The sequence below is a fragment of the Chenopodium album genome, chromosome 17, assembly GCF_948465745.1.
Source record: "Chenopodium album chromosome 17, dcCheAlbu1.1, whole genome shotgun sequence".
Lineage (NCBI taxonomy): Eukaryota > Viridiplantae > Streptophyta > Magnoliopsida > Caryophyllales > Amaranthaceae > Chenopodium > Chenopodium album.
Window position 1 is genome coordinate 38,224,030 of NC_137850.1, and position 68,907 is coordinate 38,292,936.

Genomic DNA, 68,907 nt, shown 5'->3' on the forward strand with positions numbered 1-68,907 from the left:
TTTGGATTACCACCATGCATTCAAATATGGGAACATCCACAACTTGGATAGCGTCGGTAAAAGTTCCCATGCAGAGATATACGGTGTCCATGCACAACCGTACAACCGGTACACTCAAATCTAGAACCGGCTTGGGATCAATCAAGTGCAGCAAGTTGCCGAGGATGGTGTTCAAGTGTTCCAAACACCACTTGATCACTGACTTTCCTTGAATAGAGACTGGGTTTAGGTCTTCAATGTTTGGAATGTGCGCAGGCTTGGTTTGTTCATGCAAATCTTTAGGTCTCATTTTAAGAGTGGAAATCTCTAGGGTTGGTGCTTTAGGGTTGAGAATCATCTCGGAAATGGTCTTACGAGACACATAGGTAGGTGAATCAGAGGAATCACAACAGAGGAGATACATGGAGTTGAGATCCTTTTCCCTTTCAATTCCTTAAGTAGGGTGGAAGTACAAAAAGGCACGGTTCATTGTTTTGGTGTAAGCTACTCTTAGCCAAGGCATGGTTGGACACTTAGAGGATGAAGGGTTGCTTAAGTGGCTAGAAAGGGAAAAAAAAAGGAGTTATGATGTGGTGAGGATTGCAACCACATGCCAAATATATATAATCTCTTTAAATGGAATATTGCATAAAGAAATAAATGATCTTAATCATTTAAAGACATACTATGCTCACCCAAATGATTAATAATAAATGTCTTGCTTTTAAATAAAAAATAGAGCTTTTCACTCCTCTACCTAATGTTGTACGGAGTAACATTGAAAGTTTACATTGTTAATCACATATTTGGCATGCTCATACAAGTGTTGATATAGATGTTATCGGGTTACAAGGTCATTAAAATTGAGTATGATTGCACATTGTTTACGACATTACAATTACCGTTACTTTACATACCTTATTTTGAACAAGATAAGCACCACATTTTTTAACTAGCAAGAAAATATTTTTTAACCCCTATTTCCATGTATGAGTAATTAAAATATAGATCTAAGATAATCTTCCTAAAAATATATACCCAATGATAACAATTACATAATATAGTGTATTCATATAAGATCTCCATTAATTAAAATCAGTAGATGATTTAAATTCATTAGAAAACTATTTTTCATACTTTATCTCATTTCATTTGATTGACATGACAAAGTTGAACTTAGGTATATTTTTATTTTAAAATTTAATTGCTATCACAATTATCGTATATACTGATTTAGGATACATGATTTAGGAACCCCATCCTTTTATTCCACTACAAAAAAAATTACATATAGAAGCAAGTAAAAAATGCCTCTAATAATAATGATGTAGCCTCTAATGTCCTTTAGAGATAATTATTCAAGTGCCTCTAATAATTCTTTCGCTAATTCATGGTTGCCTCTAAAGCCTCTTTTAGAGGAAATACTATGTATTGATTTTAAAGGCCCATATGTTTAGAGGCAACCATATTATCTTGCCCCAAAATATAATTAGAGACATTATTAAAATTTGCTTTTAAATACCATAATTATTTAGGGGCAACCATATAATTTTGCCTCAAAATATAATTAGAGACATTATAACAATTTGCTTCCAAATATCATATACATTTAGAGACAATCATGTAATTATGTCTCAAAATATAATTAGATGCAATTTAATATATTAATGCCGATGATACTTAGATGCAAATTGGAAATTAGACATGAAAGGTTTTAGAGGCACAATACATGATATATGCATGTAATGTATTTATTCTAGATGTATAGAATTTTTTTTTAAAAAAAAAATATAAAAAAAAAATAAATTATAATATTACCTTCAATGTAAATTTATAGGCAATATCATTCTAAGGATTCACTTATCAATATAACATACGTAAATAAAAAAAATATCATGATGAACATGGTTGATTTCAATAAATAAATCAAAAATGATATTATTAATAAATTAATAGTCACTACATAATTGATCAATCCTCTTAGCATAACATATCCAAATTGATAAATTTTTGAGCCTAGGTTTGGTAACTTTTCCAGATCTACAACTTTCACGAAGGGACTATGGCAAAAAAAAAAAAAAACAATTGCAAATTGATGATTTTGGAGCGACCAGAGCAGCAACTACAACACATCATTTATCTTCATAGGGGCAGCAGTAGCTTCACGGGGCAACAATAGCTTCACTCTACAAAGGCAACAACATTTCAAGGAATAAGTAGATGCAACATTTAGGCAACATTCAACACAACGTGACATTATTAAATAAGTAGGAATCTATCATAATCATACAGAGCATAACATAACACTACCTTGAACATGGTATTTGATCACACACAACAGAGTACATTTAATATAAAAAAAAAACAAAATAAAAAATCAACTTTTACACACAAATTTTCATTTCATTAGCAAATTGTTTCTGGATGGTCAAGTTCAAAGATAGCATCACTAATCCCTACCCTTAACCAATGTTATGAGAGTAAGGTTCTCATAAACAAAAAGTATTTTAGAGGTAATTCCATAGGTAATAATTTCTAATTTCTTAACTAAGTAATAAAAAGAGTTGCCATGTTGAATTTTGATTAACGAGTAAACTGATCATCTAGATGCAAGAGACATTACATATATATTAAAATTGGAAGCTCAAAATCTAGAAAGTTTAGGCAATGTTAGGACTATATTTATAACATAGAAATCATATCAATGAACAATCAAAGACAACCACCGCTGATTATGGTTTATAAGCTTCTAATAGCACAAACAAAACAATACTAAAACTTACAATGAATATAATAAATAGTACTACTCCTCTTCATCTTCTTGCATTTCATCATCCTCTCCATCCTCATTCTCATTCTCATCATCATCCTCATCTTCATCTTCATCCACATCATCATTAACCTATAATTTCATAATTAATATGCAATAAAAAGAATCAAATTTAATTATATTATCATATAACAATATTAAATAATGAACACGTAAAAAAAATATTAAATAATGAAATATACCTCATCCATATTTGTTTAAGACAAATCATAGCCTAGATGGTTCAAAATATTTCCCATGAAACCTTTCATAACCTCCATTTCCTTCTGAAGCCCTCTCATCTTTTTCGTCAGGGCTTTATTTTTCACATTTATTTCTTTTACCTCTTTTTTAGCCTCTATTGCCTCATTCTTTGCCTCATCGGCTTCTTTGCGTAACTTTTCACCTTCACTAAATGTCCCATATAATGATGTAATAGAAGGACTAACTCCCTTGCCACGATAACGACCACGTTTACCAACGGGTTTAACTTTTGCATAGATTTCTTCATCGGTCATGTCTATTTCTCCCGCCTCACGTTGCACAAGGAGCTCTTTAATTTTTGACTACATAAAAAAATTATATGTAAGATATACAAACAATGGAAAACTACTTATAAACACTAATATTCACAAATGAAATCAATTACATATACATAAGATTGATTCAAGACGAAGAAAAAGGTCACATTCTTTTGAACTAAAAACAAATTAAATGTATCTCCATTTCTAAAGAAATTTTGACAGCATTTCCTTCATAAAATGATTGAAAATCAACTTTAATAATTTGTTTCAACTTGCTTTGTCACATAATAAACATAAAACAACTCTAGCATCATTTCAATCACAACACATATATACTATATTCACATTTTATTTTCATAATTGTCTAATCTTTAACAATATAGAAATACCCGTACAAAAAAATAATATAGAAATAAAAAAAGATACCATGGTTTCTTTTGCCACTTCAGTGATAGGTGCTTTATCACGTTTTGAATGAGTTTCCTCATATAAATCCAACATGCTCGGCATTACTTTGTCACGCTTAAACTGATATTATAAAAAGTCATATCATCAAATTAATTTTTATTTTGTATATAAAAATAGATAAAAAAAAAAGAAAGAGTTTACCATATCTTCAGCTTTTTGAGCAAAACTCTTTGTCCCAGCAGTGTGTCCAGCATCTTGGTAAGAACGATTGTCAACATTTCTTTTACTTATGCCCTTTAGAATTTAAAAAGGAATATATAATTGATGTCCAAAACTCAAAGAGAAATAAAGAAATATATGTTAAAATTATATTATACCTGAAAATCTTTTGACCCAAAATATGTAACAAGCCATTTCCAGTCATTTTCATCGACATTTGGGGGCATATTCTCTTCTTTAAGTCGATCTTCATCTGTATCCTCCGTATCATAATAACCTCTTTTAAATTTTGCGCGATAACCCCTGTACTTCTTATTTAAAGATCCCATGATATACTTTTTCCTTTTCTTTAACTTCTTATCACGTTCCTCTTCATCTTGGTCATCCTCAAGTCCAATATCAAATTTTTCCTTGACGATACATACAAGTGTAGTTATTAGAACAAAAAAAATTACAAGAACATAATTTATTTGTAACAAGATATAAATTTAAAAAAGAAAAATACCAGAACAAGTTGCCACATCTTCTCCTTATTTTCTTTTGGAATTTCTGAAAACACTTTCACCTCATAAAGTGGAGCATTAAGAGGATCTCTAACAAGGGCACCACAATAACTTGCCAAACAAGCTCTATTTACACCAATCGGCTGACCCTTTATGTTAAAATCCACTTTTTTTTTCTCACCGGGTCTTATTTTTGCCATTTGAAGATTTCTTGTAGGACCTCTTGGAGTTTTGGTCTTATAAGTTTTTTTCTTTTTTTTTTTTTTAATTTCCTATAGCATACAAACATTATAAAATGTATTAATTCGTGCAAAGTAAAAATAAATAAAAAAAAATCATTGAAAAAATAACAACAAGAAATACCATTGTTGTCTTCTATTTCATTATTTATAGGTGTTTCATCATCATTACTTCTAATCATGTCTGCATTGTTGACATCTTCTTGATCTTCCAAATCAATGTCTCTTGTTTGATCTAAATTATTATCACCTTTTTGATTTTGCAAATCATTATCATCATAGTTCACATGGTGTTGCACATCATCTCGTACTATATCAAGTGCATTTTAATTAGGGTCGAGTTAATAGAATATGTCAGAGTTCAGAAATTGCATAAACATTCTAAAAAAGACGCTTGTATAATGAAATTATAATATTTTTATAAATGTACCTTGAGAATGACCATTGCTTTCACCTTCATTTCTTTGTTGAGAACCTAGTAAGAGTTAAAATTTAAAGATTAATGAAATATAAATGCATATCTCTGATCAAATATGAAATTATATAAGTGTATAAAAGTAACCTTGTATAGCTTTGATGGTTGTTCTGATTTTATCAGAATTTTTATTTCCATGTCTTGTCTGTTTTTCTTTATTTGATCTTAAAATCCTAGCAATTGACATTGGTGGAATGACATTGCTTGTTCGACCCCTTTCTTTGATCTTATTAATTTTAACCTGGAAAATTTAATAATAAAGAATAGGTACCCAGGCTAGTTATAAATTATGCATAAATAATAGATATTATCTAAGGAAAACTTTATGAAGGAACTTTTCAATAGTTACACTGCTATTAAATTTGGAATACATAATGGTAAAATAACATGTTAATATCTCAACGATATATTGTGAAAGTATTAAAAAGTTAGACAACAAAATAAATCAATACCTTTTTATTTGAAGTCTCATTGTGAGTTTCTTTCTCGTACTCAACTTCTTCATCCTCATTAGGTAGATAATCACCATCTTTGTCAAGAGAAGCATTACACTTTTGTTTACTTTTCTTAACTTTTGAGCTATCTACTAAGCTCGTCAAAGAAGCGGCAATGCGCTTTATCCCCAACGTCTTCATTCTCATTTTGTTAACTTCAATTGTCTTGAGTCTTTGTAGATCGTACTCATTTTGAGCTATGTAATCTTGCTTTAAAAAAGTTTTTCCTCCTGATTTTGACATTTTGGAGCTAAAAAGGAAAAAATCTTAAAAATCAAAGTTCTGATAAACTACTATAAGTATGTGCATAAATCAAATCATTACAATAGATTAAAACTTTGTAGAATTCTAAATTAAAGCAAAAAGTATTTAAATTATTGGCCGAAATAATTTGTACAAAAACATCATAAAGTTATCTGTATATGTATTTGATTAATATGCCCTTGTAACAAAAGCTAGTTACTTAAAATCTCTTAAGTCAAAACTTGCAACAGTTTGGTCTAGTTCCTTTCATTAAGATAAAGACATCATATAACATTATGAAATTCGTGAGTGTGATCACTTTTTTACTCACATGAGACATTGTTATATGTTGTTTATTCTAATCTCTCTTTTTTTTCTCACAAAACTCAGTAATCTACACACATTTGCACAAAAATCAACCAATAAACACATTTTAATTCAGCTTAAATAGTGGTATACATTAATCAAAACATCCTTTACAATATACTGGTAGACAATAAACATCAAAGTTGTTACATTTTTGCATCAAAATGCAAGTCCACATTCAAAAAACATAACTCAATTTATATTCCGCCATTATTTTCCCAAAAATCAAAACATCCCACCAAAGTTTCTTTATCTAAATTTTGGTAAATTAACCTTTGTCTAACTTTTTTTATCAAAGTTTCCTTTTATACTATCACCATAAGCAATCTCAAAAGTCAAATTTGTAGGAATAATACTACTCAATTTCTGGAACGAAACAGAGGAACAAGACAAAGAAAAAAGCTTGGATTAGCCAAATTTGATTTTTTTTTGGAGTACACGTCTCACTGTTCAAGGTAATTTAATTTGATTTGTTTACTTTATCAATAGAAATAATGTTTTTAATATAGTGTTTATGAATTTAGGGTTCCTGTTCTTTAGTTTATTGTCATAATTTTATATTGAAATTTGATGGTGGAAGTGAAATTGAATGTTAAAATTATCAATTTTTCATGAAATTCATCCTATTATATAATGTATTAATCGCCATAAAAGGCACTTAACCAAATTTTGTTGGCTTTGGGTAAAACGATTGTAAGGAACTAAATTTTGTTGATTAATCGCCATAAAAGGCAATTAATCAAACTATAATGTATTAATCGCCATAAAAGGCAATTAATCAAATACGTGTGCAAACTGCTTCATGATATTTTGAGTATCTTTATATGCCAATTTGACAAACTAATGCAGTAATTAAAGTATTGTTGACACATTAACGAATATAATCAGCCAAGTACTTTTTTTAATCCCTTGTAAATTTCTATTTGCTTAATTTTGTGTTGTTAATTCGTAGCTATGTTACAACATCTTTTAATGTAATCAACTTGTTTGTACATTTTAATATGTATAGGACATCATGGTGTCAAAGAATCGTGAGTGGATGCAATACAAAAAAAAATGATCCTAGGTACAAGATTGGTGTAAAAGAGTTTTTAGAATTTGCTTTTTCAGAAAAAAAATGTCAAAGCTGTAGCACCTTGCCCATGTGTCAAATGCAATAATGAAAGGAGAAAATGTAGAGACGAAATAGAGTTAGATTTGCTTAAATTTGGGATTGTTAAGAGTTATACACGTTGGTTGCGACATGGAGAAAGGGTTAACGATTCAACAATTCATGATAATGTTATAATTGATGAGTCAAATGAATACCCATTGAATGAGCATGATGTCATGTCTGATATGCTACATGATGCCTTTGGATTTTAATTTGAAAATGTTCTTGGGGACGAGACAGTTGGTGTGAATGAATGCAAAGATCCTCCAGAAGCAACAAAAAACTTTTACAAATTGATGGGTGATCTTGAGTTAGAGTTGTATCCTGGCTGTAAGCAATTCTCAAAACTGTATTTCTTACTTAAGTTATTCCACATAAAATGCTTAGGTGGAATAAGTGATAAAAGCTTGTCTACGATTCTTGATCTATTTAAAGAAGCATTGCCGGAAGGTAACACTCTGCCAGAATCTTTTTATGATGCTCAAAAGATGATAAAGAGCCTATCTCTTGAGTCCATCAAAATTGATGCATGTCCCAATAATTGTATGCTGTATTGGAAGGATCATGCGAATGCAGACGAGTGTGTTAAGTGCCATGCTTCTAGATGGAAAATTGATGAACGTAATAATGGATCTTCCACCTCACAATGTAAGCCTCAAAGGACTCCTAGCAAGACAATGCGTTATTTTCCTTTAATTCCCCGGCTTCAAAGAATGTTTATGTCATCCAAAACTGCAGCAAGTATGAGATGGCATAGTGATGAACGTGTCGATGATGGTTTAATGAGACATCCAGCAGAATCTAAAGCATGGAAATTTTTTGATAAAAAATATCCTTCATTTGCCTCTAAACCTCGCAATGTCCGCCTTGGGTTAGCAAGTGATGGGTTTAGCCCGTTTAGAAATGGTCATATTCCTCATAGTACATGGCCCGTAGTTCTTATACCATATAATTTACCGCCGTGGCTTTGTATGAAACAACATTCTTTCAATGCTTATACCAGGTCCTAAGGGGCTGAAAGATAAGATTGATGTTTATTTGCAACCTTTAATAGAGGAGCTAAAATTACTTTGGGAAGTTGGTGTTGAAACATATGATGCTTCAAAGAAAGAGAACTTTAAAATGCATGCATCTTTGTTATGGACAATAAGTGATTATCCAGCCTATGGTGATTTATCCGGTTGGAGAACTGGAGGAGCTGTTGGTTGTCCCTCTTGTAATAGTGATACTTGTTCTGAGTGGTTACCAAATGGAAATAAACATTGTTATATGTGTCATCGTAGATTTTTACCTTTAGATCATAAATGGAGGTATGATGGAAGAGCCTTTGATGGGAAACAAGAGCTAAGACCTGCACCCAAACCATTATCCGGTGAGGAATTGCTACAACAAATTGATGCTGAACAAGCTGAGTGTAATAAGAAAAAGAGAAGGCGTGATAAGAAAAAGAAAAAACAAACAAAATTATGGCGAAAGAAGAGAATTTTCTTTGAATTGCCATATTGGAGTAGTCTTTTGATACGCCATAATTTGGATGTGATGCATATAGAAAAAAAATGTGTGTGAAACTTTACTTGCGACTCTACTAGATATTGAAGGAAAAAGTAAGGATAATTTAAGTGCATGTCTTGATCTACAAGAAATGAAAATTAGAAAGTCATTGCACCCTATAACACGCCCTGATAAATCAAATGAGCTACCTCCAACTCCTCATACATTATCTTTGGAGCAAAAGAGAGATTTGTGTAATTTTTTGACTAGTGTGAAGTTTCCAGATGGGTATGCTTCAAATATTTCAAAAAATTCCCTCCTCAAAGAACGTAAACTCTCTGGATTAAAAAGCCATGATTATCATGTTATTATAGAGCATCTATTGCCTCTTGCTATACGTGGTTGGCCTAAATCATTGTCTGCTCCACTTATTTAGTTGAGCACCTTTTTCAAAGAGTTATGTTCAAAGTCTTTGAAGATTGATGAGTTAGAGAAACTCAAAAAACAAATTGGTGTAACTCTATGTGAGCTAGAAAGAATTTTTCCACCTTCCTTTTTTGTAATCATGCTACACTTACCTTTTCACCTTGCAAGTGAAGCTTTGATTGCAGGACCAGTTCATTATCGTTGGATGTACCCCATCGAAAGGTACATAAATTTCATTCTGCTTGTTTTTATAATAATAATAATAATAATAATAATAATAATAATAATAATAATAATAATAATAATAATAATAATATTTATTATTATTATTATTATTATTATTATTATTATTATTATTATTATTATTTAATCAAATATGTAAGTTTTACTATTTTCTTATAGGTATCTTGGAAAATTAAAAGGTTATGTACGCAATAAAGGCCACCCGAAAGGATCAATGGCAGAAGGTTATCTTTTAGAGGAATGCTTGACATTTTGTTCAAGATAAATGGAGGATATAGAGACAAGATTTAATAAACAAGATAGAATTTATGATGATCGTGAAATCTTTTCAGCTGATATCCTACCTATATTTGAGACAAGAGGAAGAGCATTTGGGAAGGAATGTCCTCGTTTACTTACTACAAAGGAATGAGAAGAAGTTCACTTTTATGTGTTGAATAATTGTGATGAAGTACAACCATTTACTGAGTAAGTCTTATATATTTTAGCAAGTATAAAGATTATTTTTGATAGAAAAAATATATATAACTTTGGTAATTATCTATCACAGTGAGTACACGCGCAATGCTACAAGTAACAAGAGAATGATTTCGTCTCATAAAAAAGATTTCATAAAATGGTTTAGAGATCAAGTAAGTGTTTATTTATTTCTTAATTTTTTTTCCTATTTTGAAAATATGTATGTGTTACCACTTTTTTAGTCCTATGGTTATGGATCTATCATCGAACCAACAAATAGCCTATACTTAGCATTCTCATCAAACAATATAGATCTGATAAGATATTTGTAACTATCAAGGAATTAATAAATCCTCTTCTGGTGGGAGACTATTCTAGTTGTTGAAAAATAGCCTTAATTTTTTTGTTATGACGTATATGTCTGCACATTCATGACATTCATGACAGGGGGTTCCCATACTGATAGGTTTAAGAGTCTTATGTTCCTAGTATTTTTGCCAATTTTTTAGTATGTCATTTGCCTCTCTGTTTTAGTGCTAATGAGACACTTTTTAAATTGACATCAAATTTAGCTGTCAAACCCATATGAATAATGTTTTATGTACAAGCCTTTAGAATATAACTTTATCCTTCAGTTTTGCTCTTTATGTACAATGTCATAGGTTCACAAATCTGATGACAATCCACTAGCCACTGTATTAAGCTTCGTTACTTACTAGGTACTATAAGTGCTAGTGCATACATGATAAGGATTTATCCATGGGGTTTGTGTTAAGACCATGTTCAACTGTAATAGACTGAATGTTTAGAAGGCATTATGTTAGGTTTGGGTTTAATCCTACTAGATTAATATTTTCATTAGAAAGACCAACAATACTCATAATTTGATACTACGTACCTATAATTAGATTAATATTGTCAGACAAGATGAATAAATAATATACTTGAAATCAAGTAATCAAACTTCATGACTTTAAGTTTAACTAACTCTTCTATTATCTCAAGCAGCCATGTTAGTTTCAAGTTAGTGATTTTAACTTTTAAGTGATTCATCTATTTTAGAACCCCATCAGCCCCTTATTAGTTGTGTTGTGCTATATTACCAATCTTGTATTTCTTGATCTCTTTCATAATGGAATTACCCAAGTCCTTAAGTTGTCAAATTTTTAATTATAATGATTATTAAATAGTAAACAATGATGTTTGGTTTATATAAAGTTTCATGCAAACATAGAAATTAAATTGTTATGATGTTTTGGTTTAATATTTTTTTTACGGCTTTTTATGATAATCTTCTATGCTTACATATATTTATCTATTTTATAGGTGACAATTTTGTCAAAGGAAAACCATCCAAGTGCTACTACTAACTTAAGAGCATTAGCACAAGGTCCGGATCGTGCAGTGATATCTTTAAATGGCTACATGGCTAATGGATTTATGTTTCGTACCAAGGATAGTGAAAGGATAAGAGAAACACAAAATAGTGGGATTGTTGTGAATGGAGAAAGTGGATCAACAACCCTTAATTATTACGGCCTCTTACAAGAAATCATAGAAGTTCAATATATGGGAGGAAATCGTGTCACTTTGTTTAAGTGTGACTGGTTTGTTGTGCACACTCATGGTCGAGGGATCAATACTGACTGCTTTGACTTCATAAGCGTTAATACATCAAAGTTGTTAGCTAATGATCCATACATTTTAGCTACACAGGCTCGTCAAGTATTTTATGTGAATGATGTTTTAAAGCCTAATTGGAAGGTTATAGTTGAGACCACACCAAGAAACTCATATGATGTCCCAGTGCTCAATGATCATGATGGAACTAATCATATGGATACTATGTATCAATGACCCTTTTTGTTATTATTGTTTTTCTGTTTTTGTTGTTAACAATTTTTTTTATCTCGTTCTTTTTTTAAAAAAAATATTTAATTTAATAATAAGTACTGTTGTTGTTTAATCTATAGATTCCTACTTTACACAATGATTTTTTTTTTTATATATATATCATCATAATTCGATTTGTTCACATACGTTTTTTTTTTTGAGCTTTGATTTCTAATATTTATTTTACAGGTATTTATGTTTTTTTTTGTTCTAATATGACAGGTACATCTAAAGAATGATAATATAACTGCAAATGATTATGGACAACAAAACTCAAGATAGTTGAAGATCATACGTTGGACATTAACCACTTTGATGACTATTGATCAAGCTTAGTAGAGAATATAAAGCCACTAGCTTAGAGTGCATAAGCTATTTTAAAGGTCCCAACCGTGGCCCACTAGTCTACATAAGAAGTATTTGATATTTAATTACTTATTTATACTCTAATGATCTAATTAGTGGCCTAGTGGGTTACATCCACTATAAAAATAATAAAAAAAATAATTAAAAAAAAAAGAAAAGAAAAGAAAAAGTAGCTTAATTTAGGAATAAGCCAAGGGATGCAGAAATATTGTTGTACTTACTCTCGATCAAATGGTCCAAGTCTTTATCGTCCTTATTACAAACTAGGCCGGGATGCCTCTTATTATAGATTAAAAAAAAATAGCCAACAAAATTAATCCATATATATGCTCGTAGTCTACGTCATTATAGTATCTTATAATATAGTATGAAATTATGATACTATTATCCATAATTCACGAGTAATCCGTCAATGTCTGTTGTTGTTTACATGGATCAATGCCTCCCCCATCACCAACCTGCATGAACTAAAACACTTATAATTAGATCAACTACAATTCTACAATTACAAACAAAATATACATATAAGTAATATGATGTACTTCCTTTGCCCCTTTGAAACAATTGTCCAATAATTTTTTTTTTGATGTCTGAAAAGAACACATCTTAACCTACTCATAACTTTAAAGGCTCCAATTGTAAAAGTCTCGCACAAGAAAAATACACTTGATCATTTCCCTTTTGATGCATCACTATACGTAATACAGATACAATTTCTAGTATTTTAAGAGGCAACAAAAAGTTTTAGAGGCAACCACAATTTCTCGAATGCTAAAAAGAACGTTTAGAGGCAACACAAAATTCATTATTCCTAAAAAGAAGTTTTAGAGACAACCACATTCTCACTAATGCTAAAAATGAACTTTTAGAGACAATTTGTAATCCACTAATGCTAAAACTAACTTTTAGAGGCAACAATAATTTCATTGATGCTAAAATGAACTTTTAGGGGCATTCTATAAACCATTAATGCTAAAAATAACATTTAGAGACAAACAGATTTTAATTGATGCAAAATATATCTTTTAGAGACTATAAAAAATTATTTTCCTCAAAGTTTTGCCTATATAGATAAATTTTCTTGTAGTGTTCCTACGTACATAATGCTATTAATTTAATGTTACGAATTTCTTTTTATTGAATCATTAAAATATTCAAAATTATTTGTTAAATGCAAGTACAAAGAATTTCTTAACTAATAAACTCGATGCAAAACCTAGGGGATTGTTACACCTAGGGGTATGGTTTTTATTCCTAACTGGATGATATGTAGCCTAGCACCGTGTTACATTAGCCCTAAAATATTTATTTATACCTATTTTGGGAAATGGTGACACAAACGTATAACATTTTTATAAAAAAAAAAACATTTTACATTAAATTTACTTATTGTGAAAAACTACTTTTTTTTTTTTTATCTTCAATAGTAATTATATTAAACCCCGACATTTCATATTTTTATATTTCAATTGCATCCAAATTCAATTAAACCATAAATTTATTATTTATAAAAACCTAAACCAAATTATTAATCTACCATGTTTGATTGTCAATACTAATTATATTAAACCGCAACTCTTTATATTTGAATATTTCAATGGCATCCTAATTCAATTATAAATTGAAGTTACTAAAAATGTCCTTTGAACGAAGCTATGATTCAACTGAAACGCATCAATCGTTAAATGCATCAATAATATATGTTCACACGCATTTTTCAATTAAAAAATGGAATATACACTATTCACACCCAAATTCAATGACATAACACAAATGTAGGAAAAGGTGAGTTGTTCACACATTAAGTTTAACTACTGGTTTCAAAAAAAAAAAAAAAAAAAAAAAGTTTAACTACTCATGTTAAACATTCAACAATAATATTAGGTGTTCGGATAACTATTGCCCCATAGTTGACATTTTCATACCCATATTATGAACTATAAACTGCCCCATTTGAGTTTGATATTTCATCACAATATCCTTTATATTGGTTTTGTTTACGGCAATCCGAATTGAATCAGGTGTGTTAGGAGAAATGGAGTATGAAGGTCTACCATGTACAACAATAACTTTTAACAATTCCATGAACGACAAACTGGTGAGTAATAATACGATCAATCATTCATTACAATACATTACTATGTTAAGGTCCACATTATAACAATAAGGTACTTATTTTGTAGCATTTTCCGTCCGAGTGGAGACCACGACTTCGTCACGCTACGGATTCAGTCAGAGTCATGCGTGGGAATAAAGGGGGTATTTTGTTAGTGTGCGCCCATGCTAAATTCTTATATATATATTTCGAAAATTCTTATATGTGCGCCCACACTGTTTCACCAACACCATAAGGGGTATTTTGTTAGTGTTATACTTACAGGGGTTAAATGGCCAATGTTAAATTGGTTAATTAGTCAACGTTTCAGGGTTACTGGTTAGTATTAAAGGGGTTACCCAGTAGTATTATAGTAATTACTTAGTCAGTGTTGTAGGGATTGCTTTGTTCTTTTGCAAGCGGCCACACGGTATGGCTAACCGCACATGAGACGGATTATATAACCTTTAACAATACAATTTCACTATCGTTAGGGTAGGTATTGTTCTTAGATTTGTAATAAATGTAAGCATTATTGGGACACACATTGAAAAGTAATTACATAGTTTTTCTTTTAAAGACATTTTAATAACGTGCACGAAGGTAATATTTACTTCAAAACATAATTTTTACTATGAATTAAAAACAAAACTTTTTAATTATATAAAAAATTTCTTGAAGGAGAAAATAGTGAAAAAAATAAAAAATTATGAGGGCCTTATTTTGGGATTCAAACATCTGACCTTATGCTTAGTAACGTGTTGAGGGGTGTTCAATATGACCATTTTGGGACAGTGCTTCGATCGTGTATAATAGCCCAAAAAAACATCAATTTAGACTTGTTAACAATTCATTTATACCTACTTCGAAAATGCTTAATAATAATAACTTCTCATCCTAAGACCCAAAAAAGGAGGATGTGATCTAAAATCTTAAGACCTTTGGCTACTATTACTCAAGTAAATTTTTTTTTTTACCTCCATTTCCAAATTGAAAATTATTTAAAAAAATAAATTTCAATGTGCACACAAAATTACTTTTTTAAAATGAATTGCCTATAACCTACATAATTAGCCTACATACATAGCCTAACCGTCCAAAGGGGATACATTTTTAAACTGATTTGCGAAAGTACAGTAAAACACATACTTCATCTGTTTTAATTTAGTTGCAACACAGCCCTTTGGCACGCATTTTAAGAAAAATATTAAACTATGTAAACGGATAAATTAATTTACAAAATTTTACCACCTACAAGAAGAAAAGATTAAGTTGCTACGGTTTAAATTTCTTAGATTAATTCATTCGTTTACCTAGTATAATCACATCCTCAAAAAGCGTGATAAAAGGTGTGTTGCAAGTATAAAAAAACAGAAGAAGTAAGCTCCAGTGCTTTCTTTTGTACCTGATATTAGGTAACCCTATACACCATGTTCTTACATTGACAATATTTGATACTGACCTCCCTGTTGTTCAAATAAAGGTGTAGGATATGGGATGTCTATGGTGTATAAGTGTATCATTACATTTTAAGTGTAGTACAAGATCTACTTTTCATGCTTTGTCATTCAAGCCGGATTTCATTTCACACACTTAATTATGGTTGATGAACTAATATCATCTGCCAAAAAATATTGACACTCTTACCCTTATCCACTAAATATATGAGAAAAGTAATATTAACACTTTGTTTAATTTCTATCATTCATACCATGAATGGGTTAATTGCTTTAACTACATATTAAACATGTTATGTGGGAGTAGGAGACACACAATTTAAAAAGGTGTGGACTATTTGTTTTAAAATATATGTGTAGGTAATATTTTAATGTTAATTACAAATTGAAGTTTATTTTTGTAAGGAAATCAAATACATATCTAAATCAGATTTAATTAGTCATACAGGATTTATAGCTCATGATTAGTGTTGTCAAATTTCAAACCAAAACCGTTTAACTACCCGAAAAAAACCGACCCAAGTGAGAAACAAACCGATTAAAAACCGTTTTTTAAAAATCGAAAACCGACCCGAACTGTATGTGAATGTACCCGAAACCGAACCAATCCGAATAACGTTACACCGTATAAGAACCGAACCCGTTAATGAACCGAGCAAGCTCTAAACCGCACTGAAATCAAACCGAACTGAAAAAAGAACCGAACGGTTTCTAACCCGAAACCGCTTTCAATCCGAAACCGTTTACACCGAACCGTTAACAACCCGCACCCCGTTTGGACTAAACTGTATATAAACTGAACTGTTTATAAACCGAACCGCATGCAAACCGAATCGTTAATGAATCGGATCGCTTATAAATGTATCGGCTACAAACTGCTTACTATGAAGAAAATATTAAAATCAAGGCACACATACTGATCGAGCATTATTATAAACTGAACCAAAAAAGAACCGAACTAGTTATAAACTGAATCGAAAAAGAACCGAACTAGTTATAACTAAACCAAAAAAGAACCGAACCTGTTATAAGCTGAACCGAAAAAGAACCGAACTAAACGTTTGGTGAGTATGTTTCACAAATGAGCTGAGGCTACCATGGTGGATCCTAGTAAGGTGGTTTTCCTCCATGAAAGGAGAACTTTGGGAGCTACTAAAACAATCGGAGAAGAAAATATTGAAAATGGAGATGAAATCGTGACTTGGGTGGCGATGGACACTTAAGTATTGACCCCCATAAATTGGGTCTGTTAGTTTTACTTTGGAAAATATAATATGTTGATGAATCCCCTAGTTAAGCACTTAATTTTAATCTTGTGTATCCACTGACTTTTGTTGTTTTTCAATGTGTGACGGTGAGTCGGTGAGTATTAGATAAGATCCGAATTAAATCGGAATAAAACTCGATAGACAACAGTTTTTGCGATTTTTGTTTTTATCATATCTTTTGATCCAGAAATCGAAATAAGATAAATAATATGTCGTTGGAAAGCTCTTGAAGTCTAATTTCTAACCCAATTAGAATCAGATTAAATAATTTTTTTAGAATTAAATATATGGTCGGAAAAGTGGGACGGTGTCATTTTTTTTATAGAGTTTCGTATTTCTTTTATATCTTTTTCGTTGTAGCTTGGAATTAATATTATAATATATCATTGAAAATATAATTTCAAGGGATATTTAACCATCTAAGATTTAGATAAAAAAAAAATATGAGGCACAAAAATAATATCTGACTATCTTTGAACGTCTTTCAATTGGAATAGAATTAGGAGTTTCAAAAAGAAAAGTTTTATTCAATTTCAAACTTTTTAATCTTATCTTTTCAAAAAGTATAATTAAGATCTTTTAGAAACTTATAGTAGCTTCCAATTAATCCTAATTGTGTAAGAATGGGATTAAATCCTTTGGACCCTCCACGTGATCATTGGGTCGTAGGTAAGGTGGGCTTAGGTTCGGTTTAGGCTCAGTTTAGTATTTTGGCCATAACTTATTCGTTATAACTCGGATTTGGGCTTATAATATATCATTGGAAAGCTATTTTCAAGCCCCATCCAAATATTTAATCATTGGAGCGGTGGACCAACAATATGAAACGTTTTTATAGAAGGACACGAAATGAATGATTTTGGGTTAAAAGCCACGAATAGAGGAAAATAAGTTATTGTTTGGGGAAATGGGCTAGGAATTCGATTGGTTTATGAAATTTATTGGGATTAAATATGGATTTAAGCACTCCAAATATTAAATACTCAACCCGACCAATAATGGCGGTGATAGGTTGTTCATCATCGGGTTTGGATTTGGAGAGACATTTTTAGGTGTCTACAGAAGCCCCCACTTAGACCGAGTTTGTAGCAACGACAGTTTCAAAAATGACAGTCAAAGTATTCAATAGGGATGAAGAATGATTTAGGAAGTTCTGCGATCCTAAATCACTTTGCATACACCCATACCTGTAGAAAAATGTTAGTTCCACATATAAAAGAGTAAAGGGATAGAATGCGTATCTGACACCAGTGTATCGGTGACAAATGAGTGATTGGTAGCTTCCTGTGCTTGAAGGAATCCACTGGATGATGTTTGTTGAGATACTTTCCATACCTGAGGAAAATCGATTGCTGAGTTTGTCGGTTTTTCAATGCTTGAAGAAACCCAACGGTTGAGATACTTTCCATGCTCGAGGAAAGTCGATAAATGATATAATCGCTAACTTCTTCGCTTTGAGAAGTTCCAACGACCAACAATTTTCCATGCTTGAGGAAAAAATTGTCTGATGATGAGAATGCAAGTCTCTGTGTATCGAGAACCTTGCGCCGTGAATCGTCTTCGCCTGGGAGATGATCACTCAAATGATGATTGTTTGATTGTCCCCAAACGTGGGCTGTAAATGGTTTGCTTGTCCCCAAACGTGGGCTGTACATGGTTCTCTTGTCCCCGAACGTGGGTTGTAGATGGTTTGCTTGTCCCCAAACGTGGGTTGTAGATGGACAACTTGTCTCCGTACGTGGGCAATAGATGGTTCGCTTGTCCCCGGACATGGGCTGTAATTGAGACCAGCAAAATAAAATTTGCCAAGGGACTTGTATAGACTATGATTGACTTGACCAACTAACTTGGCCAAGCTTGAATTAAATTGACATGACATGTGTATAACTTATGGTTGTGTGTGTGTATATGGTGTGTGTGTGTGTGTGCAAACATAAGCAACCGACAATGCAAAAAGCAAAAAAAAAAAAAAAAATCGTCATTTTTGTCATAAGATGAGTGGAGGGTACCTTTTTTGAACTTCCCCAAAAGAAAAAGACATGAAAAAGGGGAGAATTATTGAACTTCCTTGTCGTGCAAGAAGAAATGAATCCCATGGATTGAATTGCTTTTCTTGGAGATAATATATGCATGATGCATGTTCTTAGGCTAGGAGGCTAAGTAAAATTACACCATGTGACACAATAGATGAATGAACTTAGGTCATGGAGCTAAGCATCATATATGGTGTAAAGAAGTGATCTTGAACGTCGCTTAGATCTAGAGCTAAGCACGTATATAGATTAAATGATTGATGAGTATTGCATATATAATGAATGTTGCTTAGATCAAAGAGCTGAGCACGATATGCGATGCATAAAACAATGAATATTCTTTATGTCTGGAAGCTAAGCAAGTATACAATGTCTCTTAAGATATTGTCTTGAACGATGATGAAACATGCACAATTTTGAAAATAGATTTCATGAAAAAAAGGTTCCTAAAAGGAAGGGTGATATGGCTATGTATGTGTGAAAGACGTGTGTGAAAGTGATGCTAAGGTGAGGCTGCAAAGATTGTGGTGATGGAAAGAGATATGAGAAGAGTAAAAAAGGTGACCCTTTAGGCTAGGTAGGCTAAATGATGTGGGTTAAAGCCCCCAAGTCTATCTCTAAATGGGTAGGGATAAGCATTCTATATTCTTTGACTCGATCATGCATGGATATAAATATGAATGTGGTCGCACCTCGGTGTGAGGTTGCCTACGCACTAGTAGAAAAACTTTCATTTGCGTCGCCTCTTTTGCGTCACTCGTAGAAACAAGCGAAGCAAATGATATATTTAACTTCATTATAAGTTATTTGCGTCGCTCATTAGTTGTGAAGCTACACAAAAACCTGATATGCTTCAGCTTTATGTTATTTGCGTCGCGTTTATTTATTAGAACGACACAAATAACATTCTTATTTGCGACACTCCTTTAGGGACAAGTGACGCAAATGAGTTTGTGAGTTATTTGCGTCACTTCTTTAATTAGTGAGCAACGCAAATAGTTAATTCACATCATTACATTAAGTTATTTGCGTCACTTCTTTAATTAATGAGCGATGCAAATAAGTATAGGTTAGTAATTAATTCTAAATTTTCTTCCCATCTCGCCATTTGCTACTGCCTCCAAATTCGATATACCCACAAAAAAAAAACTCTTGCGACCCCATTTGTTGCTGCCTTCAACAACTGAATTCAACACAGCATTCGACCAAACCAAAACCCCTGAAAAATAGAAAGATCGAAGCCAAAAATCTCCCATTTTCGAGCACAAAATCGACCCAAAACCCCCAGCAAAATCAAACACTAAAAACCCCATAAAAATCGAGCGAAAACCCCCCAATTTGAGCAGAAGATCGGTATATAAACCCCCAGCAAATTCGAACCCTGCAAACCCAGAAAAAACCGAACATTTTCCAGCCAAAAACCCCCAATTCGAGCAGAAATTCCAACCTCAACCCCCAGCAATTTCGAACCCTGAAAACCCTAGAAAAATTGAATATTTTCAAGCCAAAAACCCCCCAATTCGAGCAGAAATTCGAACCTAAAAACCCAACAAATTTGAACCCTTGTTTTCTTTGATTTTTGTTGATTTAATGGTAGAATTTTGCCACAATCCCAGGTTTTTTTGCCCTGATTTTTAGAGTTTTGTGTTATTTTTAATTGGGTTCTCTTCAATCGTTGTTTTCAATGCATTTATTGATTCAATCTTTGAATTTTTCCTCTAATTTAGGGATATGTTCGGCTTTCTAGGGTTATTGTGATGTTTTATTACTTCTAATTGTTTGTGTTTTGGAATTGTTATTAGAAAAGCGAAGCTTTACAGATTTAATAAAGAAGGAAATCAATAGAAAGAAAGGGGTACTGGTACAGTGAAGTTTCTAAAGCATAAGGTTTCTGGGAAAGTTCGATTGGTTATGCGGCAATCTAAAACTCTTAAGATCTGTGCTAATCATCTGAGTATGTGACTTTACTTCTATCATTTGTTAATTGTTCTGGGTTTTTTTTGTATAATTATTGTGTGAAATTTCTTGAATTAATGAGTTTTTTCTATGATTGATCAATTTGTATTTGTAGTTATTACGGGATAATGGTTCAAGAGCATGCCAGGAATGAAAAATCTTGTATGTGGGTTGCTAGTGATTATGCTGATGGAGAGTTGAAGGAGGAGATGTTCTGTATCCGATTCGCATCGATTGAGAGTGAGTAAATTTGATTTAAATTAAATATTTATTATCTGTGTTGCTGGTCCAATATCCTTATGTTTTTGCAATTTGCCAATTAAACGAATTTTAGGGTTATCTTTGAGTCTATTGTCCAATTTTTTGATTAATTTGGTTTCCATTGCGAATTGCTAATTGATTTTAATCTCGATATTAATCTCAAATTTTTGCTTGAAGAACCCCAAACATTGAATTTGTGTCCCTTTTGCTGAATTTGATCTTAAAATTTGCTTAATTCTTCAAGTCTATTTGTGAATTTCATTCAACCCATACAATTTGTTGAATTTCATTCAACCCATACAATTTGCTGAATTTCCTCATCCTTAAAGAAGGTTTTTCTCGTTAATCTTTTAGTTTTGCTAATTTCCCCTTTTAATTTTGCTTAATTTTTATCTACTTTGCTATAATCCATACGATTTAACGAATGTTTTGGGTTTTGTCAATTTCTCATTACTATATGTTTACTTATTTCGTCAATTTCGATTATGTTTTGCCTTATTAATCTAGTTTTTTCTTTCTATTTAATCAATAATTGAAGCTATAATTCCATTATATGTTGTCTATACACAATCAACACTTGAAGAACTCCCTGTCAAAAAGAAGAGGCCGAGAAAAAGCATTACTTTATGTAGGGAATATTTCAAGCATTACCCCAAACTTGAATCCCACTGTGATCATACACTAAAGCATGGTGGCGTCGAAAGGGAAAGAAGCTAGAGCAAAAGAGTCGCCAACAAGTTTTAGGAACTTGTAAACCGTTCACGAGGTGAAGGTTACACCCCTTAACGATCTAGGAGATCGTCAACTCCAATAGGTCTGGAACCATGACTGGTAGTTCGGGGATGAAGGTACAAATCCAACCTAAAAGATATTGAACCTGCCCTAATAATAGGCCTCTACTTTATTCTGCTCGTATTCATGCGCGCTTTCTGACTAACATGCAATCATTAGGATTACCCTAAACTTGTTTATCTATGTTGGTTGAATATTAATGCACAAATAAATCTATTATTGGCGATCACTTGAATTATAATCATATTAACCCCAAACAAGATTATTAATTATCTTATTAAGCATGATTACAAGTACCAATTCCCTTTTAACATGCATAAAAGGCGTGATCAAGCAATATCAATAAATATATCAAGCAACATAATAATCATCATAACAATAATAATAAATCATAATAACAATCATAAACATAATCATGTTAAAGCATAATAGCAAGATCTAGGCATGATACTAACAAGATTAATAACAAACCCTAGCATGTCACTAAGCAATAAAAATCAAAGCTTTAGCCCTAACATGATACTAACATGCTATTAGGAAAGACAAGGAAGCATCGCAGGAATCACAATTGTCATATTTGATATTGGAAATTATAATTATTACCCTAAACATGATACTAGGAAGATTAAAACACCCTAGTCATGATTTCTATATCATAATATTAATAAATCAATTAAAGTACTTACTTGGATGTCTCGTATCTCTTTCTAATAACAAAATACACACATTAGTAACTTCAAGAAAAGTAATAAAACAAACAATTAAATCAAATAATTGAAATAGATATTTGGGACCAAACCCTCAGAAATTAAAACCTTTCACGTCTAGGGCGAAGGCAACCGAGAAAAGGCTAGTTTAGAAAAGAGAGAGAGAGAGATAATCAAGAGATTATTGATGAGAATTGGTGATAATTAGAGAGATTTGATATGACCTCTATTTATAGAGAAAAAAGAGGGTCAAAGAATAAGAAAAGAATCCAAATTCGAATCGAAATAAAACTCGATAGCAAGCAGTTTTTGCGGATTTTGTTTTTATCATATCTTTTGATCCAGAAGTCCAAATAATTCATATAATATGTCGTTGAAAAGCACTTGAAGTTTACTTTCCAACCCAATTAGAATCAGATTAAAAATCTTTTGTAGATAAAAATATATGGCCGAACTAGTGGAATGGTGTCAGTTTTGGATAGAGTTTCATATTCCATTCATATCTTTTTCGTTATAGCTCGGATTTAATATTATAATAATCATTGGAAAGAAAATTTCAAGATCTATCCAACAATATAAGATTTGAATAAAGATTATGAGGCACAAAAATTATATCTGACTGTCTTTGAACATCTTTAAATTCGAATAGAATTAGGATTTAAGAAAAAGGAAAGTTTTAAAAAAGGAAAGTTTTTATTTAACTCAAATTCTTTCATCTCAATTTTTAAAAAGGGTAATTATGATCTTTTAGAAACTTATAGAAGCTTCTAATTAATCCTAATTAGTTTAGGTATAGGATTAGACCTTTGGACCCTCCACATGATCATTGGGCCGTAGGTAAGATCCGGTTCGAGCCCAGTTTAGTATTTTGGCCATAACTTCCTCATTATTCATCGGAATTGAGCCTATAATATATAATTGTTATTTCCTACACCCCTCTCTAGCCAAAACTACCTACTCCCCCTCACTAAATTACAAACATAGCCTTTCTAGATAACTCTCCATACCCATTTACACCACAATAAACAAGTAACTGACTAACCGCTTACATATACGGAAAAAAAAAAATCATCATTTTCTCTAATTCTCTTCAACTCCAATTTCTCTCTCTTCAAATACTCAAAATCGCTACAAATCAGGGAAAAAATCTTCAAAAAGGCTACAATAATCAGATGTCTTATTTAAAGGATGAAATTGCAATGTCGAAAGAAAATCCACCAAAGAAACAGCGAATATCAAAATCGTAAGTTTTTTTTGTTCATTATTTATATGATTAAACCTTAATATTATAAATTATTTTTACGGATTATGTTTATCATTAATAATTTAAGTGTAAAATTGCTAAATATTGTTTAACAACATGTATAATAAAGTAGTAATTTGTTTAACTTGTTTTGTAGACTATTAGAAGGAAGTTCTAGAGAGTCCTAAAGTGGATTCTAGATCTGCGGTTTTGTAAGTTTTACTTACCTAATTTGAAGTTGTTTATTTATAAATTTTAGCTTAAATTTAGTTAGTTACATTTTAAATATGTTTACCCATGTTTACTAATTTCTGAAAAATTAAAAAAAAAAACATTTAAAATTCGTAAAGACAGAGATGATGATGATATTCCTATTCTCTCTCCATTTAGATTTAATTCGTAGTGAAAATACTTTTGATGTATGTTCATTTTCATTTACATAAATGTTCAGTTATGTACTGCATATGGTTCATATTACATGCAACTTGGGTGTATAATTTGTGAGAGTTAAAAATTCTAAAGTTGCATAAAATATGAACCATGGTTAGTATTAAATTTTGATATTTATTCATTCTCATACAAAAAGATGTCATTTGACTTTTAATAATACTGTTCATTTTCATATTGAAAAATGTTCATTTATATTTCAATACTTGCTCATTATCGTATATATTGAGCTATACATGTTCATTTTATAACAATGTGTTTATATATGTATTTATAATGTTTATTAAGTTTTATTTTAATAAATTTGATCTCTTATTACACAGGATAATTATATAAAAATGTTGAAGAGTATGAAGAATGTGATTCTTATATTGAGAAATGATACATACCAAAGAAAGTACACATGTTATATATTGTAAGGCTTGAAAAGGGTACAACCTAACAACAAGAAAGATGCTTTCATATCAGTACCATTTATTTATACCAAATGTATTAAATGGCGATCGATGTCATTTTGGAAGATGCATATGTACAATTTAGAATAATAATACAGTAATAATTTTACTTTTAAGAGTACAAACTACTATGTGTATTAGTAGAAGAACTTGTTACAGTTGTAATTGAAGTTTATTTTTATATTTGATACTATGTTTATATACACATTAATACATGTTCATTTTCATAATAATACATGTTCATTTTCATATTAATATATGTTCATTAGCGTATACATGCTCAATTTTATTTTGATAGATGTTTATTTAAATTATATTAAATGTCCAATTGCACATTTAAAGATATTCATTCAAGTTTTAATAATTGTTCATTTTATATAATTTAAAATGCTTTTTGAATATTAACAATACAATTTAAAAGAGACAATAATGTTCATTTTAAATTTTTAATAGATAAATTTACATTTTGGAATTAAAGCTAAAGAAAAGCTTATTTCTAATTTATGAATTCACTCTTATATTGGTAGATGATTCAAAACATCTTGAGCATATGATATTTCTAATATTGAATTGATTAATGTTCAAATACATATAATATAATGTTAATTTATATAACAACTATTGTTCAATTTCATAATACGTCGTTTTCATTAACAAATTGACCACATTAGAAAATTATGGATACAATACATTGTCCAACTAATACTATTTGAAGAAAACACTCAGTGTAAGGATAATATAAGAGCAGCAAGAAGATTCGCAAAAGCATAATATTCAATGTTCACTTATGCATAGAAATATATTCATATTTGGGAGATAAATATTGTAGATAATATTTGTTTACAAAATTATTACTCTATGTTTTATTTTTAAGTATTTACCTTTAAATTTTGATAGATTATATATTTTTAAAGAATGAAACTTTTTATAATATATATAAATTGTGTGTTTTTAGATTAAGTGTTGTCTTTAATAACTTTGTTAATTATGTACAATGAAATGATCAAATTTAGAAACATAAATGTTCAATAATACATGAATTCCTACTTGATCATTACCTGTACTTTTTAAAATGTTCAATATCACCGAGAAATATAATCATTATCAAAATCAAATATGTTCATTTACCTCACTTGTCTGAAAAAAGTATTAAAATCAACCAAAAATCCTAAAGTATATATATATATATATATTTTTTTAAAAAAAACTAGTTCTTCCTTGCTATTGTTTGCAAACCTCTTAGTTACATTAGTATAAAAAGAGCTAAAAACCTATCGTACTTATACGAAACATATTGACCACCACGTCGAATTCCTTAAACATTTCTTTGAACATTTGAATGAAGTTTATCTTTTCTTGAAACACTTGAAGTAACTTCCAACATTTCTAGAAGATGTGGGAGCAAGTTGATCATTTCTTGGAACATTTGGACAAACTTCAACATTTTTAGAAACAATTGATAGAACTTGAACATATATTGTAACACTTGAAGGACCTTGAACATTTCTTGAAACACTTGAAGTAGCTTGAACATTTGTTGAAATACTTGAAGAAGCTTGAACATTTCTTGAAACAAGTTTAGAACCTTAAACATTTTTAGGAACACGAGGAAGAACTCTAACATTACCTAATGCTTCTATTATTCTGATCATTTCTAACAATATTGAATTATTGACACGAACATGAACGTTTCTTGGACACTAGCGGAAATTCTAGCAGTATTAGAACAACTTGAACGAATTAATTAACTTGAAAAGTAAGAATACATTGATCATTTATACAAACATTCGATTTCTTCTCTTTATAAAAAATATTGATCATCATCAAAAGCATATATATATGCATGTACATATATAAAAGAATAAATGAACATGATAAATATAAATGATTATTTAGTATTATCAAATTGATCAAAATAATGAAAAATTATTTTTTTAAAAAAAACACACCAACACAAAAACGAACATAATCATTAACATATATGTACAATAACAAAACACTAAACAATAAAAATCTAAATGATCACTTAGCATTATTATCAACTTGATTAAAATAATAAACAACTAATTATAATATTAATAACAATGTCAATTAATGAGCATCCAAAAATAACAAGTATACAATTATATCACAACATTAATATATATATGATCATTTAGCATTATCAAATTGATCAAAATAAAAAATCGAATTGAAAAATATCAAAAAAATACAGAAATTCTAATATTGGAAAATAACAACAAATAGCAATCAAAATCAATAATTAATAAACAAAAAACAACTAACAACTAACAAAATGAAAAAACAGAATACACAAATTGAACTAAAATAGAGACAAAATTAAATATTAACAAAACTAATCAAAATTACTCACATTGATCAACAAAGTAATCAAGCAATCTAACACAAGAAGGTAAAATCACTTGACAATCACGATCAACATCGCCAATCGAAGAATGCATAATTTCACAATCACGATCAACAACACAAATCAACGATTCCTCCATGATTGAGAAAGAAAATTAAAAAAAAACACATGAATGAGAGAGAAGTAATGAAATAGTGAGAGAAAATTCAGAAAAACAAATGGAAAAACAGAAAATTAGGTATATAAATCATGAATTTATATGTGTGGCTTGGGAAGTAAGAAACAAGAGTAATGAGAAGGAAAGAAAAAAAAAGTTGAATAAAAACAGAAACTATATAAAAAAAAAAATGAAACGACGTAGTTTAGGGAGGGGGAGTAGGGAACTCTACCTAAAGGGGGATGTAGGTAAAAATTTTCATATAATATATCGTTGGAAAGGTCTTTTCAAACCCTATCCAACCACACTATTATTGGACCCTTATCATGGACCAAACTAAACTGGAATGCACGTTTTTCATAAATAAGGTAAGAAAAGAAATTTTTTCAAAAATAGAAAGAAGAGATATTTTAATAAAAACATCCTCATCACTAGACTTTTCACACTTTCACTTCATTCGATTATGATTCGACGTGAAAGGTACTCATCACTGGGTTTGGTTTTGGGGAGACACAAATGGGTGTCTACTCTATATGTTTTGTCAATTTATCATTACTATATGTTTACATTTTTTGTTGAAACTTTCATGTAAGGATTTTGCATTGTAATATTTTATTGCATTAATTTTATATCTCTGGAATGCAGCATAGCAGCATCAGTTTTGTTAGGAGTGTTTTTTTTTTTTTTTTTTTTTTTTTTTTTTTTTTTTTTTTTTTTTTTTTTTGCTACCATATCCTATCAGCCAATACCCAAGGACCTATTCTACTGGGGTACATATATATTTGTGTATCTTCCCTTTTCTATGTTTAACGATCATTTTGAATTGTTTGCATACATTTAATGATTCAACTAAGAATTCGTATGCACTAATAATCACAGAACTAAAGGAACCATTCAATCTACGCAAAGGATGGCTTTTGTGGACTATTATTGCTTTGGCTTGCTATTATGTTTGGTGTCTTTCTAGTTTCTACAAATTGCCGGATGTAAAGGTTAGGACTCGATCTTGAACTACTATAGTTGTTGATTATGGATAAAGTTTAAATTCTTATAAAGACATACATACAATATTGTTGATCATTTCATATGATTTGCATCCTGATATGATCTAATCAAAAAATTTTATCAACTCTTCATCTTTAGTTAGTGCACAATAGCCACACTGCTACAGCCATTTCCGTGTAAATATGGACATATGGATAGTCAATTAATCACCAGTTTTGATATTTGATTTCAAGAAGAGTGCAAAGAGTGGTGGTGTGTGTTACTTCAATGCACAAATTTCAGGTACATATCTTTACAAGAAATAGTTCTTCATTTGGCCATATATATAATATATAAACTCTACCACTTGTATTTGGATGGTGTATTGATAATGTATGTATTTGCAGCACTCTCTGCGTGTTTGTGTGTATGAGTATTATTGGTCCAGTTGCAGAAGAAGTCTTGCATCGCGGTTTTTTCTTGGCATCATTGACCAAATGGTTAGTCAAAGTGTATCAAGTTTGCCTGCAGTCTCTACATTTTTGTGTTGCATATAGTTATCCCGGCCCTTGTGCCACTTAGGGCTTAACCACATTTCTTTTTCTTGACCACGCCAGTCATTGTCCTGTAATGTTCTTCAAAAAACACGACCTAAGCACAGCCCCAGGGGATTCCTAGTTCCTATATCTTATTCATACGTTAAATGATTATTCCATAAATTAATTCATTCATTCATTCAATGTTACACACTTATTTATACTAACAATTTGGTTTCTTTTTTCCCTTGATCTGCACGGTTCCTACACAGGTTACTGTGGGGATCAGTTCATTCGTATTTGCTATTGTCCATAGAGATCCAATTCCTAGTACCTTAATCGGTCATTATGATATGGGTATTTGTTCTACCTGAGTGTGTCAAAAATAAGTATTTGCTGATATTCACATTAATATACAGATTCTGCATTTTCATCTATTGTTACAAATCTTTCTTGTATGCAAGAGAAATATTAGGACCAAATTACATGCTTTAGATGAATGAGTAGCTATTAGATGTCATTTTTTTTGTAGTCTGTAGAATTACATGCTTTATTAATTGCTTTTGTGCAAGGTCACAACTCACATATTTATGTTCTCGCTGCTCTATTGCTGTTAGCTATAATGAATTGATTGCTTAATCATCATGGTTCCATTGAAAATGTTTAATTTACAATAGTAGGGAAATGCTTGTACAATTAATTACATTGTTTTGTCAATTACTTTCCAATCAAGTGTCTGATTGAAAAACCCTCTCTGTGCTTGAGAATAGCTCCAGTTATAATCATTGAGTCTATCTTATTTATGTCTTATTGTGTGATTATATATCATGATTAGGTTTTTGGTCTGTATACTTGTATATAGAACTCAGGTATATGTATTATCAGATTGCCAGTATATGCTCCATGTAGATACCCTTGAGAAAGTGAGAAACATTCCAATTCAATGTTGTGTTTGTATATGATTGTATACCTGGTTTTCTATCACAAGAAAGAGAATCTACGTGAGTGTGTCTACTACTTCATGCGTTATATGTACGAAATATTTTAACATCATCATAGCAGTGCGGATCTTATTAAGGTATGAGTTGTCAAAAATTTTATTTTTGTTTGATAAATACAATTTGATGTTAGCTACAATCTTGAATTAAAACTTTCCTCTTGTATATTTGTTGTGTTGATAGGATTTTTCAAGAACTACACCGTATACCGAGGAAGAGATAAATGAGGTTCGAGATATTTGGGTAGAGTATTTTTATATGTAATGTTAAACTTTAGATTTACACTTAGCAAATGTTGGAATCTTGTTTTGGATTATAGGCTTGACATGAATGAATTTGGTTAATTGGAGTTGGGATGATGAGTATAATATCAATGATATTGAGATGTAAACTTATTATTGGACAGGTTGTTAATATATAATGCCGTCATTCCCAATTTTATGGGTAGGCCAATATACAAAGGAAACTCTGCCAAAATTTACATTTGCATTCATTAATATTGCATTTTAATTTCTATTATTGGCGTTAGCATATTACGTTATACCACTACCAAGGGAAACAAGTACTACAAACATATAGAAGCAATTATTATATATATATAAAAAATTCACATCATTTGTGTCACTCATTAAACAAACAAGTGACGCAAATAACTCGCTTTTGTATTGTCTAGTAAGCCATTTGCGTCACTCCTATATAAACAAGTGACACAAATTAAAAACAAAAAGTTGCTCAGAACAGCTATTTGCGTCACTCCTATATAAACAAGTGACGCAAATGACTTTCATTTACGTCACTTGTTTATATAGGAGAAACGCAAATAACTCTTATTTGCGTCGCGCCTAGGAAAGACGCAAATGATTTAAAAGTCATTTGCGTCGCGAGCAGTTGCGTCGCTCATATAAGCGACACAAATGCACTACAAATGAGCGACGCAAATGAGCCTTTTTCTACTAGTGACGTATCTGTTAGGAATCAGGTCGAACGTAGCTCTAACCGAACTTTGCACAAGTGAATGTATACCTCAAAGAGGTCTTTCGAGGGTTGGAGTGTGGTTAAGCTAATAGGTGAAGAAGAAAGGGTAAAAGGCTCAAGACCCGAGGTAAGACCCCAAGGTGTGTAATTGTGAATTTGAAATTTTGGATTTTGCAAGTTTTATTTTCACATTTTTTTTTCTTTGAATTTCTTTTCTTTTATTTTTTTTTTATTTTTAATTTTTTTGAATCAATATAAGCAATCTCAGATCATGCGATCCATCACTCACTTGGCATTCATGTTTCTCAGGCACGGTACCAAGCACTCAATGAGAGGCGTAATTTGAGACGTGTTCATATTAAAGACATCGGTTGATTCGCCCTTAGACATTGTTTTATTGTTGCTTTGTAGCTTTTTTTTTTACTTGCTTTTGAATGTTATACAAATTACACACCTTCCCATCCCATGGTTAGGTGAATGTGGGTTGAATAAATGAGGCCAACCGTTAGACGAGGCTCAAAGTGGTTAATGAAGAAATGGATATGTGATTGAATGGTTAATGGGGAATGAATGGGTTACAAAGGTGCCTTAAATCATTGGTGTACCTTGTGTTTGGTTAAGCAATTCTTTTTATTTTTTTTGCGAATGATGATCGGATGCAAAGGAAAGAAACGCTCAGTGATGGAAAAGGTAAGAAATATGACACATAGACAATACACATGGATAACGAGAACCTATGCTAGACTTATTAGGGGAAAGGGTTGAAACAAAAGAAGAAAAAAAATCATGAAATCTTGTATGGAAAGCTCGTCTCGTGCTTCGTCTTCATGGTTGCTTATGACTTCCTTCTTACCGCTAGGAGGGACAACAATTTTGGTATTGTTGATGATTTGATTGGAACAAAAGAAGGAAGGAATGACGTTCCCCTTATTCTTCCAACTCTTGGACTATGGAACAAAATGAGCTCACTTAATGCATAGAATCAATACTCGGATTGGAAATGAATAGTGTATGAAAGAATTTTCAAAATCAATGGGAAATACTCCACTCATTCCTATTACGACAGAAAATGACGCATGCATGGTCCTAATATACGATCATAAACAATATAGTGCGTTACTTGAAGACAAAGTGTGTGCAACGACTCAACATGTGTGATTAGGTGATTTTATTAAGACTCGTGGTATGATCGCATGGTTAGACATGAGAACGTTGTGAAAAACATAGGACCCAAGGACCAAATAGCACGGAAGACTAAAAGACAAACTAATTCGATGAATTTTGTCCAATTTTAATGTTTATGCTATTTAATAGGTGAAAAAAGTCCATTGGCAATCGTTAGTCATAAATAAATCAACCACAATCAACAACAACGAACACATGTTAAGGTTAGCACAAAAAATCACAAGAAACTAGGAAGACGAGTGGAATTCTAGAAGAGTTAGGACTCATGGGTATAAATAAATAAATAAATAAAAATCTATAATACTATGTTATACGAGTTGACACGGATTAAAGGACTTGGCTAAGACTAGCTTGACACAAAAAGATATAAAAAAAAATATTAAAAAGAAAGAAAGTTGACGCTAAAAAGACACCTAAACGTAACTGGACAGGCTGTAGTATATCGGTTATAACTTTTGGTCTGTGACTTTGATTGGGACGAAATCAACGCCAAATGAAAGATAAAACTCAGGGCTACATATCCATAGGTGGAACAACATGCAAATCTTTCTAGAACTCCGGATATGACCAAAACAAGTTGACTCTTGTGCAAGATACGGGAATAAAAATCCGGGTTGACTCAAAATAAAAAAATAAAAAAAAACTATGACTTGACTCTAATAAAAAAGGAGGGTTACATAAGAAAAAAAACAGAAAAAAAAATAAAATAAAAATATGCACACATAAGCACATTGTCACGAATGATGCAATGAAGTTTGCAACCTAAAGTCAAGATCTATGTTCCACTATGGTCAAGCTTATTTGGGTGTCAAAGGGTACCAAGGTTAGGAGTTTGGACGCGTTAACAAGGCAGCCTCCCTTGAGGGTGTATGCCAACGGGCGGCTCTGCGAGTTCGTGATGAAATCGAACTTGACTCCATGGTTTGGGTGGATTTAAAAACTCGGATGAACCCTTATGTAGGGAATATTTCAAGCGTTAATCCCCTAGCTTGAACCCCACTGTGATCATACACTAAAGTACGGTGGCGTCCAAAGGGAAAGAAGATAGAGCAAAAGAGTCGCCAACAAGTTTTCTAGGAACTTGTAAACTGCTCACGAGGTGAAGGTTACACCCCTTAACGATCCAAGAGATCGTCAACTCCATAAGGTCTTGAATCAAATAGGGTTCGGGGATGAAGGTACAAATACAACCTAAAAGAGATTGAACCTGCCCTAATAATAGGCCTCTACTTTATTCAGATCGTATACATGTGCGCTTTCTGACTAACATGCAATCAATAGGTTTACCCTAAACCTGTTTATCTATGTTGGTTGAATATAATGCACAAATAAATCCATTATTGGCGATCACTTGAGTTATAATCAAATTAACCTAACAAGATTATTAATTATCTTATTAAGCGTGATTACAAGTACAAATTCCCTTTAAACATGCAATTAAAAGGCATGATCAAGCAATAAATAATAGATATGTATCAAGCAACATAATAATAATCATAATAATTATAATTATAATTATAAATCATAAAAATAATCATAATCATAATTATAAAAACAATCATGAATCATGTTAAAGCATAATAATAATAGCAAGATCCTAGGTATGATACTAACAACATTAATAACAAACCCTAGCATGTCACTAAACATTAAAAATTATATATTTAGCCCTAACATGATACTAACATGAATATTAGGAAAGAAAATAGGAAGCATCGCAGGAATCATGATTGATATAAGCAAATCACCCTAAATATCATACTAAAGAAAGCATCCTAACATGATACTAGGAACATCCTAAACATGATACTAGGAATCAATAAAACATCCTAACATGATACTAGGAATCAAAATAACAATCTAAGCATGATTTGTATATCATAAAATCAATAAATCAATTAAAGCACTTACTTGGATGCCTCGTATCTCTTTCTAATAACAAAATACACAAGTTAGTAACTTCAAGGAAAATAATAATTAAAACAATTAAATTAAATAATGAAAATAAAGATTTGGGACCAAACCCTCAGAAATTAAACCTTTCACGTCTAGGGCGAAGGCAACTTCGAATATGGCTAGGTGTATCTAGATCAAATGAATGCGGAATTTTTATATTTAAGAGAAGCTAGTTTAGAAAAGAGAGAGAGAGAGAGAGAGAGAGAGAGAATAATCAAGAAAATCTTGATGAGAGTTGGTAAAAGAGAGAATAAGAATTGATGAGAATGAGAGAGAATTGTAGGTTGTAGATGAAAACTGGTTATCGAAAACAGATTTTTTAGCACGTTATATATAGAGAAAATCAGCCAAAAAGATAAAATATCAAAACAGAGTTCTGGCGCACAAAAAACAGATTAGCGCCAACGCTGGCTATTGGCGCCAGGCGCCAACAGTAGCGCCAGGCGCCAACACTAGCGCCAAGCGCCAGGCGCTGATCTGGAAATTCACGCGTTTTCTTAAAATCAGATAAAAATTGTCGTACAGGAGGATAAAATCGTATTTTTTCCTCAAAAATGGTCTTTGGTTTTAATTAAAACTCTGAAAAGTTAACAAAAGTCAATTTATCAATGCTAATTGAATTAGGAATGAAAAGAACTTTCTAGAAGAATCTAGAAGACTAAAACCATTCCTAATTGCATTAGGAATGATAAATCTATATTAGGTCCTCCCCTAAATCATTGAGCCGCATATAAGGCTCAACCGGGCCCAGTTCAGTAAATTGGCCATAACTTCCTCAATATTCATCGGAATTGGGCTTATAATATATCGTTGGAAAGCTCTTTTCAAGCCCCATCTAACTACACTATTTTTGGACCCATATCATGGACCAACCAAACTGGATTGACTGTTTTCTTAAAATAAGTTTTCAAAAACAGAGAGAAGAGAAAAGAAATTAAAACTATCCGCAACACTAGACTTTCCACACTTTCACTTCATTCGATTATGATTCGACGCGAAAGGTACTCATCACTGGATTTGGTTTTGGGGAGACACAAATGGGTGTCCACACCTTATTGCCATGAGTGTTTTTGGGTTGATAGAGCTTAATTCCCCGGGGCTAGCCACGTACGTAGAAAACGTACAATTGTGGAAAAACAAACAACCTAAAATGCATATGCATATGTGACAATGCCAATTAAATAACAGGAATACAATTCAAGAATCTTTCAAGTCTCATCCACTCAACTCAATTAAATATCAATCACTCAAATCGATAAATAACAAAGAATCCTCGCTCCCTAGTGGAGTCGCCAAATTGTAGGCGTCGTTTGAAGTGCGCCTACATAAGCATAGTGTGAATATACTTGGCACTCTTAGGAAGTGGGAATTGACATAATACAATTAGGGACGCGATTAGGGACAAAGTAAAGTAGGGAACCGCCAACAAGTTTTTAACGAACTTGTAAACCGTTCACGGATTATAAAAGGCAACCACGATTAAGGGACAACGAAAGGCAACAACAATTGACCCATGAAGGTTACATTCCATTCATAATCCATGAGATTACTAACTCCATATGGTTCGGAACCACGAAAGGAGGATCATGGATGATGGTACAAAGTGAGTCATGAAGTCACATTCGCCCGTATTGGCCTCTACTCGATTCTTATAGTGAACAACAATCCTGTAATCTCAAAGGCATACAAACAAAATATTCAATTCGCTCCAAACTATTATTATGCTAAATTGGTTGAATATTAATGCAACATATTATTATTCTAAAATATTTGTGACCACTTAAATTAACAACAAGATTAAAGGAACCTAAACCGGTTGTCCAAATTATCTTATTAGTCGTGATTTTCAATTACATGTTCCGTCCCTTTAAGATGCAATATGGTGATCATAATAAATAATAATAGAAACCAACATTAATATTGGAAGCAATTTAACAATAAATCCAACATATAAAATTGTTAGAAAAATAATAGAAATAAAAGGAACATGATTCCTTACTTTGATTTTGCTTGCTTGCAACTATAAAAACAATAAACGCGTTAATAACTTCAAGGAAAACTAATACAACGGTAATTAAAATGAAATTAAATAGAGTTGATTTGGGGCCAAACTCTCAAACAATTCTACCTTTCACGCCTTGGTTTAAGGACAGAACCTCGGGTAAAGTACGGACTCCTTGGAGTGCTTAAGGAAGGTAATTTGAGAGAATAGGGTAGGCTAGTGTTTAGGCTAGAGGGAACACACGGAACCCTAAAATGGATAAAAACCCTAAAAACACTGCCGTGACACGGAAGAAAAATGTCGCGTGACGGGAAATATTTGTGTGACGCGGGATATTCTAGAATGACACGGGACATATTTGACCTACGAGAAGTGAAAACGCATGAAGGGTTTATGCGGAAAAGACAAGGGACTGTCCCATGTCACGGTACTAGCACCGTGTCACGGGGAACTGTGCCGTGGCACAGCAGTGTGTCCGTGGCGTGGCACAGTTTGCCGTGACGCGGTAGGCCCTTTGTCTCTTTTTCCGTCTAAATACATTTTTGCCCTAATTATGCTCAGCCTTTTAAGCGTCGATTCAAATTTTCGGGCTATTTTTGATTTATTATTAATTTAATTGGGCTAAAATAATAATAATGAAAAAATAAATAAAAAGGTTTGGGCCAAACTAAAAAATTAAACTATGCTTTAAGTAAACATTAGGACTGATCCCTCGACTATTTTATGAACTGAATTCGACTAAACATGAACTTTAAGCATTCCCGGGATTAAATACTCAACCCGACCAATAACGGAGGTGAAAGGTTGTTCATCATCGGGTTTGGTTTCGGCGAGACATTTTTAAGTGTCTACACCCACATGGCTCTAGGCCCATTTCTCCTCATGTGCAAAGGTATAAAAGCCATCAATTGTACCATTTTACATTCATTCACATATAACCTCAAGCAATTAATTCTCTTGCATAGCTTTCTTTTCCTTACACACTGTACTGACTTCGGCATCGGAGAGACCTTCCTCGGCACAACTCCCGAGGCCAGTTTACATGTGTTTTATTGTGCAGGAAATCCTCGGTCCAGCATCACTTGGACCGAGTTTAGTATTTAGCGCACTTTTTAGGACCTTGCCGAAGGTCCCATTGTTTTACCCGAAACAATAGGGGTTAGATATAAACACTGTTTTTGCCCCCTTAGAGTAGATCCCACGCTAAAGAGTGACTAAAGATTGAAAGCTCTTATGTTATGGTAAGAGTAGTACGTACTCTTGCGTGTGGGCATTCATTGTCTTTATTGTACGTATTAACATGTAAATTTCCAAGTCGTAAACTCGTAATTCTACGAGTCAATGCATAGCTCGCATGTATGACTTGGCGCACCAAAAGGTCCAAAACAAGAATAAATATTAAATACAACTGAATATAATTGTAAACTGAGGTTGTCCATAAGTTAACCAAATAAAAATCCTAGGATTGAGTGGTGAACGAAGGTTCATAGTCAAGTCAATAGAAAAGTAGTGGCCTGGAGTCGACTCATACTAGTCCATGCTGAAAGAGATTAAATCACAGCATTATGCAAAGTATGTATTAAGAGTATGCAGCTGAATGCCTGAATGTACACATAACAAATTCATTAGTCCAAAAAAAACATATGTATTTTTTTAAGAAAAAGTCGTGGGTTTGGGTTATGTCATTCAACACCATCAACATGCTTATACCATACTTGTTGATTTATAATCATGGATTAATTTTCTCCTTGGCTGCTGATGATGCTGCAAATTTGACTTCGTTAGCCGATAAAAGAGTTGCTGCAGGTACATACAATTAAGCTCCTTAGTCCTAATAACTTGCTTATACATTCAAATATTATTATGATGCTTTAAATTAGTAATCTAGAGTACTACGTACCTACTAAATATTTACATGTATCAATCTTTTGATTTGTAAGCTTTCATATGTTCATTTTTCAACCTAGATAAAGTTTAGTAGGTCATCACATGACGTTTATTTAATAATAGATACTAATATTGTCTTTACTTTAATTTTGTTGAGCACATGAGAAAACCCACATGTAAGTGGTGTGTTGTCTCACATTAGTTGAGTGTGTAAGTGAGACTTTGTATTGGGATGTGATTGAAGAAACAAGAATGTTGTATCCACTTTATAAGGATAAGGGGCTACTCTCCTCATTGTCATATGATTTTGAGGTGGAACCTCATTGGTCGTATAAAGTGGATAAGTTGTTATGGGTTTGGCCCAAGTCCGTTTATCAAATTTAGAACCAATCATGCAAAATTTATTTTTAATTATTCCCTATTACACCCTTTTTTTTTTTTTTTTTTTGAAAGCTAGAGTCAGGATTGCACAAGAGGTTTAATAAAATAAGATTTTAACGGGGTAGATAAGGTAATATTATTTTATTATTATTATTTTTTTATGGAAAGTAAATTGGTGTGAGATGGACTAAGGACCATTGGAGGGAGTGAGAAATGATTAAGTAAATATGAGTGGGGACTATTAGTGGGTAAAGATATATACAAAGTATATTATTAAATTGCAAATGTTTCCAAAATAGGAGGTGTAGCTGTTACAAAAAAAAAATAGACGAAAATATATCGTGTAGCTTTTATAAAAAAAAAATATATATGAAGGTAGTATATTTCTTCTTTATAATTACTAGTTTTTAACTGAATTGATTTTTTTTTTTTTTTTTTTTTTTTTTTACAAAACTGATATTATATTTATTGAACTAATAAACTATAACTATTTTTTGTTGAACTAATCTAAAATTATTTTTATTGAATAATATTTTTTTAGGGAAAAAGAACAAGACCTTACTGTACTAATATTGAGACAAAAAACGATAACACATTCGAAATTAAAGGATAAAAGTATAGGAAAAATGGAAAAGTAAAATCCAACTTTTGCACTTTTTTCTTCTAAAAATTCAACCTTCATTTTATTCCTCAAAAATCTAACCTTTATACCCTATTTTCTCTAACACATCCATTAGACCTTTAACATGTTAAACATGTTTAAATTTTTATTATTTTTTTAATCCTTTCAATTTCTTTTCTCACTCCTCCTCTTTCTCTCTCCTCTCTCCTCAAAAATAGAAACAACCCACCTGTACATCACCAACACCACTGGTACGCCACCAACACCACCAGAACACTGTACCACGTACGGCGCTTGTACACCACCAACACCACTCAACCACTCTCACCCCCGCATCCAATCACGTCACTTCCCGCCATTTTCTCTTTCCTTAACCCACCTCCGTCGCACCACCAACCTTCGACTGTCAAACCCGAAACAGAAATGGGCACCAACAGCTTATGTACACGGACCCGCTTCAGACTATTCGGTAACTGACCCGGACCCGAAAGTTGAGGGGTTTAGGAGAGAGAAAGTTGAACCAAAGGTTGCGATTAGTTGGGGAACTTTATTTCTGGAGTTTGTTGGTGGACCAAAAATGGCAGCTTGCTCTTTGTGTTTCTGCTCTCGTTGGGGGTGGGTTCTGGTGGCGATTGTGTTGCGAGTGTTGCTGGTTTCTGGGAATGTGGTGGTCAGGGAAGGAGGGTGGGGTCGGAAAGGGAAGTGGTGAGGAATGGTGGCCGATTTATTGGAGGGTGGTGAGGAATGGTGGCCGGATTTAATGGAGGTGGTGAAAATAGTGGCCGGAAAATCTGATATTTTTTGTTTTTTTAATTATTTTTATTATTTTTGTTTTTAATAATTAAAAAAATAATTGACCTATTATTATCTGACACGTGGCATCTAACTTTAAAAAACCGGTTATCAACCGTTAATGGACCTTTAGATAAAAATGGGGCATAAAGGTTGAATTTTTGAGAAATAAAATAAAGGTTGGATTTTTGAGGAATAAAATAAAGGTTGGATTTTTAGGAGGAAAAAGTACAAAGCTTGGATTTTTCTTTTTCATTTTTCCAAAAGTATAATGTCAAGTTCAGATTATTCTACATTTTCTTGTTGTTATTTGAAAAAAAAAATAAAAACATAAATGTAGGCATATACAGTATATTTTTTTCAAGGAATGAAAAATAAATTGTGTCGTAGGAAATTTTTTCTTTAAGCTAAGGTGTAGTTCTCTTAACCTTATTTTTTTTAGCTTAAATTATTTTTAATAAGCTGAAATTATTTTTGTCAAACTTAAATTACTTATACTAAATTAAAATTATTTAACCAAACTAAAATAATTTCATTGATTCTCTATTATATTTCTTCTTTAAGTAAAGTTGTTGATTTTTACTAATTTAAACTGAAATTATTATTATTAAATTAAAAATTTTGTGATTGATCTGAACATATTTTTGTTGAACTTACATTGGTACTAGTTTTATTAGATATTATTTTTTGTAAGGTGAAGAGAAATGCCCTAAAGTAAGGGTAGTTTAGCAATATATATATATATATATATATATATATATATATATATATATATATATATATATATATATATATATATATATATATATATATATATATATATATATATATAATACTCCCTTTTTCCACAAAAATAATTGACACAATCAAAATTTACACATAATGAGATTCTAGTTGGATTTTATTTTTATATAATTAAATATTAATGAAAATTTATACAAAAAATATATTTTGAAACTTTGAAGTATTGCCTATCTAATAACATATTTTATAATAAAATATATACTTTTGTTATTTTAGTGACAAACTATAGTCACAGTTTATATATACATAGTGAAAAAATCCAACGTGTCAATTATTTTATGATGGAAGGAGTATAAGGAAAAATAATAAATCTGAAATTTTATTATGCTTTGACTGGCGTGATTATAGAAACATGTGTCAACTATATATAAAAGATACGTATGGACTTTTAACTAGAGCTGTCAATTCGGGTATTCAGGTCGGGTTTGGGTTGGGTTAATCAGGTCTCGGGTTAAACAAGGATCAGGTTATGTCGGGTTAATCTAGCTTCAGATCAGGTTCAGGTTCAGGTCGGGTCATTTTCAGTTCATGTTATAACGGGTCGTTCACCTTTTCAGATATAGGTCGGGTTCAATTTGAGTTAAAATCGGATCGGATTCAATTTCAGGTTTGGGTTGTTGAGACAAGTTTGGATGAGTTAATAAGATGGTACAGTTGGGTTCCGGTTAGTGTTGAGTCAGGTTTTGGTTCAAGTTAAATTCTAATAAATATCGATGTGGTTAAGTTGAATTATATAATTACGCCTTCCATAATTTGATCAAGAATTATCAAGATTTTTGTAATTAAACCTATATACGAGTAATATACTACCGCCGTTAACATTTACTTGCAACTTTGGGGTATTATTTGAGAGACATAAAATATTCCAAAGTTGCAAATAAATGTTAACGGAGGTAGTAGAACTAAATATAAGCTGAACAAAAGATTTTATTAAATCGGATTGAGGGTTTACAGAATTATACTAGTATATAAACTGAGTAAAAAGGTATATAAAATTTTATTAAACTTTCCATGACTCGGATACAAGTTTTAATTGGGTCGGGTACTAATTCGAGTTCGGATTATTTTCGGGTCGGATTAAATAGGTTAACGGTTACTTTCAGGTCAGATGCAGGTTCAGGTTCAAGTCATAAAGTATTGGATCAAATCAATTTTCGGTTAAGATCAGGTAAGGTTCAGGTCGAGTTACAGTTCACTAGTTTCACCCCATTGTTCGAGTACATGTTGGGTTCAGATCATTGTCGGTTCAGGTCGAGTTTTCAGGCCGGGTCAGTTTTTAATAGCTCTACTTTTAACCATTTCATGCATCATACACCCGATTGTACCTAGCAGGCTAGTAAGGCACAAACGATTGTAAAAGATCTTTTTTGATTCAAATTACTCCTCTGAACTTATATAAGAGTGTAGTTCGCCTTCATTGCTAATGTGTGGTTGTTTTATTTTGGTGGTTGACTTGCGAAAAAATTAAAAGGATTCATCAGCATTGACTGTGGAATGACTAGAGATTCACAATATAACAATGCGAGAGGGTTATATTACAAGTCGGATTCAGAATTCATAAACACCGGAAAAAACATGGAAGTAGAGAGCAACTACACAGTTGGTGGGTTATGGACAAGTTACAACACACTCAGAAGTTTCCCAAATGGAATTAGAAATTGTTACACTTTGAAACCTTTACAAGGCAAAAATAGAAACTACTTAATCAGAGCTTCTTTTTACTATGGAAATTATGATGGACTAAACACCATACCAACATTTGACCTTTATGTCGGAGTTCATTTTTGGGCAACAGTTAAGCCAGATTCCGTTGGAGAACAACTGTTTTTGGAACTTATTTACACTTCTGAAGATGACTTGATATATGTATGTTTGGTGAAAACCGGATCAACCACACCTTTTATTACTGCATTGGAGTTGAAGCCTTTGATCGACTCTACGGGTAATTACAATTCCAGTGATGGTGCACTATTGACTCGTGTGCGCATGGATGCTGGCTTCTACTCAAACCCCTATACAAGGTTGTTTCTTTATTTCTATCTTCATTGAATTTTAAATTGCAACACTTTTACAATGGACTTTTATTTTATTTATTTTTTATTGCAACACACACTTTCTTCAATGAAAATACCTCACACTATTTTACAGTATTATAATTTGTATGTCTCACCTCACATGGTCCCCACTTTTACCCTACTTAGGCCTTGTTTGGTTGACATTCTAAAATGGGGGAATTGAAAATTCATGGGAATTGAGAAAATGAAGAGTTGTTTGGTTGACATAAGAAAGCAAAAATGGGGGAAGTGGGAATTCATGGGAATTTCAACTTCCCACAAAACATGGGAAGTAAATTACCTAGCCCCCCCTAGGTAAACCAAAATTCATGGGAATTCTAATTTCCCTTATTGCCAACCAAACACATTTATGAAATTCCTAGGAATTTCATTAAGGAATTAACTTCCCATGAAGTATAAATTCCTATGGGAATTAAATTCCCACATCAACCAAACAACACCTTATATTATTTCTCTTCTCTTAAGGGTCTGTTCTAATACGTTGAAACAGCTCAGTTCAGTTCAGTTCAGCTCCTAATTTCCTTCTCTTAAAAAATATTCATTTCAGTTCAGGTCAGCTCAGTTCAGTTCAGTTCAGCTGAGTTCAGTCAATGAGAGCAGGCCCTACCCATTAATTTATTTAATACTTCAACCGTTCTAATATTGCAACAATGAGACTTTTACACTATTCATCACTCGTTTTTTACCACATAATATGATTTATAAGTTAAGCAAAATATAGCCATGTGAGATCTTGTTGGACTCTCAAATATTTTCACAATATCAACTTTTTAAAATGTTTTTTCTATATATTTATAAATATTTAACATATAAAATGTGCTTCAAGGTGCGTACTTTCATCCTTGTTGCAATGTTATTGGAACGGAGGAAGTATAAGTATGTATCCACTATTACCTTTTTTTTTTTTTTAATTTTATCATTTTTTAAATTTCCAAATAAACCTCACTTACACAATATTTTAACAAAATTAACTAAACTGCATAAAATCAAATTTAACTCAACTGCATAAAACTTTGTGTCTTTTAGGGGCGTTTGGTTCGCTAAATATAGGTATGAAGTATGAGTTAGAATGACTAAAATCCATACCATATGTTTGGTTGTCAAAAGTATGAATTTTAAACTCATACCTCATATCTCAAACCCATGAGGTATGACGTTTAGAAACCTTTGGAGGGAAGTGGGTTTGACTCATTCTATTCTTTTAGGTATCAAATAAAAAGAGAGAATAGTGAGATATTCCATTCCAATATTAAACCAAACACATAATATTATATATCAAGTTCCAACACGATACCACCTTAACTTCATCCCTTCCCAACCCCATATAACTCTGCGAACCAAACGCCCCCTAAAGTGCTGTAATTAAAATAAAAAGAGGGGACATACGGTAATGGGAAATTTTGGGAGATTCCTCCAAATTCTAAATCAAAACATAAAAATGAAACGAGATTATATTGGGAAATTCCATGTTTCTCATGGTGAGAAACGAAATTTGTTTCTCATGAGGACATTTTGTGAATAAATCAACAATTTTTTCATTATTGTGGGCTTCACAATTAAATAAAGTTGTTGGTTTATTTGTGAAAATGCCATGTGAGAAACAAAATTTATTTCTTACCATGAGAAATTGGGGCATCCTCGATCATATTACGATTTTAAGCAATACATACTTTTGCATTATTCTAGTTTCTATTATTGTCTCTATTATGATCATTAAGGCTAACACAATATTTAGAATCTTATTTCTTGTACACTTGTATGTTGTTTTTTTAGTGTAGCTGATGATCCATATGATCGACTATGGTGCGGAGTTCCAGCTAATAATATTCACACTTGGGGCTCTTTAAAAACTGATCAATCAATGAATTCTACGTTCATCGATCACTACGAGTTACCACCATCAGTTTTAAAGACAGTTGCCGTTCCTATGCCTAGCAATATCTCCTTAAATTACTACAGTCGGTGTATGGGATCCTTAAATACTGGATTAGTATGGGTTTTCTGGCACTTTGCAGAAATTCAGAAGTTGGGAAGTAATGAAACAAGAGAATTTACTATTTCAATACCTGGAAAATATCAGTCAGAAATAATTAGCCCCAGATATTTGCAACCGTTAACCATCGTTTCCGATGTAATAACACTGACTAATGGATCTTCCATCGAGTTTCTCATTACGAAGACAAATACGTCGAAACTCCCTCCTATTCTCAACGCTTTTGAGATATATGAAATAGTGGACCTCAAAGCATTAGCAACAGACCAGAATGATGGTAAGTTACAGCTTAGAGAGAGAGAAAAAAAAAAGTATACATTCTTGAATGAATTTTTTCAATAAATACAAGTATTAATTCTTTTGCTTTCATTATTATCCAGTTGATGCTGTTATGAACATCAAGATGAACTACACAGTGCCGGCGAGTTGGCAAGGGGATCCTTGTCTACCTATTGTTCCTTGGGATGGTTTAGAATGCAGCAGCAATGGTCATAAGTCCCCTCGAATAACTTCTTTGTGAGTCTAAATAATTAGATAGGAATGTATATATTGGGATATCATATTATTAGAATAATATGACATGAGATAATATACATTCCTATCTCAATACTAAACATATCCTTTTTGAAGTTACGCAATGATTTGATACAATAAATATATTAGTATCTATAATTGAAAATGAATTGAATGCCAGGAATTTGACTTTCAATGGATTGGCTGGAGATGTACCCCTTTCATTGTCTGCTCTTACAGCTTTAACCTACTTGTAAGTTGACATTATATACTCCGTACTTCGTATATAAATAAGTTTTAATTATAAAGTAGGTTATTCGATCAAAAGTTTGAGTAATTGTGTTTGTTAGATATGTAAAATCATCCACAAAAGTATATATACTATACATGTATGCACATAAATTAAACATATGTGTAGACTAAGCAAAATGATCGCGTTTACAATACACCCTCTCTATTCATTTTTGTTTATTATTTCACACTTTGATTTTTACTACACACATTCTTTCTATACAAAGGGATCAGCAAAAGTTGATCATGAAACTCAAATAGTAAATTAAAGAATAAGGACATAAAGTGTACCTATTTATTGTTATTCTATCAAGCTAAGATTCATTGTACAATATTGTGTAAAGACCAACTCATATATCCTTAAAACTATTGGCAACACAATATACATTTAACTTTTAACATTATTATTGCTATTAGACCATCTTTGATGGTCAGAAGACTTGAGTGAGTTTTTTTAGGAGAGAGAGAGAGTATTTTTTGCAAAGGATATTAATAAGATGGTATTTAAATTTAGCAACTCTGTAAGAAAGTTGCTAAATTTAGATACTCAACTTTGAGTCTCATTTGACGAAAAGTGTAGGCACTTTATTATAATATATTTTGTAATTAATTTAAGATTTTTTTTTTTTTTTTGAAAAACTTACAATATAGATTTTGTGGGTCATAAATTGAAGGTGACATTAGTATACTTTAGAGACTCACCATTGAGAAATTAAACTTCACATGAGTTGCCAAATTGAGAATTGGGTTGGGTATCACCATTGGCGAAAAAAAAAAAAAAAAAAAAAAAACTCATTTTGTATCTCAATATTCAAAGTTGAGTCTCAACATTGGAGATGGTGTTAGGAGTTTGATCTCAAGTGTCATGTCATAGAAAGATCATATCCCAATATGTATACACAAGGGCATTTAGGCTGATGATTGAATATCTTGTCACATACATAGAGTATCATCTGACGCTAATACAAGTGAAATGACGTGTTTTATGGTATGATAGGTGTTCTTGACCTTGTGAATTTTGTTGCTTCAGGGATCTTTCATATAATAATCTTATAGGGGTAATACCTGATTTTCTAGCTAAGATGCCATCTCTACATACTATGTAAGTTTTTTAGTTGCTTTAACCAACTTCTTAAGACTTGAGATGTGTATGAAGTTGACCTTGTCTAATCCTTCTATAATAGAGATTTAAGAAGTAATATGCTCACTGGTCCAGTTCCGATAGCACTCAGCAAAAAGGTGGAAGATGGCTCTATAATTTTGAGGTAGGTTAAGTTATATTCCATGCTATCACGTATAATTTTCATCATAAGAAAAAACCGAGCAATGAACTTTTTAATAATCATAATTGTTCTTGTAATTAAAGTTTTAACATTATTCCACCTCCCAACTTTATTTGTATCCTTTTCCCAGATTGGAGGGCAATCCAGATGTGTGTATGTCAAACCCATGTAAGAAAAAGAATTCAAAGAAGATGGTGGCTTTATTGTCTTCAATAACATCTATAATATTCATCATTATTTCGATAGCAATATTGATTTGTATACTTAAAAGGAAGAAAACAGGTATATTAAAGTTTTTTGTACTTATTCATTCTAAGGGTATATATTATTATAATTAAAGACATCATACCAATTTTTTGAATTATTAGAGATTCACCTTAAATAATGTGGCTTGAAATCATTCATAATTAAAGTCTTTAAATCAACAATAGCACTAGATCGAACAGTGATCCACCAGCTAATACTCCTTCCGTTTTTAAATACTTGCTCCAATTCTATTTTTTACACTATTCGTTCGTCCTACTTTGACTAATGTTTATGATTTATACATAAGAAAAAATATAGTCTTGTGGGTACTTGTTGAAATCGTCTCAGTGAATAGGTTATTAATTTTCAATTGTTAGAATTTATAGTTATTGATAATTAAAGATATTATTGATCAAATATTAGCATCATCATTCGTGCCCAAGAGAAATAGAGCAAGTATTTAAAAACGGAGGTAGTATATAACAACATTAATCAGGTCTAGTTTTAGAGCCTGTTCACATTTACTGGACTGAACAGAGCTGAAATGATGTTATGAACTATGATTTTTCTTTGGTTTGTGTATAGTTATAGCGGTAGATTATGCTATGTTTTTTCATTGTTTAGCAAGATACATTAAAAATGCATCATTGAAGCTGGAGAGTCGGAGTTTCACATACGTGGAAGTGATGAATATGACCAATAATTTCCAAACAATTATTGGAAGAGGAGGATCTGGAGCAGTTTATCAAGGCTCCTTACAAGATGGTACTCCTGTGGCTATTAAAATGATAAACCCATCCACTCTAAGCTTAAAGTTGTTTCGTACTGAGGTATAAAATTTTCATTCTAATATACACTATCTGAAGGTTGAGATCTATACAAAAGAAAGCATAATTTATGCATCCTATAAACTACCTTAACAAAATAAATAACAACTCTGTTTTCTAAATGACAGGCTGAACTGTTAACAAGAGTTCATCATAGAAGCCTTGTTTCTCTCATAGGTTATTGTGAGGAAGGCACAGCCATGGCACTCATCTATGAACATGTAACTAATGGTAACCTACAACAACATTTATCAGGTAAACAAACAATTAACAAGCAAAATTGTACAGTGACCATGACATTAAAGAAAATTTGTGTAGAACTACCCTAAAGATAGAATGTTTTGTGAATAACTACCCAGTTTTTAAAATATTATTTATAAAAGTTTGTCTAACACTATCCATAAACGATTTCCAACAATTAAACTGTAAGAGTGGGCCCTACAAACAGCTCAATTGGACGGAGACCGTTAATGGGTAGTGCTAGACAAACGTTTGTTTTCTTATGGGTAGTTCTAAACAATAATTTTAAAAACGGGTAGTTATTCACAATGGAACCCTTCTTTAGGATAGTTCTACACAAAATTTACTGACATTAAATTATTTTGTACGAAATATGTAGAATTGGTTTATATTCATTTGCACGGGAATGCATGAATAATGTAGTAACAAAATATGTTCATTTGCTTTTTGTAGATAAACATACTAGGGTTTTATGTTGGAAAGAGAGACTACAAATTGCCATAGACGCTGCACAAGGTCAGTTGATTGTGTTATATACTTACATGCAGCACTATAATTTCATATGAGAAAATGTTGCTTGACATTGTTTGATTATATGCTGTACAAGGTTAACTTGCATTAATGATAAAATATTGTAACTGTAGGTTTGGAGTATATGCATAGTGGGTGTGAACCTCCTATAGTACATAGAGACATGAAAACTTCCAATATTCTACTAGACGAGAACATGCACGCCAAGATTTCAGATTTCGGCATCTCCAAAACATTCTCTATTGAAGGTACTGAGAGTGGTTTGAGTACTAACGTGATGGGAACACGTGGCTATGTTGATCCAGAGTAAGTTTACAATTCTCATAGTTGACTTCAATTGTACAGGGAATCATTTGAACATTATTTTCTTTCTAACTAGAAGAATTATATAGGAAAAATTGATGGGAATAATCCCACCTTTTGAGCATCGGAGATTAATAATCCTACTTTTGGGATTCTTTTTAATAATCTCACCTTTGTTGTCAATTCATTTTAAATAGTCCCAACCGGTCAAATAACCTGTTATAACAAGTTACTTGACACGTGGCGGCTTATCATTGGTCGAAAAAATAAAAAAAAAAAATTAAAATTAAATATTTTATAAGAAAATTAATAAAATAAATAAAACCACCCACCCATCACCCACCAGCTGCCCAATCAGACACCACTATCCCGAGTCGCGCGACTCTGGCCACCCAGCCTCCAACGACAGCTTTGGCTTCGGCGCCGGTGTCGCGATTGACCCCCTACCCTCATAGACCCAACTCCGCAGCCCCCTCCCCTCGAAAACCCCTTTTGATCCCGTCGCGACCCCAACCCCTCAGCGTCCTCCATCCCTTTCTCGGTCGCGTTAGCCTTCCCTATCCCCAATTCCGACCTCTCTGTCCTCCCCTGATCTCAAATTGAATCACGTCGTTTCCTAGTCAATTTGGTGGGTTGCGATTTGTTTGAAGGGGTTAATTGGGTTGCGATTTGTTTGAAGGGGTTAATTGGTCTGGATGGTGGTGGTTTCACGTCTTGGTGGTGGTGGTGGTTTCGGGTCGCGGTGGTTTCGCGTCTGGTGGCGGTAGTTTCTGGTCTGGGTTTGGATGGTGGTGGGGATGGTGGTGGACTGGTGGGGATGGCATGGCTGTGTTGTTAATTTTCTTTTTTTCTTTTTACTTTTTGATTAATTTTAATTTTAATTTTGGACAAATCAAATTGTGACACGTGTAAAATAAACTTAATAAAAAAAATTACCTCTTCAACCGGTTACTGGTCACTCGAAACTATTTAAAGTGGATTGATATCAAAGGTGGGATATTAAAAAGAATCCCAAAGGTGGGATTATTAATCTCCGATGCTCAAAAGGTGAGATTATTCCCATCAATTTTTCCAATTATATATTATGCTTTCATTTTTTTTTTTACACCAATCAGAGCCTAGCTTTTTATTACGTCAACAAAGATTTAAAGTCATTACAAATCGCCCCATGAATTTCAGGGGGATACTCTTCTAACCAAACACGATAATCACTAAAAGTACTACTTAACTTAGCTAAGCTATGAGCAACACCATTACCCTTTCTTCTAACAAAGGAGAAAGAGCAAAAAAACATTGGCTAGCCAATCGAAGGATGTCACTAACCACATTCCCAAAAGCACTCGGCATAATGATGCCCTTCTTCATATGATGGAATAGCTTCAAGTTGTCAGTTTCAAGCACCATATTTCTAAAACCAGCTTCAAGGGCAGTCAAGAGACTTTGCCGCAACGCAATTGCTTCACCCACCTCTACCTCAAAATTGCCTTTCACCTTCAAGCAGAAAGCCAACAACACAACCCCCTTCGCATCCCTCAACACGCCTCCCACTCCTAGCTGCTGATTAACGCCCAGATTTGCAACCGAGTTCAGCTTATACATGTCCCTGGGGGAGCTTTCCACACATAGTTCAGCATTTGGCTCGGCTTACTCACAGAGGCCACTTTCATCGCTTCTTCATACTCTCCCACCAATCCCACTGCCTTATGTATTATATCGATCACATACTTCGATTTTTTCTCGAAAACCCAAGCATTTCGTTGCAGCCAAACTCCCCATGCCAAATACCAAAATAAATCCCACCAATGAGGATCCTTTATTTTTTCACTCATGCTAGCACACCAGCTTCGAAGGCAGCTTGCTACCACCTCATTCGGATCAAGTCTCAGCACTGAAAGGCTCCAAATCAAGGCAGCCTTAGGACAATGTAACAGCATATGCAATGTTGTCTCATCCGCTTCACCACACATCGGGCAAATTTGATCAATATCCATGCCCCTAGAAACTAGTCTCATTCTCACCGGAATAGCATCTTTAATGCAACGCCAAGCAAAAAAATTTATCTTCTGAGGGACCTTTGCCTGCCATATTATCTTCCAATTAAATATAGGAGGGACATTGGATGAAGAAGCTCTGCCATTCTCATCATTCTCAATTAAGAGGTGGTAAGCACTCTTCACACTATAATTGCCATCTTTAGAAAAATGCCAACACCAACCATCCGAGCTATCAAATAATGGTATTGGAGTACTACAAATATCTTCAACCTCCCTGTCAGAAAAAATACCATGAAGAATGCTCACATCCCAATTCCTACCCTCCCATAATTGATTCACATATATTGGCACATTTTCTCCATCACCCTTGGAAGAAATCACACGGAAATTTGGCAACCTTGAGACCCATGGGTCGTCCCAAATTTTAATACTACTTCCTCCTCCGATAATTTTTCTTGCCCCTTTTTCAATAACTCCCCTTACACTTAAAATAGATCTCCAAGTATAACTCATCCCCGACACATTTTTAGCATCAAAAAAAGAAGAGGAGGGAAAGTATTTACCTTTGAGAACCCGAGACATTAAAGATTTCTCGTTGGTGAACACTCTCCAAGCTTGCTTTGCCAACTTAGCTTTATTGAAAAATTGCATGTTCCGGAATCCCATACCCCTTTGATATTTTCCACGGTACATATTCTTCCAAGCCACCCAACACATTTTACGTTCTTCACTTTTTTGCCCATAAAAGAAATTTCTACACATTTTTTCCACCTCATTAAGGATGCTAATGGGGATGAAAAAACATTGCATAGCATAAATAGGAATAGCTTGGGCAACAGATTTGATGAGAATTTCCCTTCCGGCTTGTGATAAAAAAGTGTTCCTTCCAACCTTTGAGTTTCTTCCACACCCTATCTTGAATACTCTGAAAAACCTGTTTTTTGGAGCCCCCAATGTAAGTTCGAAGCCCAAGATACTTGTCATGTCCATCGACAGCCTTAAAGATAACTTCATCTGAAGCATATTTTTCTTCTCACGATCAATGTTTCGGCTAAATGACACTTTCGATTTTTCCATATTCAATTTTTGGCCCGACGCCAACTCATAAGTTGAAAGAATATCCAGAACACTATCAGTTTCTTCTTCATTTGCCCTTACAAAAATCAGACTATCATCCGCAAAAAATAGGTGAGAAATAGGCTCTACATGCCTTCCTATTTTCACCCCGTGAATGATTTTTTTCCTCTCTGCATCCCTTAGGAGGGCGGATAACCCTTCTGCACACATAATAAATAGGAAAGGAGATATAGGGTCTCCTTGCCGCAAGCCCCTGCTAGGCTTGAACACCCGAGAAGGTTGTCCATTCACAAGGACATCAAAAGAAGCCGATGAGACACACTTCATAATGTTCTTCACAAACACATCCGGGAAACCAAATTTCATCATCATTTTTTCCAGAAACAACCACTCCACCCTGTCATAGGCCTTACTCATATCAAGTTTCAGACCCAAGTAGCCTTTCTTCCCTGTTTTCTTCTTCCTCAGATAATGGAAACATTCATAAGCCACCAAAATATTGTCGGTGATTAACCTTCCAGGAAAAAACCCACTCTGCGACTCACTAATAATTGATGGCAAAAAATTTTTAAGTCTGTTTGCTAGAACCTTTGACACAATTTTATAAAGCACATTACACAGACTTATAGGTCTATAATCAACAGGAGACTCACATTCTTTCTTTTTCGGAATTAAAACAATATGAGTCTGATTAATAGAGCTAATATCACCACCATTATTCAAAATATTTAGTGACCTAGAGATCACATCCGCACCAACAGTATTCCAGAACTTTTGGAAAAAAATAGCAGACATACCATCAGGGCCGGGGGCCTTTGAGGGGTGCATTTGGAAAAGAGCTTCACGAACTTCTTCACCGGTAAAGGGAGCCGCAAGATCATCACATTGCTCGGTTGATATTGCCGAATCTACCACCTCAATTACACTATCTGCCTCGACAATACCACTCGACGCGAACAACTCATTAAAATGTTGAACCATCGCTTCCGAAATCTGGTCCTCATCATCATACACATTGCCCGCGGCGTCCTTTATCTCTCGAATGTGATTTCTGGATTTTTTTTGGTTGGCTTTCGTATGGAAAAAAGTTGTGTTCTTATCCCCAAACTTTAACCAATCTTTCCTACTCTGCTGTCTCCAATACAACTCCTCCCTCCTTTCTAACTCATCCATTCTATCATCCAAGGCCCTCAATTGTGCAATAACACTCTCCGTTTGACTCTCCTCCATAAGACTCTCCATACAAGCTCTACACTCCTGCAATTCCTTCACAAAATCACCAAATTTATTTCGACTCCAAGCACTCAAATTCAACGACGTGTGAGCAATTTTTGAGCAAATATCACCTTCACTACTCCACGTATTTGCAATAATATCACCACAAGTCTCATCTCTAAGCCACATTTCCTCAAATCTATATTGTCTACCCTTTTTTTTCTTCTTCTGCTTCCCTACACCTTCACTAATGCATAACAAGATAGGAAGATGATCAGATTTGCGTTTTGAGAGATGTGACACAAATTAGCCCGGGAAGAGCTCCCTCCATTCCTTGTTCGCCAGATACCTATCCAACCTTTCCTGCAAATTATCCTCACCTCCCTTATTATTTGTCCATGTAAAAGGATGACCAATAAAACCCATATCCTCCAAACAACATGTAGCCACGGCACTTCTTAGAATGTCAGCTTCACCCAAGTTGAAATCTCTACCCCCTTGTTTCTCGCTCGACAAAAGCATAAGGTTGAGATCCCCACCGCACACCCATGGAGTATTACCGCTGCCACGAAGTCTTTCCAGTAACATTCCCGTCTTGTGCTTATTTTCATCCTCAGGGTGACATAAATCCCAGTGAACCTCCACCCCTTCTTCTTCGGCATTTTGACCCAAGAGTCAATATGATTAAGGGAGTAAGATTTAATATCCACCACTATAGAATCCTTCCAAAGCAAGGCAATCCCACCACTCCTTTTTCTCCCATCACCAACACAACTCACGGCTAACAAGTTATTAAACTTGAGCTTTATTTTTATTTTTTCCATTTCATGACACTCCAATCTAGTCTCTGACAGAAAAATAATTTGGGGTTTTTTAAGAAAAATGATATTTTTTAACGCTGTTACAGCCGAGGTGTTCCCCAAACCTCTACAATTCCAAGAAATGATGTAATTCATTGTTCACCAAGAGTCCAAGGTGTGGGGCCCGAGTCAAGAGTTCCACCTTACGTCTTTTATTCATATCAACACCTTCCTCCCCATCCACGATCATATCACACTTAACTCCCTCGTCTTCCCTTTCCCCTATTTTACCCCCTGACAGCAACATTCCCACCCTCACCTCCCTCTTTTTCTCACCTTTTATTATTTTGACTTTTTTCAATTTTTTAATCTTGTTGTTATCACCTTCTCCCTCTTCACTCCCTTCCCCTTTAGTATCCCCTTCCCCCCTCACCTTTCCTTCTGTTCCCTTCCCCTCACGCAGCACCTAGTCAGAGAGCACAGCAAAGGGTTCGACACCCAGCACCTTATTTCGCCCATTACTCATGGCTTGCACATCAAGTTCCCCATCCTCTTTCTTTTCTTCGACATTCCCTAGCTTATCTTCCTCCCCTTTCTTCGAAACTTCCATTACTCTTAGGACCATGTTAGTCCCATATTTATCTTCAACAGCTACAAGAGAAGCCTGCTTACTTCTAGGACTTTTCACTTCTTGAACATAGTTCGAAGGTTTTGGGGATGTGAAAGCTAGTTTTCTTGCGACCCCAACGGGACCAAGCTTAATGACATCAGGGTCATTATAAGAAGGAATTCTTCTTGATTTTGGCGCTGCCTTCAGTTTATTCATACACTCCTTCTCCTTTTCTCGCTCAGCCATATCAACTCTCACCTTCTTTTTCGGGGTTGCTCTAAGCCATGGACCATATTGAAACACAAACTTTGAAGCTTCATCTTCATTAACTTCCTTGTACTGGCATTCCTTTTCTGTATGTTCCAACCGATCGCAAAAAAAACAAAAATCAGCTAACCTTTCATACTTTAAATCCACCCAGCAGGCGTGATTTTTACCCATCGCCAGAAACAAACCCCTTTTCAACGGCTTGTTTATGTCAAATTGTACTTTTATCCTCAAGCAATCACCCCATCCTAAAGGATCATCATCATCGGCTTCCAAAAATCCTCCAAGGAACTCTCCTACATCATACATCACCTCCATCGATCTTTTGTTCAAAGGGACATCTAACAAGCGCACCCACATAGGGGTGTACTTAAATTCAATTTCTGATGGCTGTTGTTCTCCAATAGCCTCCTGTAAAAGCAAGAGTTTTTCATCGAAAAACCACGGCATTCCTTCAAGTACACGCTCTTTGTCTTCCTCACAAAAGAATTGAAAGACAAATAAATTTGTCTCTACGACCCTGATTGCGAACTTCTCCTTCAATCTCCATACATTCGTTAAGGTTTTTTTCATAGCTTCAATATTATAGGGTTTAACAGTCCATAACTTCCCTACTAACGTAAGGTTCAGTTTAGTTTTCGTGTCTTCACTGACAATTTCGACATAGTCACCCCCTAAAACTTCCCCCTCCTCCTCTGTCAATCTGAGTTTTTCCCAATCTTTAATTAATTCCTCCCCCATACTACCCAAACAGGAATCAAAAGAAGAAAATTGGCAGAAAATCGAATGAAATCGTCAAGAAATTGAATAGAATTGGTCAAAAAAAATGTGGAAAACTTACTCGCAAACCATAGCGCGGAACTGACTCACCCTAGCAAGGGACCAGTGCTTTTTATTAAAAGTTTACTTCTAGTGTGTATATATTATGCTTCCATATATAATAGAAAATTTTGCAAAAAAAAAAACACCTTTTATAAGCAATTTTTTGCAATAAGCCACCATACAATTTTTTTTTGCAAAACCACACCTTAATCAATTTTTTTTTTTTTTTTGAAAAACCATACCTTTTTGCCAAAAAATGGGGTCAAACCCTATTTTCCGGCGTTGACTACCCAACCCCACCCACGAAACCTCCCCCTCCCCAACCCAATTCACAAAATAATCCCCTCCTTCCTTCCACCCACGAAACCGCCTCCCCTCCTAATCCCCACCAACGAAATGAAACTCCTTTGTTTCCATCACCTTGCGAAATCTGGATTTAGGGTAGTTCGAGTGTTAATTTAGGGATGGGGGAGTGCGGCTAGGGGTGTCGGCTCTGACAGTGGAGGGAAGAAGGGTGGCTAGGGCTATAGAGGAGGGTTTAGGGTGGTCAACTTCGTTAGAGGGGTGTGTTTAGGGTGGTCAACGCCGTTAAAGGGGTGTGTTTAGGGTGGTCAATGCTGTAAAATGGTGGTTTTGTGGGTGGAGTTGGGGAAGGAGGTGGTTTCTTGGGTAGGGCTGGCGAGAGAGGTGGTTTCGTGGGTGGATTGGGGTAGTCAATGCCGGAAAATGGGGGTCAAACCTCAATTTCCGGCATAAAAGTATTGATTTGCAAAAAAAAAAATAATTAAGGTGTGTCATTGCAAATAAAAAATTTATAAGGTGGTTTCTTGCAAAAAATTGTTATAAAATGTGGTTTTTTGCAAAATTTCCTTCATCATATGTGGTGTAATTTCTAAGCTTTTGAAAGAGATACTAGAATATTGAATGAATTCCTTATTCTGACGAGTGACTATCATAATGTCTTGTGTTACAGATACTATAACTATCAAAGACTTAATAAGAAGAGCGATGTGTTTAGTTTCGGGGTTGTTTTGTTGGAGCTCATCACAGGGCAATCACCAATTGTGAGAAGCAATAATGCTGAACCAATACACATAAGTGCATGGACTACTCCTAAGCTTGAGAGTGGGGATATAGAACTCATTGTCGATAAGAGATTGGAAGGACATTTCACCACCAACTCTGCATGGAAAGCCTTGGAGATTGCTATGATGTGTGTATCATCTACTTCAATCCAAAGGCCAAGCATGAACCAAGTGTTGAGTGATCTGAATGATTGTTTAGCCATCGAAATGTCCCGAGGAAATAGAGAGATGGACAACCATGGATATGGTTATCCTACTACTGACATTGTCATTGTCGATACATCTATTGAAATGGGTCCAACAGCAAGGTAGCCACCTGAAATGATGCTGGAAAATCACTTTGATATTTATAACAGAAGAACTCTTCTATTGTAACGTATTATCAGTATCCATGTACTACTGTATGTTTATGTAATTTGATTTGGGAAATTTTGCAAACAACTAATTTTAAGTATCAACTTTTATAAAAATTCTACCGTGGTCGTCGACTATGGACGACTACGGACGACTATGGTCGATTACAATAAGAGATTGAATCTCAACCGTTTATTTATTAATTGATTAATCCTAGGCGTTCAAGTCATCAAGTCTAGTCATTAAGTCATTACACAATCATCATGTCTAGTCATCAAATTATTACACAGTCATCATGTCTAGTGACCAAGTCATTACACAGTCATCATATCTAGTCATTATACAGTCATTAAGTCTAGTCATTACACAATCATCACGTCTAATAATTAGTCATTTGCCACGTGTTGCATTTTCATTTGTCCAGAATTTATTTTATTTTTTACTTTTTTAGAAAACTTTTTTTCCTTTTTTTTTTCCATTTCCTCTTCATCTTCTTCCTCCCCTTCAAAACTCCATGGCTCCATGAATGGAGCTCCATTTCCGGCCAGCCCTTTGCCCACCACACCTCCACCTCCACCTCCGGCCAAGGATGCACGGATTCGATTATCTCCCGTACCAGAAACGTATCTAGGCAATTTCTGACGTTTCCTATGAAGCCCAACCCTTTTTTTTTTACAAAAAAAGCCCCAAATCAGTAGAATACTTACCTAATTGTTGATTTCCCCCAATTTTCAAAAACCCTAAAATTTTCGAACTCTGATTTTGTTCCTCCAACCGTCCAACCGGATTCAAGGCGGCGACCGGAGACCACCTGCGACTCCCGATCTGTTTGATACTTTTGAGAGTTTGAGTGTTTTCTTGGATCTGTTTGAGAGTTTTCCTTTTTTTTTATAATTTTTTTTTATATGTGAGTCAATGCTACGGAGTACTGGAGTAGCATGTGTTGATATATTTTTCTAGTAAAAAATTAAAAGTTACTGTAGATTGCAGTAGCCTAGGTGTTAGTTTAACTTTTTTTTTTTTCTTTTTTTTTCAATGAGAACTTTATGCTTTGTGTTATTTACCTCTTATATTCATGTTTTTAAGACACTAAATACCATAGTATTTCTTTTAAGTTGTGTTACATGGATTAATTTTTTTTTCTTTTTCAAAAACTTTTTAATGAATTTTATATTTTGTTGATTTTTTTTGCCGTATCCGAACTGTACCTATTTTTAAATTTTTTTTATTTTGCCGTATTCCGTACCCATATTCGTACCCATTCCATACTCGTATCCGTATCAGTATCAATTTTCGGGTCTGGTCAATTTGGATAGAGTCAATTCGAGTCGGGTCAAGTTTGTGTCGGGTCGCCAAAATAAATTCACTTAAAAAAATAGTTGGAAAAATAAAGTAAAATCGTTAAAAAAAAATTAAAAAAAAAATCATGAGTACCTATTACGTAGGAAATAAAGAATCCCTAAACTAAGTAATTCACTATTTCAACCTATTCACTTAGGATTCGGGTCAATTCGGGTCGGGTCACTACGAGTCGGGTAGATCAATTTGGGTTAAAATCGGGTTGGGTCACTTCGGGTTTCGGGTCATTTCAGGTCAAGTCGGGTCACTTCGGGTTTCAAGTCATTTCGGGTCGGGTCGGGTCACTTCGAGTCATCGGATTGGGCCAAATTAATCGCTCCGGTCTTCAGGTCTTGAAATTCATTTTTCCTGTCTTCAGTTCGGTCCGGTCCGGTCCAAAATCCTATAAAAATCGATTTTGGACTAAACCGATTTTTTATTAAAAATACACGTGAAACATTAAATAATGGTGAAAATTATTTTTAATAAGGTTAGAAAACTTTAATTTTAAAAGTTTTTTGTACTAAACATACAAAAAAAGACATAAAATGACGTCAAAATAAAGTTTTTCCTTTACTTTTTTCGTGTTTTCCATAACTTTATTAAAAATTTAGTATTCTTTTAAAAAAAATTCTTAGATCGGTCCAAAGCGCTCTGGTCCAGATTTTGGACCGATTGTTTCGGTCCGGTCTTCGGTTCTTAAAATTCTAATTTTCGGTCCACTCCGAGTCGGTCCGGTCTTGGACCAATGAACAGCCCTAGTACGGTGTGTGCATATATAATCTCATTAAGACAAGGGATAAATACATTTATTTGTGTCATTATGTCACGGTCAAAGCACCGTCCCAATGGTCCACATACTACCATCATTTTTCTGGTTTTTTTTTTATTCGTATCAAAAATAACTACCAACTTCCATTATATAACAAGAATTATGGAGTTGTGTAATCAATGTATGGTCGGTCTACAACATTGGTTATAATACTATGTATCATAACCAGTGGAGATCATTTAGAAAATGGAAATTATATATCATAACCAATTCTTTACAGTAAAAGTAGGTAACTAAGAATACTATACTATGTATGTTAGTTATGTTGGATAAGAGGTTAATAAAAATCACATCAAAAAACAGATATCCCTAGCTAGTTAATATTTAGGCGTACCCAAGCATCAAACTTCATTATTTTATTAGGACAATTGAGAAAGACAATACTTGACTAGAATATAGATCACGGTGTATAAAATGTTTTCCATTAAAGGTATATAAAAAAAAATATGGAAGCTAAAGGAAGTTGTGCATTGCCTTCGTACTAGAAGGTTAGAGAGTATGGAACACAAACCCATATAAAGTGTAAATAAATTAACATTTCTTTTAAATATCCCTAATTTAAATTTAGGCGTGCCCAATATTTGAAAATTATTATGTAGATAATAGAATTATGTGCCAAATCTATAGGCGTATAGAATATGCCAATTATAGAATTAAATATTAACACATAATCATATTTTTTGTACACGAGATTATATTTTGTATTTTTAACAAGGTTATTGACGATTCTTCTAAGTAAAGAGTTTGAAGAGAGATAGTTGACATATTCTAAATTAATATTTGATTTGATCCTTTTGGAAACAAAATAAATATGAATGCCGGATCATTGATCAAATTGGAAAAAATAAAAGAGATGTTGTTCGAAGTAAAAGAAGGAAATTGGAGCTGATGGGTCTGGAAGTAAGGACTTTCAGAAAAATGAGAACAACAGATAATGTGAATTGTGACACTCTACATAAGATTTATACAAGGTCAAATGTGATTATCCGAAATAATCTTATACTTTAAAATTTTTGTTATAAACCAAGAATTGAAGCACTTTGTCTATGTTTGCCAAAATAAACATCATGATCTATATTGTAGCTAAGTCTTGTCTTTGTCAATTGTCCTGATCAATCAATGAAATTCGATGTTTGGGTACGCCCAAATATTATTTAGGGATATCTAAATTGGAAATTTAAACTATGTATGCTAGCTCTACATAATAAATTCAAATATTGGGTACGCCTGAAGTTGAATTGGGGATATTTAAAAGAAATGTTAATGTATTTATGCTTTATATGGGTTTGTTTTCTACAGAAGAGTAATCATCGAAACTTTCACCAATCGGTGGATTGTTTTCCTAATAAAAACGATAAAAAATACCCTGTAATCATGTTGGAGTTTTGAGTCCATACTTTCTAATTTCGATTCCTAGTTCGAAGGCAATACATAACTTCCATTAGCTACCATATTAATTTTTTTTTTATACCCTTAACGGCAAACATTTTATACACGTGATTGATATTATAGTTAAGTCTTGTCTTTGTCAATTGTCCTGATCAACTAATGAAATTCGATGTTTGGGTACGCCCAAATATTATTTAGGGATATCTAAATTAGAAACTTAAATTATGTATGCTAGCTCTACATAATAAAATTCAAATATTGGGCACCCCTGAAGTTAAATTGGAGATATTTAAAAGAAATGTTAATGTATTTATGCTTTATATGAGTTTGTTTTCTACAGAAGAGTAATAATCGAAACTTTCACCATTCAATAGATTTTTTCCTAAAGAAAAGGATATAAATATATTTTAATCAGGTTCGAGTTTTGAGTCCATACTCTCTAACCCCTAGTACGAAGGCAATGCACAACTTCCTTTAGCTTCCATATTAATTTCTTTTTTATACCTTTAATGGAAAACATTTTATACGCTATGATCTATATTCTAATCAAGTATTGTCTTTCTCAATTGTCAAAATTAAATAATGAAGTTTGATGTTTGGGTACGCCTAAATATTAAGTAGGGATATCTAAATGCGAAATTTAAATTATGTATGCTAGCTCTAGATAATAAAATTCAAATAATGGACACGTCTGAAGTTAAATTGGGGTTATGTAAAAGAAATGTTAATATATATTGGGCACGCCTGAAGTTAAATTGGGGATATCTAAAAGAATGTTAATGTATTTACACTTTATATGGGTTTGTTTTCTACAGAAGAATAATCCATCGAAACTTTCACCAATCGGTGGATTGTTTTCCTAATAAAAAGGATATACCCTTTAATCATGTTGGAGTTTTGAGTCCATACTCTCTAATTTCAATTCCTAGTTCGAAGGCAATGCACAACTTCCATTAGCTTCCATATTAATTTTTTTTATACCCTTAACGGAAACTATTTTATACACGTGATCGATATTGTAGTCAAGTCTTGTTTTTGTCAATTGTCTTGATCAACCAATGAAATTCGATGTTTGGGTACGCCAAATATTATTTAGGGATATCTAAATTGGAAATTTAAATTATGTATGCTAGCTCTAGCTACATAATAATTTTCAAATATTGGGCACGCCTAAAGTTAAATTAGGGATATTTAAAAGAAATGTTAATTTATTTACACTTTATATGGGTTTGTTTTCCATACTCTCTAACCTCCTAGTACGAAGGCAATGCACAACTTCCTTTAGCTTTCATATTTTTTTTATATACCTGTAATGAAAAACATTTTATACACCGGGATCTATATTCTAGTCAAGTATTATCTTTCTCAATTGTCCTAATAAAATAATGAAGTTTGATGCTTGGGTACGCCTAAATATTAACTAGCTAGGGATATCTGTTTTTTGATGTGATTTTTATTAACCTCTTATCCAACATAACTAACATACATAGTATAGTATTCTTAGTTACCTACTTTTACTGTAAAGAATTGGTTATGATATATAATTTCCATTTTCTAAATGATCTCCCCTGGTTATGATACATAGTATTATAACTAATGTTGTAGACCGACCATACATTGATTACACAACTCCATAATTCTTGTTATATAATGGAAGTTGGTAGTTATTTTTGATACGAATAAAAAAAAAACCAGAAAAATGATGGTAGTATGTGGACCATTGGGACGGTGCTTTGACCGTGACGTAATGGCACAAATAAATGTATTTATCCCTTGTCTTAATGAGATTATATATGCACACACCGTACTAGGGTTGTTCATTGATCCAAGACCGGACCGACTCGGAGTGGACCGAAAATTAGAATTTTAAGAACCGAAGAACGGACCGAAACAATCGGTCCAAAATCTGGACCGGAGCGCTTTGGACCGATCTAAGAATTTTTTAAAAAGAATACTAAATTTTTAATAAAGTTATGGAAAACACGAAAAAAGTGAAGGAAAAACTTTATTTTGACGTCATTTTATGTCTTTTTTTGTATGTTTAGTACAAAAAACTTATAATATTAAAGTTTTCTAACCTTATTAAAAATAATTTTCACCATTATTTAATGTTTCACGCGTATTTTTAATAAAAAATTGGTCTGGTTTAAGATTGATTTTATAGGGTTTTGGACCGGACCGAAAAAATGAATTTCAAGACCTGAAGACCGGACCGATTAATTTGGCCCAATCCGATGACTCGAAGTGACCCGACCCGACCCAAAATTGACCCGAAACCCGCACTTCACCCGACCCGAAATGACTCGAAACGCGAAGTGACCCGACCCGATTTTAACCCAAATTGATTTACCCGACTCGTAGTGACCCGACCCGAATTGACCCGAATCCTAAGTGAATAGGGTGAAATAGTGAATTACTTAGTTTAGGGATTATTATTTCCTACGTAATAGGTACTCATGATTTTTTTTTTTAATTTTTTTTAACGATTTTACTTTATTTTTCCAATTATTTTTTTAAGTGAATTTATTTTGGTGACCCGACACAAACTTGACCCAAATAGACCCGACTCGAATTGACTCTATCCGAATTGATCAGACCCGAAAATTGATACTGATACGGATACGAGTATGGAATGGGTACAGGATACGGCAAAATAAAAAAAAATTAAAAATAGGTACAGTTCGGATAGGGCAAAAAAAATCAACAAAATATAAAATTCATTAAAAAGTTTTTGAAAAAGAAAAAAAAATTAATCCATGTAACACAACTTAAAAGAAATACTATGGTATTTAGTGTCTTAAAAACATGAATATAAGAGGTAAATAACACAAAGCATAAAGTTCTCATTGAAAAAAAAAGAAAAAAAAAGTTAAACTAACACCTAGGCTACTGCAATCTACAGTAACTTTTAATTTTTTACTAGAAAAATATATCAACACATGCTACTCCAGTACTCCGTAGCATTGACTCACATATAAAAAAAAATTATAAAAAAAAAGGAAAACTCTCAAACAGATCCAAGAAAACACTCAAACTCTCAAAAGTATCAAACAGATCGGGAGTCGCAGGTGGTCTCCGGTCGCCGCCTTGAATCCGGTTGGACGGTTGGAGGAACAAAATCAGAGTTCGAAAATTTTAGGGTTTTTGAAAATTGGGGGAAATCAACAATTAGGTAAGTATTCTACTGATTTGGGGCTTTTTTTGTAAAAAAAAAAGGGTTGGGCTTCATAGGAAACGTCAGAAATTGCCTAGATACGTTTCTGGTACGGGAGATAATCGAATCCGTGCATCCTTGGCCGGAGGTGGAGGTGGAGGTGTGGTGGGCAAAGGGCTGGCCGGAAATGGAGCTCCATTCATGGAGCCATGGAGTTTTGAAGGGGAGGAAGAAGATGAAGAGGAAATGGAAAAAAAAAAGGAAAAAAAGTTTTCTAAAAAAGTAAAAAATAAAATAAATTCTGGACAAATGAAAATGCAACACGTGGCAAATGACTAATTATTAGACGTGATGATTGTGTAATGACTAGACTTAATGACTGTATAATGACTAGATATGATGACTGTGTAATGACTTGGTCACTAGACATGATGACTGTGTAATAATTTGATGACTAGACATGATGATTGTGTAATGACTTAATGACTAGACTTGATGACTTGAACGCCTAGGATTAATCAATTAATAAATAAACGGTTGAGATTCAATCTCTTATTGTAGGACCATAGTCGTCCGTAGTCACCACTATTGTAAAAGCTTCGCAACTTTTATGAATAACTACTTTTATTTTAAAGTTTGCAAATAACTACCATAAACTTTGTTTTGATATGTTACCGGTTTACCACTACCACTTGACAGAATATTTTAGATTTATCATTTGAGGGACCCACTTTCCCAACTTAATCCAACTATATCTTTTTTTTTTTTTGATGCGATAATCCAACTATATCTTCACTATATAAAGACCTTTTCCCCATTAAAAACTCTGCTTCTTTTGAATGTCAAAATAACCAAATTAATCAGACACATTCAATCTAATTCACTAAAAAAAGTAAACCCCATTTTTAGATTAATAAACTACATACAGTACCCAATTAATCAATTAGTGTACATAAAATTGGTTTATTAAGCTCCAATACGCACCTTATTAAAGTTAGGGTTTTGAAATGTCTTTTGAATTAACTTTAATTAAATTAAAGATTATCTAATTATGGTTTATGATTTTCATTTTTGCTGTAAATTTAGTAATAGAGGTTAGTTATAAGTAATACTTCGTACCTTTCACGACCCTTGCCTTCTTGAACATTTATTGAAATCGCCTTCCCCTTTTTCACTGTCATAATGTCTTTTTTCATACTCATAATTTTGCTAGAAACGCTTATGGTGTGCGTGACATAGTATGGGTGAGACTGAGAGGGAGATGAATGAAGAAAGATGGTGTGGTTGACAGCAACAGAGAGATGATGTGTGAGATTGAGACTTGAGTGGGAAATGAATGAAGAAAGAGCTGAGAGTAGCGGAGTAGCGGAGGGAATACTTGATTGAGTGGGAAATGAATGAAGGGAAAAATTTGTAGTACTCCCTCAGTGTTTTTTTTAAGTCTTACACTTTGACTTTTTTTACTATTTATATAATGGTTTTGACTTTACTAATTTAAAGAGAACAAATGTTATTGTATAATACATTGTTAGATTCGTCATAGCGTACTCATAATGTATAATTTCATATTATCAAATTCCATATAATTTACTAATATATAATTAGATAAATTAGTGGGAAAAGTTGTGTCTCGACATGCTTGTTTGGTCAAAATGTAACACTTAAAAAATACAGAGGGAGTATTAGTTTTTTTTTTTTTTTGAAGTACGTATATTAGCTCGCTGCTCACATTGCCTTGCGGCAGGGCCAAGCAATAGCTTGCTCGCCCATTGGTGGGCTTTGCGTGGTCGGCTCTTAGCTTTGATTAGACCTAATCAAGTTGAGCCCGACCCGCTAGCCTAGCCGTTTCGGGCTTTTTTTTTCGGCCTAATTCCAATTTATGCAATTTTAGTTTTTTTTTTTTTTTTTTTTTTTTTTTTTTTTTTTGGCGCGGCTCGCTCGAAATTTGTCAAAAAGCCTACACGGCCTAGTTTTTGGACGGGTTTTATTTGACACATATATTTTGGCCCAAGCCTTTAACCGACCTGGCCCGAGGAATGAGCTAAATGACCTCGACCCGGCCCGCCCATTGATTACCGCTAGCTTTGTTATTTCTTAGATATTCTTTTTTCTCCTGTAAGTATACTTTTAAGCCTGAAAATTGATGATGATTTTTTATTAACATTGAAACCCTAAACACATAAACACAAACCTATTGAGATCTTAGCGGTTCTTGAGCAATTTCAACCTTTGAGTTTGGTTACATGAATTACGGAGGTTGTTGTGTAAATCTTGGGGATGCTTCTAGTATAGTCGTCGCTAGGATACTAGTACCGGTGGTGGCGTATTTCTCTTCTAATTAAGATAGTGGGTCCCAAACCACGGCATAATCGAAGTACATTAGATCTTTGATCAGGAATGTACTTTTGTTCTTTATTGTTCTTTTGATTTCAACAAGCTGTTTTCCAAAAAGAGGTGAATGCTAATTTAACAAGTTACTCCCTCTGTTTTTAAATACTTGCTCTATTTTTCTTTTTTCGGCCGTTTTTAAATACTTGCTTCATTTCTTTATTTGGAAAGTTTTTACAATATTTAACTAATTTATCTCACTTAGTGGACCCACCAAGCCACCAAATATTTTCTCTCCTCCAATTCTCTCCACTACTTTTGCTTTTTACAATTTTTTATTCTTCCACTTATCCCACTATCTCTATATATTATTATTTTTTCCAATTTCTCCTAAAACTCCGTGCATGAAGAAATGGAGCAAGTATTTAAAAACGGAGTATTGTTTACCAAAAAAAAGAAGGATGCTTTTGGGCATTTAATAAAGGTTTAGACGTTTAGTCATAAACACGATTTCTGGACCCATAGAGTAGAGCCCACGCTATAGAAAAGAATAAAGACTGAAAGCTCTTATGGACTTATGCTAAGAATACATACGTGTATTTGTTGTACAATTTCCAAGTCATAAAATTGTAGGCGTCAATGTATAGTTCTCATGACTTGACGCACCAAAACAAGAATAAATACAGCTATATTGTAAACTGAGGTCGTCCACAAGATAAATATCCTAGGATCGAGTGGTGATTAGTGAAAGAAGGTTCAACGTCAAGTCAATAGAAAAGAAGTGGCCTGGAAATTATACGCATATCAACGTAACACTCATCACATATTCACATACATCTTTATACAAAGTATATACCAATAGTATACTACGTATATATAAGTATACGAAATTCTTTAGTCTTAAAAAAATTATTGATTAAAAAAACAAATTATAATGTGGGTTTGGGTTATGGCGTTTAACACCATCAATATACTTATATCATACTTGTTGATTTGCAATCTTGGATTAATTTTCTCCTTGGCTGCCGATGATGCTGCAAATTTGACTTCGTTAGCCGATGAAAGAGTTGCTGCAGGTATAACTATTCTCCTGTTCACTTGCTTATACATTCAATTAGTTATTATGAAGCTTTAAATAAGTAATCTAGTACCTTACAACAACAAGAACAAAAAAAAAAAAAAAAAGTAATCTAGTAGTCTAGTACTACCTACTAAATATTTTAATTTGTAAGCTTTCACTTGTTCATTATTTTTCAACCTTAATTTGATAAAATTTCCTACTAGTAGAGCAGCTACACATGACGTTTATTTAATACTCAATTGTAAGATGTGGTCCAATTGCTGAAAGTTATGCTAATTTTTTAATTGATGGCTTGTATTGTCGGGTTGGTGGCTCTGTTTTTCTGCTGCCACGATGTGAGTTGAGGGTGTAGCAGTGCTTGGGGAAAGAGGTGATTGGCTGCGTGGGTTTAATTTATGAGGTGGTGCGTTGATCTGAATGGCAGCGAGTGAGTGGTCGAGGTTTGTGGTGGCAAAATGGTGGCAAAGTGAGGTTGGATTGTGTGGACTGGTGTATGAAAGTGGGGTCACCTGCTAATTTGCCAGCTGCTGGTGGTGGGAAGCGGCCAGGCAGGTCAGGGCTAGCTGGGTTCTTTGCCATTAAAGGGGTTGTGCTAGCTGGGAAGGAGGAGGGGAAAAGGTGGTTTCAATTTTTATGTTCAGGTCACCTGTCATTTGGACCTGGTAAAAGTCAATAACCCTAAAGTTCGAATCATTCAAAAATAATTTGTAGTTGAGATTAAATAAAGTAAATGGCTCAAAGTTGGATTAATTATATCAATTTTTTCCTTAGAAAATAAGAGAGGGATCATTTAAGACTCATTTAGTTAAAGAAAAGATTTGATTGTACTATACACTAAGGCCCCGTTTCGTTTAATGTAAAACATTTTCAATGGAAAACTAGTTTTCATAGAAAATATATTTTCAAGGAAAACATACAATTGCAAATTAGTTTTCCTTTGTTTGGTTGCATACAAGAAAAGTCCAAGAAAAATAAAAAAATAAGAGTGGAAATGTAAGGATGAATGAGAGGGAAGTAAAAAAAGAGGTAAGGAGGAGAGAGGAAAATGTGGCTTCCCTTGTTTTTGGAAGGAAAATGTTTTCCATCATTAAAGGATAGAATTTTCCACCCTTGAAAATTGTTTTCCACTCCTTAACAAACCAAACAAAGGAAAATGGGAAAAAATGGAAAATTTATTTTCCATGAAAACATTTTACATCAAACCAAACAGGGCCTAAGTAAAACCAGTTTCGTTTTGGATAAATGTTGAAAGAGTTCCATTTGATTAAATATTACTACTCCATATGAAGTTATATTAGAGTGTACTTGTTCATCATTATTGAATGTGTAGCTGTTTTATTTTTGCAATAAAATTTGAATTGAAGGATTCATCAGCATTGATTGTGGAATGACTAAAGATTCACGATACGACAATGAGAGAGGATTGTATTACAAGTCAGATTCCGAATTCATAAACACTGGAAGAAACGCGGAAGTAGCAGGAGGGTCATGGACAGTTTTCAACACACTTGGAAGTTTCCCAGATGGAAAAAGAAATTGTTACACCTTGAGACCTTTACAAGGCAAAAATCGATACTACTTAATCAGAGCTATGTTCTACTATGGAAA

General features: G+C 33.2%; 3 protein-coding genes and 1 long non-coding RNA gene across 6 annotated transcripts; 2 read left to right on the forward strand and 2 right to left on the reverse strand.

Moving 5' to 3' along the window:
- Positions 1-2,625: 2,625 nt before the first annotated feature.
- LOC145588930 (uncharacterized) lies at positions 2,626-4,642 on the reverse strand. Its single transcript, XM_081645516.1, has 6 exons — positions 4,445-4,642; positions 4,098-4,349; positions 3,922-4,014; positions 3,739-3,840; positions 2,992-3,354; positions 2,626-2,881 (listed from the first exon to the last, which is right to left on the reverse strand). Exons 1-5 carry the CDS (start codon positions 4,640-4,642, stop codon positions 3,007-3,009), a joined length of 993 nt encoding a protein of 330 aa, XP_081501642.1. The 3' UTR covers positions 2,626-2,881; positions 2,992-3,006.
- Positions 4,643-5,110: 468 nt separating this feature from the next.
- Positions 5,111-5,382, reverse strand: LOC145589641 (uncharacterized). The gene is made up of 2 exons (XR_014101774.1): positions 5,244-5,382; positions 5,111-5,156 (listed from the first exon to the last, which is right to left on the reverse strand). It is a non-coding gene; the product is annotated as an uncharacterized LOC145589641 (long non-coding RNA).
- Positions 5,383-7,708: 2,326 nt separating this feature from the next.
- On the forward strand, positions 7,709-21,347 carry LOC145588931 (uncharacterized). The gene is made up of 7 exons (XM_081645517.1): positions 7,709-8,333; positions 8,416-8,826; positions 9,002-9,267; positions 9,340-9,551; positions 10,123-10,204; positions 11,358-11,878; positions 21,215-21,347. The coding sequence occupies exons 1-7, from the start codon at positions 7,709-7,711 to the stop codon at positions 21,345-21,347; spliced, it is 2,250 nt and encodes a 749-aa protein (XP_081501643.1).
- A 16,359-nt stretch (positions 21,348-37,706) lies between these two features.
- LOC145589643 (putative leucine-rich repeat receptor-like serine/threonine-protein kinase At2g19230) lies at positions 37,707-57,380 on the forward strand. Of its 3 annotated transcripts, XM_081646304.1 has the most exons (14): positions 37,709-37,971; positions 41,755-41,819; positions 42,123-42,672; positions 44,500-44,996; positions 45,100-45,235; positions 45,414-45,485; positions 46,554-46,625; positions 46,708-46,788; positions 46,937-47,088; positions 47,677-47,882; positions 48,008-48,134; positions 48,573-48,635; positions 48,764-48,956; positions 56,712-57,380. In XM_081646304.1, exons 3-14 carry the CDS (start codon positions 42,146-42,148, stop codon positions 57,133-57,135), a joined length of 2,550 nt encoding a protein of 849 aa, XP_081502430.1. In that variant the 5' UTR covers positions 37,709-37,971; positions 41,755-41,819; positions 42,123-42,145; the 3' UTR covers positions 57,136-57,380. The 3 variants fall into 3 exon arrangements, with proteins under 3 accessions (XP_081502428.1, XP_081502429.1, XP_081502430.1); XM_081646302.1 differs by lacking the exon at positions 41,755-41,819 and having other exon boundaries at positions 37,707-37,971; XM_081646303.1 differs by lacking the exon at positions 41,755-41,819 and having other exon boundaries at positions 37,707-37,971; positions 46,937-46,974.
- The last annotated feature ends 11,527 nt before the right edge of the window (positions 57,381-68,907 follow it).

Bases quoted from the DNA above. Each gene is read 5' to 3' on its own strand.
- LOC145589643 (XM_081646302.1), top strand. From the start codon at position 37,809: ATGTATTTTTTTAAGAAAAAGTCGTGGGTTTGGGTTATGTCATTCAAC. The intron at 37,972-42,122 runs GTACATACAATT...AAAAATTAAAAG, and splicing joins CGATAAAAGAGTTGCTGCAG to GATTCATCAGCATTGACTGT. The intron at 46,789-46,936 runs GTAGGTTAAGTT...TCCTTTTCCCAG, and splicing joins GATGGCTCTATAATTTTGAG to ATTGGAGGGCAATCCAGATG.
- LOC145588930 (XM_081645516.1), bottom strand. From the start codon at position 4,642: ATGGCAAAAATAAGACCCGGTGAGAAAAAAAAAGTGGATTTTAACATA. The intron at 4,350-4,444 runs GTATTTTTCTTT...TGTATCGTCAAG, and splicing joins AGATGTGGCAACTTGTTCTG to GAAAAATTTGATATTGGACT. The intron at 4,015-4,097 runs GTATAATATAAT...TAAATTCTAAAG, and splicing joins TTGGGTCAAAAGATTTTCAG to GGCATAAGTAAAAGAAATGT.
- LOC145588931 (XM_081645517.1), top strand. From the start codon at position 7,709: ATGGGTGATCTTGAGTTAGAGTTGTATCCTGGCTGTAAGCAATTCTCA. The intron at 8,827-9,001 runs GTAATAAGAAAA...CGACTCTACTAG, and splicing joins TGATGCTGAACAAGCTGAGT to ATATTGAAGGAAAAAGTAAG. The intron at 9,552-10,122 runs GTACATAAATTT...TATCTATCACAG, and splicing joins TGGATGTACCCCATCGAAAG to TGAGTACACGCGCAATGCTA.